Source organism: Medicago truncatula, chromosome 4 (genome assembly GCF_003473485.1).
Source record: "Medicago truncatula cultivar Jemalong A17 chromosome 4, MtrunA17r5.0-ANR, whole genome shotgun sequence".
NCBI lineage: Eukaryota > Viridiplantae > Streptophyta > Magnoliopsida > Fabales > Fabaceae > Medicago > Medicago truncatula.
In genome coordinates, this window is record NC_053045.1 from 41,007,234 (window position 1) to 41,079,322 (window position 72,089).

Sequence of the window (72,089 nt, forward strand, 5' to 3'; positions counted from 1 at the left end):
TAGAGTAAATTATCCTCCTCTCCCCTCAAAGATGATTGAATTACACTTCTCTCCCCTCTTATGTTAAAATCTACACTTTACTCCCTTGAAAAGTAAAATTAATACTCCCCTCCCTTATAAGATGTTTGAATTACAACCCCCTCCCTTACTAATTAAATATGCATTAGATTTTAATCTATTTTAACATAAATAAATATTTTTATGATATATATTAATTTTGAACCACCATTTAAGAAAAATAAATTCATTTCTTTATAATTTAAATGCAAATGATAATGAAATTTAAATATTTTGCTATTGATTTTATAATTTAGAGTATAAAATTAACTTTTAAATAACCATGTTTTATTATCTTTAGTAATTTTTCACATATTTTAATTTTATTTTGGGTTGTTTCATATTTTATAATTGGGTTTAAAACTACATGTCAATGAAATTGTGAATAAAAAATAGCAAAAAAATATGTATTCAAATTTTGATTATATTTAAATAGACCCGCAATACTAGTTTTTTTCGAATTGTGTTAGATTGTTATTTTCTACTAGATTATTAGAAAAAAAAAATATATTGAGGGAGTAAAGTGTAGATTTTAACATGAGAGGGGAGGGGAATATAATTCAAGCATCTCTTAGGGGAGGGGAGTGAAATTTTTTCTAATATGTTTTGAATAAGAGGGGAAGGGAGTGTATATTTTAACATAAGAGGGGAGGGGAGTGTAATTCAAACAACTTTAAGGGGAGGGGAATGTAATTTACTCTTAATTAAATGTACTCCATTTATTATTATTATTATTATTATTATTATTATTTGTTATATTATTTATTATTATTAGAGAGATACTCTTTCCGTCCCATAATAATTGAGCCATTTGCAAAAAAAAAGTGTCCCAAAATAACTGAGTCATTTCACTTTTCAATACAATATTAATTACATTTTTTTTATAACTCTAATCAATACTATCATCACTTCCAATTCAATATATTCCACTTTGTATTTATGATAGTGGAGAATCTACCAATACTTAACAAAAGCACTTAAAACCATTTTTCTCTCTTCTTTGTTTATACATTTTTCTTAATAGGTGTGAAATGAGCTAATGGCTCAGTTAATTCGGGACGGAGGAGGGAGTAACACTTTTCCTTTTTAACCAAAAAAATTAGAGACATAACACATGGATTACAAGATATGTAGTAAAAATAGAGATAATAAAGTTTCTTTATTTAAAATAACATTGATCGGTGAAAACAAAATATTTAAGCCAAAATTTACAAAACAGTAAAAACAAAGAGGCAAAAAAGAGGCAATTTTTTTTCTTCAAAAAGTCTGAATCCAACATAAAAAAGGCAAGCCTAAATGAGTGGCTAATATATTTAATTAATTTTTTATTTTTATAAAATAAAAAAATCTAGAAAAGAAAGAAAAAAGATGAAGTTCTTCAATCTCATCTCAAACCCAGAAAAAACATTTTTTTCATCACCCTCCTCTTTATCATCTTCATTCACAAAATTAAACCAAAAGTTAAATGTATCCATCTATACTAACCTAAAAGGCTAAAGTCCAAAACGATGAAGAAAACTTTGAATCAAGAACAAAAATAGTGAAGAAGGGGATGGAGAGAGTTTGGTGTAGAAGAGTAAGAAGTTGATTTCTATCCAAAAACTTAACCCCAATTGTCCAGATGAGGCGGCATTCACAATTGTCCTGACAGCTTGTAGTCATTCAGGGCTCATTGATAAGGGTTGGAAATACTTCAACTCCATGGAGGAAAATTATGGCATTAGTCCTACACCTGATCACTTTGCATGTATGGTTGATCTTCTAGGCCGGTCTGGGCAATTAAGGGATGCTTATGAACTTATAAAATCAATGCATATAGAGCCTAATGCTGGTGCATGGGGTGCACTTATTGGAGCATGTAAACTACAGGGTGATACAGAGTTAGGAGAGATTGTTGCTAATCGACTTTTTGAACTCGAGCCTCAAAATGCTGCTAATTACGTGCTGCTGTCTAACATCTATGCTGCAGCTGGGCGATGGAAAGATGTTTCCCTTGTGAGAAGTAAGATGAAGGAAAGAGGAGTGTGCAAGATACCTGGTTGCAGTAAACTTTAGTACCATGCTGAGTTATTTGTGGTTCCATGTATGAAGTTCAGAATGTACAGAACATGGAGATCGGTATGAGTTCTTGTCCAGTTGATCTTGAAGCTCAGCAGTTATTCCATGGTAGGTAAATTGCAAATTAGTTGATGCTATACAAGTTTATTGCCGTTTTTCACTAACTGTCGCATATAATTTTAACATGAGAGGATCCATTCTCATTGAAGTTAAGTTATGCTTTCTTCTATGTTACTTAGGATTGAGGTTTTAATTTCATTTATGTCGTTTTTAGGGGTTGAACCTATCCTGCCTTCATAAGATGCCCTGTCATGAATACGTGCTTATGTGGCTAATGTGTATTGGTTGGGGTAAATTACCCACCATTCTTCCATGGGTACCCTAGTTGTCACTTAAAAATAATATTTCTTAAGTGAAGTTCAAAATAAGTAACTGAAGACCAGTTTTTTACATGTAACTCTTGCATATCCTAAGCACTCCATACCTTGAACCACACACTGTTTCAAATGTCTTTGCTGATTCTCTACGTTTTTGTGTTTCCTTTTAAGGTTTTCTTCCACCTCAGTTGGTGGTGTTTTACTGTTGCTTTTATTGCCTTGAGAGAGTCACCGCTATTGCTACAGTTGTTTATGAAGCTTCACTTGTAGCTAATTAAGACAGTGAAGCTAATGCCTTGTTTGGGCAGAAAGCGAGCCTTGACAATCAAATCACAAATTCATTGTCTTCTTGGATTACTGGTACCAATCCTTGTACATGGAAAGGATTCAATGTGATTAATCCCCGTCTATCATCACAATAAAGATCTCAAGTAGCATTGAAGCAGGTTGGCAGGTATTATTTAAATTTCTATTGTCACCATCTGTTTGAATAATATTTTTCTATGCTTCTTTCTATCATCATCTCCTTCTGATTACCTGTTTGTCTTTTCTGTTTTGGCAGCCCAGATTTATATGGTGGCGATAACATCAAACTATTCACTTATTAGACAATGGATTCTCAATTCGATTGCCCCGTTTTGTTCTTTCTTTTAATTCATTATAATAACTTGTTTAATTACTTTGATAGATTGATGCATATCAAGCAATGGGATGGTATAACCTCCCTTGCTCTGGCTTTATTCAAATTATCGATATAGGTCTGGGAGCAAGCATCTTCCCACTTTCTAACCATGCTTCTTCCCAATAGGGAGTATAACTTTAAGCATCCTGGTATGCGAGGTACACATTTTTTATCCTTTTATAATATTGTCTTTTGTTGTAAGACATCATGGAAAGAAATTTTGCCCCACACGTAATAAACACTAAAATTGTATCAATGAAATTGTTATGTACAAGCACACACACCATTTTTAATTGTAATATTTTGATATTGATTTTATTATTCTGTCTTTTTTATTTTTGCTTCCTTGTTTTTTTTCCTGATTATGATTGAATCATGTTTGCATCTTTTGATGACTTTTCTATTGTCTCTGTCTGTTGGCAATTCAGTATTTTTGTTCCTTCTATTGTCATGTACTCAAGCACACACACCATTTTTAATTGTTATATTTTTGATTTGAACATATTAATCAGTTCACCTTTATTTGATTTGCAACTGTAGCACCAAGAACATTTTGAGACCCACTCCCTGTAGATGGTTGAAGACTATGGAACCCACTTGAAGCCATGACACCACACAGTTAAGCTTGTCAAAGAGAAAAGAAGAAACAGAGTTGCAAGGAAGAGGAGTCAAGGGGAAGCCGTCACAGGGAGGCTACCACGCACGTAAGGAGGAAAACACCCCTCATGCAATTCATAACATTTTTCCAAAACACGTTATCCTTAACCGCCTTTTCCACAATGATCCCATCTTTACTCTTTGCAAGTTTACCGGACTTCCACTCTTTCAATGTGAACATAATAATAAGTGCTCTATAATTGTGATGCAAACACTCTAATATCAAGTAAGATGCTGCAAAACGAGTCATTGCAGGTTAAATCAAATAGTGTCTACAGTAAATTTGTGCAATAAAAGAATATGATCTTCTGTAAATGAATATTGTGATATTTTTTATCGCTAGCAATCATATCTTGTGGAAAGAAATCTTCTCAAAATTTTCCAACATTAGGTCGATTCAATGAGCTGCACATGGTGTCCAATACAACTTCTCCCACTTTTGCATCAACAATTACCCATCAACTTTGTAATTTGCTGCATTGTCCATAAAAATTGGGACAAGTTCTTCAACAACCTTAACAACAATATCATCTTAAAAACATTGTCGGCAGTTTTTGCTTATGATAGACGCATCAATAGATTTCTTAAAAATGGCTCGCTTGAGAGTATTCACCAAAAAGTTCAGTATAGTTCTTTAAGTATTGGTCCAACCGTCGGTCATTATGGTGTATTCTAATTTCTTCTTAACAACCCTATGATCTTACCGATCCTCATTGATTTTACCAACATAATAATTCAAATATTTCACTCTAATATCATGATTTGGTGGTGGCTTAAATCCTTGACCATGTTTAGCAACATATTTTACAGTATAACATTGTTGCAAGGCAGACTTGTTTTTTTTTTTAATCTCTTCTGATTCTTAAAGAACTCACATTTCAGCAGAGTTACACAACAGTTTTTTCCCACTGCAAACTTGCGATTTCAACCACACCGCGCACCTCTAGTAATCCTATCTGTATTGCAGTACAGAACCATGGCTGTTGTTTATAGGTTTTTATGATACAATGAGGCGAACGCCACGCGATCTTGACTACTTTGAAAGTACCCAGACCCTAGTTTTTCTAAAAATATTAATATCTTAACACAGAGATAGTAACCGTGCCAAAAAAATTGGAAATAATCATTGCACATTAATGCATTTTCAACGTGAATTATATCCATTTAATAGAAAATTAATGTGAGGGTCACAAGTTTTATTGCTGCAAACTAGAAAAAAGAAGTAAAAATTGAAATATTAGTGGTTTAAGGTTTCCTCGGCAGTTAATTGCCGAAGTTTTTCTTCGGCAGTTAACTGCAGCCGGTTTTCTATTTCCTCGACACTTAATTACCGAGTGGTATTTGAATAATTTACTTGTGTTTCTCAGCCAAACAACATGTATATACAACAATTTTCTAGATCTTTTAGTATCCTATTATAAATTTGTTAACCTCTACAAATTTGTTAACCTTTACAGTAATTTAAGCTTACTAGTCTCGTTAATTTTTTGCATGTTTAAATGTATTATTATAAACTAGATTGAAATATGATATAATATATAACGAAATTCTTTAAAAATTCATGTTAAATATCAAGAGAGAGAGATTAATCCCATTGATATAATAATTCGCCAGTCAATTTAACCTTAGATCACTTTACTTTTTAAAAATATTCATATGCAATAAACTTTTAAACAGACTAACAAATCATATCAAACTTTTAGAAGACGATATTCAAATCTAAAAAGTAAGCTTTTGACAAATTACAAACTAGATTAAACCTTACATTTTTTGACAAGTGAGGATTAGGCTTTTGTAAAGCCTAACTTAGCCTAAGTGCCTAACCTCACCCCTAGTTCATAAGATTCCAACTTAATTATTCTTGATCCATAATTGGAGCTAACTTCGGCGTATTACATTGAGTTGCCGGCTACAACGTGGATCAAGACACACACCCAAACAAATACTGTTGGAGTTTGTGATTTGATTATTAGTATTTTTTACATAAAATATTAGTACTACCTTTGTATTGGTACGTCTTTATTTTTTTTATTAAACTGGACTTCTTTGTTAATATATTGCATCATATGGATGAAACAAGAGATATGAAAAAGAGTGAATAATTTCTTAATATACGGACGGTTGTTTCCATACAAAGCAAGTGACTTTTGCCTCCCTATTGGTTGCTATTAGTTAAGCTCATTTTCACGTTCTAACATACTGTTCCTTTTGTGTCAAAAAAAAACATACTGTTCCTTTCCTCTCTCATTTTCTCAGATTTCTCTCTCTTTTTTATAGATATCATGGCAAGTTCGAGCCCTGCCGAAGTCAACAGAAGGTATGCTTTTTGTGTAAGATTCTAAGTGTCACATTTGAAATATTTGTTTGTTTCATATTATTTGCTATTTTAGAATACCAATAAAATGTTAGTTACTTTTTTCTTATATATTGTATTTCAACTCAAATAACTACTCCACTAAATATCAATAAGGATGATACTTTAGCTAATGAAGTTCATTTATTTTTTTGTCAAGTAATTCGGTTATTATAAATGTATCATTTAAGGTGAATAGGTGGATATTTGGAAGTTTGAACTCCGAGCGTTACATATCACAATGTTTTTAGTTTTCACCGGTCGATCGATATTCATGGGGACACTAATGAAAATCATTTTATCATAGAAATTAATGCCCTTAATCATTTTATCAATAAATAAGCATAACTTTAATGACACTTAATATGAGACAGAGAGGGAGGAATAACCATTTGGTATATATTGTTGTCTAGAGTCATAGGAATGAAATTGTGTTTAGAAGTATGGATTTTGACATTATTCATTCGTTGGATATATTGAAAATTTGATACTGGAAATGGTTATACTTATTGCTAAATCAGATGCCATGATTTTTAAAAAATTTATACCATATGTACAATAGGTTTTTCTTCACTCTAAAAATAGGATAACGAAAATCATTAAAATTCAAAAGTTGAATTACGGACTAAAATTTGATACAAAAGTAAAATTAGTCTGAGTTTGACGTCTAACAGATTTAATATTTTTCCGCCACTAGTTCAATTTTTTCTAGTAATATTTGTTTTATTGTTTAGTGTTTCCTGATTCTTTTTTTCTTTTTGAAGGGTTCCAATGTTTATTGATTCTTGTATTGTTATAAAAAATCAAATAATAATAATAAGATTTTGCATTTAGATTAATCTAAAATAGACATCAACACTCAATAACATGAATTGTGTATGAATCTAGGTCTAACAACTCTTTTCTTCTATGCAGACTAGAAGGAAAAGTGGCGTTGATAACCGGTGGAGCTAGTGGAATTGGCAAACGCACTGCAGAAATTTTTGTCCAACAAGGAGCCAAAGTAGTGATCGCCGACATCCAAGATGAACTTGGACATTCGGTTGCTCAAACCATAGGATCATCAACATGTACATATGTACATTGTGATGTCACTGATGAGAGCCAAATAAAAAATGCCGTGGACACAACCGTACAAACATATGGAAAACTCAACATTATGTTCAACAATGCTGGCATTGGTGGACCTAACAACTCTCGGATCATTGACAACGATAAAGCAGATTTTGAACGTGTATTAAGCGTCAACGTGACAGGTGTTTTCCTCGGCATCAAGCACGCAGCACAAGCCATGATCCCAGCTCGCACCGGTAGCATTATAAGTACTTCTAGCATAAGCTCTTATGTTGGTGGTGCTGCCTCACATGCTTATTGTAGTGCAAAGCATGCTGTGGTTGGTTTAACTAAAAATGCAGCAGTTGAACTTGGACAATTTGGGATTAGAGTTAATTGTGTGTCTCCTTATGCTCTTGCAACTCCTTTGGCAACACAATTTGTTGGATGTAATGATGGTGAGCTTGAAACTACCATGAACATGTTGGCTAACCTTAAGGGTGTAACTTTGAAAACTGAAGATGTGGCAAATGCAGTACTTTATTTTGCTAGTGACGATTCGAGGTATGTGAGTGGCCATAATTTGCTCATAGATGGAGGATTCAGCATTGTTAATCCATCCTTTCACATGTTTCAGTATTCAGATTCTTGATCTTGTTTACTACCATGAAACAATAATAATTATGAAGTTAGAATAAGGGATCATCTTGGCTTTGGTTGTAATATTGTACTGTTTCTACAAATGTATGTTTAGGATTCTTCTGTAACTTATGCTTGGGCTTGTACTTATGAGTCTTTGAGACCATCGAATTACTTTTCTATTCAAGGTGTTGGAACTTGTGTTGGGGTCTGCTGCAATAACTTGATCATTAAGAAGATGCTGAAGATGAATATGATGAAGTGTGCACATAAATTAGAGTAAATTACACTCTCCTCCCCTCAAAGATGCTTGAATTACACTTCCCTCTCCTCTTATGTTAAAATATACACTCTCCTTCCTTGAAAAGTTAAATTTATACTCCCCTCCCCTATAAGAAGCTTGAATTACAACCCCCTCACTGAATAATTATATTTTGATTACACTTTAATCTATTTTAACATAGATAATATTTTTATAATATATATTAATATTGAATCACCATTTAAAAAATATAAATTTGTTTCTTTATAATCTAAATGTCAATGACATTAAATTTAAATATTTTGTTATTAATTTTATAATTTAGAGTATAAAATTCACTTTTAAATAACCATATTTAATCGACTTTAGTAATTTTTCCCATATTTTAATTTTATTTTGGGTTGTTTCATATTTTATAATAGGGAAGGAGAAGGAGAAGGAGTGGAGGGAGAATGAGTGGAGACGAAGATTTTATGGATGCCGAGGTCGTGAAGGGAGATGTGAACGTTGGAGATGGCGGGGAGGAGGTTGTTGATGGATTCAGGGTAAACGTCGACACAGATGGTGGTGATTTTGGCGCGTGGAAGAGAAGGAAAGAGAGGAAAGAAGAACGGGTGAGAAGAAGAGAGGGAAGAAACAAGTCAAGGGCACTAAGGGCATTTTTGTCCATTCAAGTAAAAAATATAAGTCAGCAACCACTTACCCCAATTAACATCGGACACGTCAGCTAATCACTGCCACCTCAGTAAGATTATTATCTGATGGACTAAATTTTAAAGTGACAAAATATCAGCATTAACCAATTCAGGGATCATTTTTTAAATGATTCCTATTTGCAAGGACTAAACACTACAAGTAAATAATGGTTAAAATAGTAGTTATGAGCTGATGGACTTTCTATATTGGGTTATTATTTACTGCTTTAAAAGAACTTCTTTCTACTAGTTACTTTTACAATTACATTATATAAATTTGAGTTCACATGATATAGGAACCCATTGGTGGATGCGTGTTCTATCCATTTTTAACCATATCAATTTGTTTCTTTTTTATAAAGGAATGTGGATTGATCTCACTATTCTACATATCAGAAATGATTGTTTGGTTAAGCTTGCTATTAATTTGTTTCTTTTTTATAAATGAATGTGAATTGATTTAACTCTTCTGCATATCAGAAATGATTGTTATATTAAGCCTTGCTATGTTTTGTTGTAAACAGTTAAATGTTTTTTTCTTTCTCCAAATTAGAAGAATGGATGAAACTCATCTCTTGTTTGATAATTTTTTTTTTAGATCTGAAAAAGAAAAAAATCAGACGCACTACTCGAGACATTTGCAATATGATAGGTTTTCTTGGTTTTGATTTCGATTTCATGTATGTTATGTTTACATTCTTTTTAAAAATAATAATTAATAACCTATGTATTTTTTCCTTCATTTCAGCTATCTGATGAGTTATTCGTGCAACATGCTGATTACCAGGAGAGATATCAACATTGGCGCGGAGCATAGTATTGCCTGACCCAACCCAGCCATGGAAGTTGGTGTATCTTTGTTGGTGTGATTGTGTGTTGAATTACATGCTTAGACTGAATTTCGTTTATATTGCTTTGCTTATGTTGAAATATTAGATTGGTTGATATATATTGCTTGTGTTGGTGTAGCTTTGCTGTTGTGTTGAATTTCATGCTTATACAGAATTTCGCTCATATTACTTTGCTTATGTTGCAATATTAGACTGATTTGCTTATATTGGTCGATAGATATTGATGTTTATATTGAAAATATTTCAAAAGTTAGGACAGGTCCAATCAAATTTTACATTTTAGACAAAAAAAAAATGAATGTTTTGTTCCTTAGAATATGATCGAGGAGATACACATACTGTGGTTTTTTTTTTTTTTAAATGTTAAATAAAGTTTGCATTGAATAAACATCAAATACAAGTTTTCATAAAAAATATCATTGCTTGATCAAAATAACATCTTAAAATTTTAAGTAAATTACTCTCCCATCTCCTCAAAGATGCTTGAATTACACTTTCCTTCCCTCTTATGTTAAAATATACACACTCCTCCGTTGAAAAGTAAAATTTATACTCCCCTCCCCTATAAGATGCTTGAATTACAACCCCCTCCCTAAATAATTAAATATTGATTACACTTTAATCTATTTTAACATAGATAAATATTTTTATAATATATATTAATATTGACTCACCATTTAAAAAATAAAAATTTGTTTCTTTATTAATTTGGGTTGTTTCATATTTTATAATAGGGTTTAAAACTATATGTTAATGAGATTGTGAATAAAAAAAAAAAAGAGAAAGATATGTATTTAAAATTTGATTATATTAAAATAAAATGAACCCGCACTACTATTTTTCTTTGAGGTGCGTTAGATTATTTTTTTGCTAGATTATTAGAAATTTTAAAAAAAAAATTATTGAGGGACTAAAGAGTGGATTTTAACTTAAGAGGGGAGGGGAATGTAATTCAAGCTTCTCTCAAGGGAGGGGAGGGAAATGTTTTCTAATATGTTTTGAATAAGAGGGGAGGAAAGTGTATATTTTAACATAAGAGAGGAGGGGAGTGTAATTCAAGCATCTTTGAGGGAATGAGAGTGTAATTTACTCTAAAAATTATTATATACGTGACATATAAATTTAATATAATATTTTTATAAAGCTAATATAATATTGTAAATAGGTTAATAATGTAAAATATGACTTAATTATAAAGATAAAGTATACTCAATAACCAAAATAAAATGTTTTGCTCAACTTAACATCAAAATACAAAATAAACTTGTCAAATTATAAGTTTCATAAGTTTCTAAACAATCCCTTAATGTTGTTGATGTTCTACGTCGAATTTTAACATCATAACTGATGTAATTTACTAATAAAATAATATAGCATTTCAAAATTTTGCACGCGGTTAATTTAAATAGTTATTTGATAGATAATAGATACATAATAGATAAATATAATGGAGGTTAAAATTTACAATCAATTTGTATTTCTAACATATATAATATTCATTCACTCTCATATGAGATGCTTTCATTCACTCTCACATGAGATGCTTGACTCAAAGAGTCATATTTAATTGATGAAAAATGAAAGGATATCCATGCAAGATGCATTAGTTCATGGAAGTAGTTGATTGTGTTGTTTGTGATTGAAATACATGACTTCAATTAAAAGTCATGCTTACTTAATGATAATGATAGAAAATTAATTGCGTATGATATATCTAATACATTCAAGATTAATTTTTTTAATTAAAATATATGATAGATTATTATATTTTTTATAGTTTTTAATTAATAAATCATGCTTTCAACGAAGTCTGATATGTTGCTAAATTTCTCGTCATTGTTATTTGATTCAAACAAGTTGAGAATCATTTTACAATACTAACTTTTGTAATTGCTATATTTCTTAACGTGATTTAAGTTACTTACTTTTTAGATCATTCAATAAAAAAAAAAGGTTGTTTATTAGGATTGATGTTTGGTCAATTTAGAGAAAAATAATTTGTATTAATCATCCGTTTAAAAAAATTGTATTAATCATAGTTTTAAAAATTGGACCATTGTCGATTCGGTAAGGTGACTGAGTCACTGGTTCACCGAGCCATTGGTTGAATCGCTTGACTGAACCAGATTAAACTGAATAACTCGTATATAAAACTCGGTCTCTATAAAAATGCGTGCGTGTATTAAACTGAGTTGGATCATATTGAACTAAATCGCTCATCTCAAAAAATAAAAATAAAAAACTCATAAAACCTTGTCAAAACTCATCAAAATTAACAATAATATGTGCATTGTATACCAATTTGGAGTTGGCTTAGTGGTTGACTTGGGATCTTGGAGTTTGCTCCTCTTGAAGTCTCAGGTTCGATTCCCTCTGGTGTCAATTTCGGTGGGCTAAGTCCATACAAAGCTTGCTCTGACTTTAAATGGATACCGAGTTTTCAAAAAAAAAAAATATGAGCATCGTATACCTACACAAAATCATACCATATTTAATTAAATATTAATATTTATTTCAATTTTGATGCATTTATTTAGAAAGATACAATTATATTTAAAGAATGTATTTTAACTATATATATATATATAATAATAATAATAATAAATTAGAAACATTAAAATTATAGTATAATTTATAATAAGAGTTAAGTCAACAAATTGACTCATGTGAGCAATGACCTAGTGGTTGTGTTGTCATGGTGGAATTTTTTTTTATCAAAAAATAAAGTAAAGTAAATGACAACTTTTTTTTCCTAAAAAAAACCTTTTTTTATAAAAAAAAATTGAACAAGCATATACATTTACATATAGTCAAAAAAGAATTGAAGCATGCTTAAAAATAAAAAGCGTTAGTGTACCAAAAAAAAATGGCATACGTGAATAATGGAATACACCGTGATAGATTATTATATTTTTATAGTTTTTTATAGATTATATTTTTATACGTGAATTGAAGCATGCTCTCAAATTGTATGTTTTATGTATAATTGATGAAAAGTAAAATTGTTCACGAAACAACTTGTGGGGTATTGGTTAAAGGTGATGCCTATGCCTTGGTGTTGGTTGCATGTTCAAGTTCCTCTCAAATTTTTAGATTTTTTTGAAAAATAGTTAGAAGCACGGTGAAAGGGTGGCATTGACTCTCGGTCGGTTAGCACAAACCGTCGGGTCACTGATTTTTATTGGGTTCGGTCGGTTTTCACCGATTTAACTACATAACCGATCCATTAAGCAGTTTGAACCGGTTACTCCATCAGTTTTTATTTGGATTGGTTTGACCGACCGAGTTCGGTTTTTAAAACTATATTGATTTAGTCGCAGAGTATTACAAGAAATTTCAAGACCATATTGCTCTAGTGCATAGTTTGTGGACTATCTCTTCCTACTCTTAATAGTACTGCATGAATAATAAGTGAAATGTATTTTTTTGCATAATGTGTACATGCTTATGGTACATGGTGTGTAGAATAACTATATTATTGTTAATGTTTGGGGCATGGTTTCTGGACTAACTCTTCTTGCTCTTAATTGTAGTGCATAAACACTATCACAAACATATCATTACAGCACAAACATGTGGAATATTAATGGACAAAAATAAAGAGCATGAAGGTAAGTAAGAAATTTGAAAATAAAATGATATGTGTTTGCATACATTCATGTAGAAGTGAGTTGAATTATAAACTTATGTGTGAAAATCAATTCTAGAATCAAAAGTTACAAATCTTAGAGTGTGTTTAGATGGAGGAATGTTTTGAGGGAATGTATTGTTTTAAGGAAATTCAAATACTTTGGGGTGAATTCCATTGTTTGGATAATAATTTAAAGCATTTTCAAAATGATGGAAATTTATGAAGTATTTTGTTCAAGTTAAATTTCGAGAATTTCAAATGACACCTAAAAGCTAAGAATTTCAAATTTCTTCATTGTTGTTATTTTTCATATTTTGCATTTTGGTCCTTAAATTTTCCAAAAATTTCAAATTGACCCCAAAAAATTTCCAAATAATTGCAAATTGGTCCCTCATTTTTTCGAAAATTATAATTTGACCCCTAATTTCAATTTTAAGGGTACTTTAGCTAATGAAGTTTTTTTTTTTGCCAAGTAATATGTTGATTAGAAATTTATTCCATAAGTGATAAATAAGGGAAGATTTTAAGATTCGAACTTCGATCCTTGCATATCACAATGTTAATCCGAACCATTATGTTCATCATAGGGATGCCAATGAAGTTCATTTTATCATAGACATTAATGCACTCAATCATTTTATCAAGAGATATGCATAACTTTAACAACACTTGATATGAGACAGAGGAAATAGAAAACACCGTGGTTTAGTTTCAACCGAATAAAACTTCAAACTTAGTATAATTTGGTATATTTGTATTTAGAAATATGGATTTTGATATTATTCATTCGTTGGATATATTGGAAATTTGATACAGGAAATGGTTATGCTTATTGCAAAATCAGATGTAATGTCGTCGTGAGTTTAGCTCAGTTGGTAAGGACAATGCATAAATATGCAAGGTCTAGGGTTCAAACCCCGGCCACCAAAAAAAAAAAAAAAAAAAACAGATGCAATAATTTTATTTTTTAAAATTTTGATACCATATGCTCTAAAAATAGCATAACTAAAATCATTAAAATTTTAAAGTTGAATTACACGCTAAAATTTGATAAAAAAAAAAAAAAAAAGATAAAAAAAGTGAAATTAGTCTGAGTTTGACGTCTCTAACCAATTTTATATTTTTCCGACTAATTCAATTATTTCTCGTAATATTTGTTTAGTTATTCATGATTTTTTTTAAGGGTTTCATGATTCTTGTATCGTTATAAAAAAAATTAAATAATAATAAGATTCTTCATTTAGATTAATCTAAAATAGACATCAACACTCAATAACATGAATTGTGTAGGAATTTAGGCCTTACGACTCTTTTCTTCTATGCAGACTTGAAGGAAAAGTGGTGTTGATAACCGGTGGAGCTAGTTGAATTGGCAAGCGTACTGCATAAATTTTTGCCCAACAACAAGCCAAAGTAGTGATCACCGACATCTAAGATGAACTTGGACATTCGGTTGCTCAAACCATCGGATCATCAACATGTACATATGTACATTGTGATGTCACTGATGAGAGCCAAATAAAAAATGTCGTGGACCCAACCGTACAAACATATGGAAAACTCGACATTATGTTCAACAATGCTGGCATTGGTGGACCTAACAACTCTCGAATCATTGACAACGATAAAGCAGATTTTGAACGTGTATTAAGCGTCAACGTGACAAGTGTTTTTCTCGGCATCAAGCACGCAGCACAAGCCATGATCCCAGCTCGCACCGGTAGCATTATAAGTACTTCTAGCATAAGCTCTTATGTTGGTGGTGCTGCCTCACATGCTTATTATAGTGCAAAGCATGCTGTGGTTGGTTTAACTAAAAATGCAGTAGTTGAACTTGGACAATTTGGGATTAGAGTTAATTGTGTGTCTCCTTATGCTCTTGCAACTCCTTTAGCAACACAATTTGTTGGATGTAATGATGGTGAGCTTGAAACTACCATGAACATGTTGGCTAACCTTAAGGGTGTGACTTTGAAAACTGATGATGTGGCAAATGCCGCACTTTATTTTGCTAGTGACGATTCGAGGTATGTGAGTGGCCATAATTTGCTCATAGATGGAGGATTCAGCATTGTTAATCCATCCTTTCACATGTTTCAGTATTCAGATTCTTGATCTTGTTTACTACCACGAAGCAATAATAGTTATGAAGAAGTTAGAATAAGGGATCATCTTGGCTTTGATTGCAATATTGTACTGTTGCTACAAATGTTTAGGATTCTTGTGTAACTTATGTCTGGGCTTGTACCTACAAGTCTTTGAGACTATCGAATTACTTTTCTATTTAGGGTCAATCCCAGCTGCAAGTGACTTCTTTTATATAAATCATTTAGACCTCTATTTAGGTATGGCAAATGTGCGGGCTAGGGGCAGATTTTGCCTCCCTCACTCCCACCCCCGATTTCTCAAAAAAAAGTAAAAGAAGCGAAATTAAGCTGAGAACAACAAGCAAACGAATTCCCCTGATCTAAATGTAGGTCCGTCGAAAACAGTTGAATAACAAGCAGACGAATTCCCCTAATCTAAATGTAGGTCCGTCGAGTAGACAATAATTGAATGCGAGACAACCGAGTCTTTCTCAAATCAACAGAGGTAAGTAAAAGGAAGATCACCTTCAGAACCCCAAGAATGGCAGTGAGATATTGAGCTTCCTTCGGGAAGTCATAAACCAAAGATGAATTTCCATTTGTGAGGACTAATGTGCTTGACCAGAGGTATCTTCATAAAGATTGAGCAAAGACATAATAGCTTCCAAATTTCTTATACTTCCTTGACAGAAAATCATAACAAAGGGTCATCCTGCCTAACACCTCTCTAACAATTTAAAACACCAACATTTTTACCATTCATTACGAAAGAAAGTTTACCAGAATGAATAATAGTGAAAATCCAAGAACAAAAATGACTAAATCAAAGCTCAATAAGAAAACTCCAATCTAGGGTGTAAAAATATTTGGATATATCAATCTCGATAGCAACATACCCTCCAAAGTTCTTTTGATCCAACATGTTTATAACCTCAGAAAGCAAGTATGTGATAAATAGTGGTGTTGAATGATTCGGGTTCTCTCCGATTATTTAAATAAAGGTAAGCTCAATTTGAAAAGAGAAAGACAAAAATAATTTAGTGTATTAAATATTTTTTAATTTTTAATGTCTTCAAAATTTGCTTAAATATATTTGTATTTTATCTTTTCAAATAAACCATCTAATCATTTTGAGAAATTAACAGGATACAGACATGTTAGCTGAATTTGGGAACACTTGAAATTAGAAGACGATGAAGAATGACGGTTTGCCTAAGTTTCTCCTGAAAATAATTTCGGTTAGTAGCACTAATTCTGTTGTACAGTTGACTAATTGGTATCTGTCATTTATCAGTTGTTAATTGTTATAATGAATATCAACCACTTAAAATTTTGTCAGTTTGGGGATATTTGCTCATTAAATTATCTACTTATAAATTGAAGTTCCTCTGTAGTATATTATAGAGTAGTAAATTGAATTCTCTATAGTTGAGAGCAAATCCTCTTCCATGGCTTCAATTGCCAAAAGGTATATTATAGAGTAGTTCTTTAAACTTTATATTTGTATGAATCAAATCTGAAATAATTAATAGTATTAGTAAATTGAATATTTGCGCAGGCTTGAAGGTAAAGTAGCAATAATCACTGGAGGTGCTAGTGGCATTGGTGCAGCTACTGCTAAACTATTTGTTCAACATGGTGCTAAAGTTATCATTGCAGATATTCAAGACGAATTAGGCCAATCTCTTTGCAAAAATCTTGGCACAAAGAACATTCTTTGTGTTCACTGCGATGTAACTATTGAATCAGACATCAAAACCGTGGTTGATATCGCAGTTTCAAATTATGGTAAGCTTGACATCATGTTTAACAATGCTGGTATCTCCGATGACAAAAATAGAGAAATATTGAATTATGATAGTGAAGCTTTCAAAAGGGTATTTGATGTTAATGTTTATGGAGCTTTCTTGGGTGCTAAGCATGCTGCTAGGGTAATGATCCCACAAAAGAAAGGGGTTATTCTTTTTACTGCAAGTGTTGCTACAAAAATTGCTGGTGAAACAACACATGCTTATACTTGTTCAAAGCATGCATTGGTAGGGCTTACAAAGAATTTGTGTGTAGAATTAGGAAAATATGGGATTAGAGTTAATTGTATCTCACCTCCGGCTCTTCCTACTCCAATTCTAATGAACTCATTGAAGTTGAACAAGAATGAAGTGGAGCAAGTTTTGTCCTCAGCTGGTGTGTTAAAAGAGGTTGTTCCTAAAGTTGAGGATATAGCTGAGGCAGCACTTTATTTGAGTAGTGATGAGTCCAAGCTTGTTAATGGAGTCAACTTTGTTTTGGATGGAGGTTATAGCACCACCAATATGTCATGCTTTTTAGCATTCAAAAGTTTGATGAAAATGGATAAATAAATTATTAATATGAAAATTTTCAATTCATTTACAAAAGAAAAAGAATATGTAATCATATATGAATATCTATATATCTTGTGTTTCTATATCATGAAATAAATATCTCCGGTAGAATCACCACCATCCAAAAATTATATATAGCAAGCCAACCAAGTATTGAACAAGAGTTGTTTTGGAAGAAGAAGAATTGAACAAGATAACAAGCACATCAAATTATCAACAAAACGGGCTAATTTTTCTCATCAACGATTATGATTCTTCATATATAAAAAATTAAACATGAATAAAAGTAACCAGACAACAAATTATGTTGCTAATTGATAAACCACTTCACCAATAAGACTAATCGAGTGCAATAGCCCCATTTATTTACTTCTCGGTGATTACTAAGACATCTTTATTATGATAATTAGATGGTTAAGACAGAAAAGACCAATAGTTGATGGATGTTAAGACATAGCCCCATTTATTTACTTCTCGGTGATTACTAAGGCATCTTTATTATGATAATTAGATGGTGTTATCATGGTTTTTGGGTGCCAAGCCATTAATTGGACTTGAACCTTTTGACCGTTGATATCTCTCTTTTTTCTTGGGAAGGGTAAAATTGAGAAAAACCCTTAGATTCTAAGTTCGGGGGTCGTTTTCGCTACGGGAAGGTGTTAGGCACCCGGAGCGATTATGGTACTCCATAAGAGCCGCTCTCCTAAGTTTATTTCTACGCTTTAGTTTTATTGCTTATTTGTAAAAAGAAGGTATGATTAGTGAAGAATGGGGGTGAGAAGAAGTAGAATTTGATTTTTATTTCGGCTTGGAGGGGTTAAAGTCCCTTGCCTACGTACCGTTTTACGGGATCAAAACCGGCGTAGTTCTTGCTCAAAAAATAGTTTTTGTTTTTGTTGGTTGATTTTAAGTTTGAAAAGAGATTTTGAAGAATAGAGATGAGAGGCCTCAAGGGCATGAGATTTGGAAAAAAGTGAGGTGGAGTTAGCTTTTTCAAAATGAAGTCCAAGTATAGTTAAAATTTATTAGAAATTTTACTTAAGAAAATAAAAGAGAAATAAGGAGTTTTGACTCCTATCTTATTTTCAAAAAGGTTTTCAAGTGAGGTTATTTGCATGTTTTGGAAAAAGTTGGATTTTCTCTAAGTGTTTAAACCTAAGCGTTTATCTAACCATGCAATCCTAGCCATAAATCTACACATACAATCCTAGGCATACATCTAGGGTGAGTGTGTGCGTGCCGGTGCGTCATAGTGTCCATAGTCCATATTACAAAAATTGCCTAAATACATTCTATGGCCCCTTTGCCAAGCTACAAACCAATGATAACAAATTACACCACCAAATGAATTAAAACTTGCAAAAGTAAATGCTAAGCTAAAGAAGGTGGAGGAGATAGTGAAATGCTATGAGTGAAGTCACATAAGGAACAAAATGTTAGTGAAACAAGGAAAAATATAATGGGAATGATAAAAAATGCACCAAATGAATATGCAATAAAAAGGGGTAAAAATATGGGAATTTATCAATCACAATATGTAAAAATGCATCAAGAACATATATGGAATTTTAATGAGCAAAAATTAAAGAACAAAGTAAAGGAAATAAATGCAAAAATAAGCAAATAAATTCTAATACTTAGAGGAAAAATTAAAATGATGGGGAAACATTTTTAGAAAATTTTTTAGAAGCATAAAACACCAAGAAAGTGTAAAAAAGGTATTTAAAACACAATTAAAAAAAACTCAGCAGGATTTAATCTGGACCGTTGGATGAATCCAGAGGTCCAGATCAAGCTCTCAAAATCACATCACAGCCATTTGATCAAAGATCAAAGGGTCCAGAAAAAAGCATAAAAGATAGTGTAAAATGCAGGAAGCACAGTGACCGTTAGATCAAAGATCTAACGGTTCAAACAGAAGATATACCAAATTCCACACAAAAAGTCATGCACAGGATTCAAAATCAAACACACAGCAGCCATCAGATCTTGGAACAATCCAGATCTGATGGTTCACAGAGCGAGGGAACACAACAAGAGCACGCACGCGCGCGCGTGGGATCGGAGGGAGTATAAAAAGGATTTTCTTCACAAAAAAATCACAAAACCTTTTCTTCTTCTCTCTCTAAGTTAAACTTAGAGAGAGAAGCTCTCCCTTCTCTCTAAAACACGGCGGCCGGAGCTGATGGTGGTGGTGATTCCGGCGCGGCGGCCGGCCGGTTTCCGGTGGCGGCGCCACCGCGCCGGAAAATTCAAACTACTTTTTTTTTCAAAATTTTTACATCAAAAGTTCCGTCACCACCTCCTCTACACAAATCCGGTGCTAGTTTTAAAAAGGGGTGAGAGATTCGTCGTAGATCTACACTTGAACTTTCGGAATTTTTTCACTCTTTTTGTAAAAAAGCTTACGGATCTAGATATCCTTTTCGCTCTAGAGTCCGAATCCGGCCTCAAAATTTCAAAAATCCGAACGTACAAGCTTAGATCTACAAATCTTGATTCGTAACAAACTTTTCACATGTGTATATGCGCGAAAACGAGGGAAAAAAGTGTTACCGTCGTCGTGAAACGGAGGAAAAATCCGAGCCTCCTCTTCTCTCCGCCGCGCGCGCGCGTTATGCTCCGGTGGTGCCGCTTTTGCTCGAAAATCCGGTACGGATTTGGTGTTGGTGTGATGATTCGCGGTGGTTTTGAATGATTCCGGTTCGGATTTGTTGATTTTGTGATGATTTGAGTTGGTTTTGAGTGAATCCGGTTCGGATTTGTTGATTTTGTGAAGATTTGTTCTTGGTGTTCTTGGAGAATTTTTGGTGATTTTCTGTTTTGGATCTAACTGATTTTGGAGAGAGAAAGAAATTTCTGTTTTTGTGATGTGACTGATTCTTTTTTTTTTTATTTGGATCTGACACATCTATTTATAGCCTGCCATGTGTATTTGTGGGCCAATGAGAAAATGCCATCTGGACTGGGACTGAAGTGTGCGAAAATTCTGGACAAAAATGCCCCTGGGACCTTTTCTGCAAAAAAAATAATAAAAAAGGACTGGACAGCAATTAAAAATGGACAAAAAATAAAAATTAAAAAGTTTTGGACTAAATTGTGATTTAAAAATAAAATTGAACTAAAAAAAGTAATTTTGACAAACGTAAAGTGAAACTAAAATTAAAATCAACAAAAGGACTAAAACGAACCAATTACAAAAATGAGGTATTTTAAAATACCTCTCTGCCGAAATTTTGACAGGAAAAGACCAAAATGCCCCTAGGGACTAAACTGACTCAGACTGACTCAGATGCAATTTTTTTGAAATGATTTTTAAACAAAGACTCAACAATAATTCGTACAGACAAGTTGAAAAGACTCAGAGGCAAACACAGGGACTAAAATGGGTTCCACTGCAGGAAATGATCAAAATACCCTTCTGTATGACTTTTTGCAAATTTTGAAATAAACTGTAGAAAAAGCAATGTAACGATCCAGAGACACTTTTGAATGACTTACAAGACAAGTAAAGACATTTTGAAAAGTTTTATGCAAGGAAAACATAAGTAAAATTGTGATTGAAAATACAGCGAGGCAGAGACAATTTGAACTGTGCAGTTGAAATTTGATAATTGACAAAGTTTGAAATGAAATTGGGCCCAGTATTTTTAGGTCCAAAAACAGGGTATAACAGATGGTTAAGACAGAAAAGACCAATTGTGTCGCTAATGGTTAAGACAGAAAAGACTAAGTATAAACTAAAGTGAGTAGACAGTAAATTATAAAAGAACAAAAAAACATAATTTAACATTGGAATCACTCGTGATTTATTATACGTGACATATAATATCAATCATTGATATTCAAATTTTTTCTTCCACTATTATCTGGTTGTACCTTTTCCGAGTACTTCTTATACTCTTTTTTTGTTGTTGAAGAAAATAAGTTTATAGCATTTCATCACTTAAAATATACTCAATGCAATCTCCACTCAAACTTGGAAATTAGCTAAAAATGTGCATACCTTAACTAAAAGTATGCTCTGATACATATGCAAACACCTACTTTGTTAATGAATAAAAGGAAGCGTTAATATTGCTTTTCACACGACCCACCGCCGGTTTTTTTAAAAGCCAATCCAAAAGAGTTGAAATGGACTATTTTCTTTATATACAACAATATAGATAAGAGTCCGTTGTAACAAAATAAAATAAAATAAGAGTCCGTTAAAATAATAATGAATAATTTTTTTTCAGTTTATATTTCAGATGATCTTGATATTTATTTTTAAAGGAAGACAGATTTAACATAACACAGATTTAACATAACTCTCATTTTAGTGGGAAAAAAAAACATAACTCTCATATTACAAGAGGGTACATCCGCACATTTTAGTGGAACACTATATTTTATTTTGAAGAATGAAGGAGGAAGGAATGTTGGGGAGAAAAAGTGGATTGAAGATCCAGTTTTCATCATTTGGAACAAATATAAATGGTGAAAGAAATTCTTTGTGCGCACAAATGAACTGAAAAAAGCGAGATAATGACACAAATTTTGGTCAAAAAGAAGAAAGTTCCCCTAACATTGGCAACGTCTCCCGTACGCAAGGTGAATGGGTCTCGCACGGTACTTGATCTTTGGAGAATCAATGGCAGCCATAGGATTTATTATAAACTAATGAGTGGTTCTGATTGAAAGCCAAAGTTACCTGTTAAGTTTTATATTGTGGGCCCTAATTATTATATACAATTGGTTACTAATAAAAACTAGAATTTTCAATAACAAATACAATGAAGGGTGTTTTGGGAAATGTTGCAAAAACATTTGCAATCCTTCTCAACGTGAACCATGGTGAGTTGACTCAAATTAGCAACCAAAATCATCTCTTTCCTTTCTCAGAGATATTGAATCTCTACCCCTTCATGTTACTTTGTCCAAACTTTCAAAATTAACAACCAAACTTAACCTCACCATCACCCTCTAAATCCAAATTATTCTCCTTCAATCTCGTTCTTCTTCACCCATGTTCCATTTGAGATTGTTTCAAATCTTAGTTTTTTCATTTCTGCGTTTCTTTAGATCAGTGTTTTTTTATTTGTTCTTTCCTTCCTTAGTCGACTACAGCTAGATGCTGGATCGAAAAAATAAAGATGTAAATTTGTTTTTATTTTAAAGAACCCTAAAAAATAAAATATGTGATTGGACTGTGGATTTGTAAAATAAGCTTGTGCTTGCTTCATGCCTTTCAATTCCGATCAAAACTATGAAAAAAATCGTTGAATTTCATTGAGTAACAAGTGAGATCCGATCGGGTCGGAACGTGGGGCAAAAAACCCGTTTTACAGTATACGGGCGAAGAAGATGAGATTAGAAAAAAAATGACCACAGCATGGATTGAACAGGGGGCCAAATGCTCAACAAACCATAACATAACGAACTGCACTACACATTCAATTGTTTAAATTTAGGATTTTCATTCTATATAATGAATATTAACTATTTTGAATTGTGAGGAAATAATAAATGATTTAATTCATTTAATTTTGGGTTTCTAAGTAAAGCAAGTCTTACCTAGACACAAAGCTAAATACAATTTATATGAGCACACATACATCAAGGATAAAATTAAAAAAAATGATGTTAAATAATCCGACAAACTATCCCTACGTAAACCTAGTCAACTAGGAACTTCATTTGTACGACGACTGAAACGAGGCTAGGTCACAAACGACAAAAAAAAATATTCTATCAAACCGTTGAATATGCCCATAATAGATTAAGAAGGATATAGGCACTGAAATTTCTCTAATCGGAAACTCAAAAATAAGTTGATTTGACGAACTATCCCCTCATAAACCTAGTCAACTTATGAACTACACTTATCCGGCGACTGAAACGTGATTAGAATTTGAACGACAACAAATACAATCTATCAGACCGTTGAATATGACCTTAATAGACTAAGAAGGAGATAAGAACTGGAATTTTTAATATCGAATTCCCGGAGATAAGTCGATGTGACAAACTATCCCCTTAAAAACCTAGTCGATGTGACACTTGCACCGCTGATTCTCTGTTGTGTCACTCATCAATATCCTATGTCTCTCTTCATCTTCATTTAAATTATCACGGCTTGACTATACAAAACCTGCCAAACTTGCCATGATTTGACTTTTTCTTCACTCATCAATAGTATTTTTTTTAGTCTATATAAAATTTGATATTGTTTTTACTTTTTTAAAATTGGCACATTAAATAGCATTAATTAGATTAAATTTAAAACATTTCACCAATATGATTTTAACAAGAGTCAAAAACTATTTAATAAATCTTTATCACTGCACTTGAGAAGCACATGTAATATACCAACATATTATTTATTTTATGTTTTTTATTACTTTTCATAACGATCGTGACTCACCGTGTTTTGTGTGTTTGAATTTCATATGATAAAGGTAAAATATTATTTGATGAGTGTTCTTGTTGTTTAAGTTTTTTTCTGGGTTTGTATGAAGGTTTTATGAAGATTTGATGAAGAAGATGAATATATATTCAAGTCAATGCGAAGATGACACATGTACAACAGTTAACGTTTTTTTATTAAACCTAACGATTTTTTATTAAACCTAACGGAAGAGACTAAAACGTGTAACGAAAATATATGTAAAGTACTCAAACGGACTTTTTATTACTTATGGGACCAAAGCGACACTTAAAAAAATTAAGGGACGAAAATAGAAATTGAGCCTAAATTTTATTAGTAATATTTTTCAATTTTTAATGTGATATTTAGACAATTTCTTTTTTGCAGTTACAAAGTCAAACTCTTACCACTGAAATAAATACGATTTATTTTATTCTATTCGTGTGTAGTCATTAAAATATTCGATTGTTTAAAATGACCTTCTCAGTCCTAAAAGGATATTGAAACCGGAATTTATCAGATCGGGTTCCCGGAGGTAAGTCGATCGGACGAACTATCCCCTTAAAAACTAGTTAACTTAGGAACTAATTTACTCTGAGGACCGAAACGTGTCTAGAATTTGAACGGAAATAAATACAATCTAAAAAAAAAAAAAATGATGTTTGTTGTTAGGAAATATATAAAAACAAATAGTGTGCAATTAAAATTTGCAAAAGTAAAAGTAATTGTCACTATTGTCATAATTCAATATTATTTTTCTATTTTAAGGTTTAACAATTGGTAAAAAGAATTATATTAAATTTTATTTTCAACATATATTAGTAAGTTAAGTAATTTATGCATGATGTTGAGATGGCCGAGTTGGTCTAAGGCGCCAGATTAAGGTTCTGGTCCGAAAGGGCGTGGGTTCAAATCCCACTCTCAACAAAAAAAGTGATATATATATTTGTTTTTTTATCATTTTATTAAAAAAATCTTAATTTTTATTTCACTATCTCTCACAAATTTAAAAGCCTCAATATAAGATTGGGGACTTCTATGGTACACCCGTAAATTACGGTGTACCGGTACTCTCGCTTACAATTTTTATAAATTAACTATCATTTTTTTATGAAGAAAATAGGTGTTTGTTGACATATATATTTTAGAAAATATTATTTTATACGAAAAAAAAACATCATTTCATTTTTTATAAAAATCATACTAATTTTTTACATTTTATTGTAAAAAATACACAAAATTCTCTATTATGAGTAATAAGAATTCAGAAAAATCAAATTTTATTGCGTTGACATTTTTGGTAAATAAGATTTAGTTATTATAATTATAGGTGATAGAAAATAATTTTTTCCTACAAAAAATAACTCATTTAAGTATTTGGTGTACCATAGAACTTGCCTATAAGATTCGTTTTAGGCTTATATAAACATCGGACAGGGCATGTAGGTAAGCGCAACGTGTTCTCTAAGGATTTCTAAGTTATGTACGGTTTGTCCCTCTCAAACAAAAAAGCATTTCTTTTTACCAAAAAAATTGTTATATATTTTTTATTATTTTATTAAATAACCTCTTAATGTTCCCGTGAGCATAGCTCAGTTGGGGGACATGCATTATTATATGCAGGGGTCGGGGTTCGAACCCCGGACACCCTACTTATTCACCTTAAAAAGATGAATTATAGCCACTATGCTACCTGACAAAAAAAAATGATAACTTCTTAATTTTTATTTTATTATCTCTCACAAGTTTAAAAGCCTAAGTTTAAGATTCGTTTTAGGCTTATATAAACTTCGGACGGGGCATGTAGGTAAGTATAATGTGTCTCCTCTAAGAATTTCTAAGTTATGTACCGTTTGTCCTCTCTAATACATCATATTCTCTTTGTGGATGTCATTGGAATTACTCACTTAAGATTGTACTCTTTCTTGTTTTTGTTTTTTTATTTCCATTTCTCCATGATCCAAAAAGCATTCATGGGTACGTTAAAAAAAAGTGCATTGTCATTAAAAATATTATTTTTATAAGCAAAATAATTTATTATTATGCGTACAAAGGGTATTTAAATCCGATAGTCAAATCAAATACAATGAAAACAAGATAGTCCACCAATTAGCAAATACAAGGTTCTTATTTCTTCATTGTCAATATACAAGGTTCTTAATTACCAATTAACAAGATGTCAGAGAGTTTTGTTGCATGATAGTGGAAATATTTGCTCTAACCAAGTGCAATGACATGTTGAATTTGCCATTCAACATGTTGAATCATTGTAGGGGGTGTTGAAATAGGAAAAAACTGAGTTGGAGGAGAGATGTGTTGAACAAGTTTAACATGTTTAATGCCTGGTCCATAGAGACGCGTGGCGTGCTCGTATTGCTCAAAACAGGCGCGTGGGTGAGTTGGGACGCGGAGAGAGAAGAGAGAAGAGAGAAATGGATAATGTTGTGACACTTGGCATGTTTTGATTGGCTGCTTGGATTTTTATCTTCTTAATAATTTGGACTCAATTATTTCATTGCAAATAATTTTTTTTTACCAAAATTCGTAATTTCTTTTTCTCTATAAATAAAGACTTGGATCATTTGATTTGGACACAGAAAAAAAATCAAATTTTTCACTCTCTTAATCTTATTATTAGCTTTGTATTAGTTTTTTTTTTTTGAAGTTTTGGTCTTTATTTAGTGAAATGGATCACACTAACAATCAATTCAACACCAAAATTTTTTCTGATTACACTTTTAGCTACCAAAATCCCAACAATTATCAACACCCAAATCAATTTCCCAACCAACATCCTCAAAACATTTTAATTTAATTATAATCGATAATTGTAATTTTATGTAATTCAAAAATATAAAATTAAATAAGAATAAGAAATAAAAGGTGGTGGGGTAGGGTGTTGAATGAAAAAACCATTGGAGAGGTAAAAATTGAATGGGTGTTAAATTAAAGAGAGAAAATGATGTGGAGTGTTGGAAATTGAAAAAGTGGATATTGAGGGTTGTTGAATTTGTTTTACCATTGTAAATGGTCCTAGACTGGATATTCAGGTACCATACATCATTTATTTATTGACCTGGATCTTGTTTCTTTATATTAAGTATTCGTGTGATGCAATAGTGTTGCTAGGCTTTTGGCTTGTTATCTAGTAGACTGTGCAGGCTGATCATATTCTAATTATTTATTTAATGGATGCAGGAATAAAATTCGGGGGAACTTTACTCAAAGTGAGCTCAATCGAACTGAAAAGAAGTCCAGGAAAAAAGTGAAAAAAACGGGAAAAACTTTTGTTTTGACTGTTATACCAATTATACCAAAGAGAAATGATAAATGTGTAGAAGAGATGGAGCAAACGGTAAACTTGATTTTGGCTGTAAATAGATGGGTTTTTCTTATTTTGTTAACTACTTGATAGAAACTGTCTGTGGCTGCAGCAAAATGATGAATCGATTGCAGCAGATTTGGAAGAGGATTTGTCTGTTCTGGATATACAGTGAGAGCTAAGCTTAATGACTTGGTTATAAATGCTGGAATTGAAGATCACCATGGGCTGTGACTGCGATGCTTCAATGATGATGATGAAGATCGCGGTTTACTTCTTTCTCTGAAATTTGTAGTTAATAAGTTTACACTGTTGTTCATGTACAAAAGTGAAACTCTGAATTTGTAGTTAACTCGCATTGTTGTTTAGTTTGTGGCTTTGTGCTCACTTCTTTATCTGTTGAAGTTAATTCACGTTGTTATCCTATGTTGCTTTATTAGTTCTTTAATAAACCGTTTGTTGATTTAGTCTTTACAGTTTTCTTGAGATTATCTTGGTTAGAGCACATTGTCATTCTTGTTGGCATCCAACTTGCTAGCAATTAGCACCTTGCTAGGGTGATGTTGAAATTAGTAACTGGTCCAATTGAACAATTCATTTGAAATTTATTTACAACTGTGTGCAGGTGGATATTGTGATTTTGAAAGGTTTCTCGTGTAACTGGAATATAATAATTATCAAAGAAAGTCATGGTTGTTGGATCAAAGATACCTAATAAACATCTTAAAGCACTTATAGAAATAGAGAGTATAGAGAAAGTGAGAGGGAAACAGATGGCTTGGTTGATATAAGCATTTCAATCATATGGCAAGTCAGTGCAATAATCTTTCTCTTTGGTTAAAACTTAAAACCTGTATTGTTTAATATTTATTGTATGACTAAAGTACTTCTATACAAGATATTTTTTTTCTTTTCTTTCCTTTTTATGCATATAGGAACATGCATAGAATCCTCCTTTTCAAGAGGATTTATATTATTCCTTCAAAAAAAGAGGATTTATATTATTATTTCCATTTTGCACCAAGAGGATATATATGGTTTCTCAATTATTATACTTTCCGTGTTTGTTGAGTCAGGTAAAAACAATTTGTGGACATTGTAATGTAGTTGCATTTGGCTGACAAAATTCAGAAATTAGGCAACATTTGTGAGAATGATTGAGTTCGGGCAACATTTGACAATTTTCATGTCTCTTTCAGTATGAGATCCACATGCTGGAATTGACATGTTGACCATGACCACTACACGTCTACAGTCTACACCATGATTCTGATGAAGCAAGAGACATTCCTTGCATGAGTTATGGCTTGAACATCACTGGTTGGGCAATTAGAATGTTCTAGAGACATGAAAATTGAAGGGGTTAGAAGGTTTAAATTGTGGCAATAATATTTTAACTATGCATATTTTTTCAGTGAATGGAGTTTAGATGAGTTAGGTTCCGAGATTCATCAAGGCTTCAAGAACACTTGAAGAAATACTTATAGATCACGGACAAAAGATATCCTCACATCGACAACAAAAGTGAAACCAACAATCTTGTGGATGATTCGACATCTTATCACCTTCATTGAATCCTTACTCGCAAGTTGATTCCATTTCAAGGAAATAGAATCAGAGATAATCCTATCCCAAGTCTCTCACTAGTCACTAAGCCTAAGACACAAGAAACAAGAACTAACATTCCCTTAGAAGCAGTAGTAATTGAGATTATCGACGATCATCAATCAATTTAATGCCCACTTTGTTTACTTATTTATATTTGCTGGAGTTGATAGAAACAAACAAAAAGGTTTGATTTATCAAATCTTTAGAGAGCATCAAGCTCTTCCATACATGAAAGTAAACAATTCTGCGGTTACAAAACTTCCAACTGATATTAACAGGTACAGATGGTGAAGGGTATATCAACACCAAGGAGATTCAATGAGCAGACAACACTTATATTGGTCAACTTTGGTAGCATTTACATTTAACAATATCTTGCTTTGATGAGAATGATTCCAAAATTAGAGTCACTGACTCATTGGTGGTACCTGTGATGCCAAAAACTAAGTTATTACCAACTCGTACATACTTGATTGTTTTCTTCAATTTGAGGTGTAAAATATTATTGAAGTCTTGTTCCATTGTATGGCCATTTTTTCTTTCCAATTGACCTCAAATATCTTAAGTTCATATCCATAAATATGCAGTACAACTATCCATGATTTCCAGAATTGAACATCACTTGTGATAAAAATGTCTTATGATGAAAAGGATTCTGCACCGCAGAATAAGACTTGATATGCACATGCATATGGATGATTTATGGAGTGAAACATTAACACTAAATCCGCAATAAAAAATATTACCAAAGGATAACTCACATCTTCAAGTGTGTTGTAACAAGTCATAACATTGCATAAGTTAACAACTTAGAGTCACAAAAATACTTACAATCACCTACATATAGAAATTGTAGCTGAACAAATCACCAATCCAAGTAGTATAAATAGCTTTCTATTGCTTAATCATTGTATTGTATTATGAATAACTTGGACAGTGAAAAAATCAGTGAGCAGTTAATTGTATAATCATGCAGACACAGTCCAGATGCCCGGCACAGCATCACCTACAATGTAGTAAGCTGCTGCACCAAGAGAATCCACACTAGATGTGTCAAACCATATATCAGAAGTACCTGCTTTAATCATCACATTCTTAACTACCCCAAGTATAATAAATAAACTCACAATGCACTATTAGACTTTGCTGCAGACATGGCCAGATTAATTAACTACATATATAAACTACAACACCGACAAGTAAAACATCATTCCCACCATCACACACAAACACAACAGCATTTCTAAAGCCAAACCACAGCTGCATACATTTAAAGAAGGTTAGGATACAGGTTATGGTCGTGATTTAACCATATTTTGACCGCAACAACGCATTGGTGGTCCGGTTCCTCCTGTCCTCATCTAACTCATCTATAACACAAGATGATGCACTCAGACGAGAACAAAAGAAAACCGGAATATCCAATGCCTTACACGGAACGCTGGATAGTTTATTCCGAATTTCCACATGTCAAGTAAAAGCCAGATCTCATTATTCAAAATCTCAATACTCATTAGTATGAAATTTATACAGATCTCACCATTTTAAGCTATAGGTTCAAGAATCTAAGGTTTAGGTTATTAAAGAAACACCAAATCAAATGAAAACAAGTTAAATAAATAGAGAGAAGAGAGTAATGAAGTGTATGGTTGTGATGTAATGGCGTTTGGAGGCGGATTTGTGTAGAAAGCACAAAATCCGTACTATGATACCATTTTAATTTTGATGTTTAGGGCTTGAAAAGCAGGGCACCCCATAGAAAACCTATGGGTATTTCAGAGCCACAGTTTAATACTGCTCTCCCCTATATTGCTTCAGCCCTTGACTTCATCACTTACAAATTAAAATTAAATTAAATTAAATCAAATGTTTCTTGTAAACTAAAAATGAAAACATTTCTATCACAAAAATAAAAGAATGAATAATAAGGCAAACTTGCAGGACATGGGAGGATGAAACCCTAAACACTTGTTGCCGCTGTGCATCTGCGTACTTATAAAACGTTGCAATGACGGAGGAGATGTGTTTTAGTCTCTCTTGTTGGGCTTGGATCAAAATAAAATGGGCCTAGGAATAAGCTTCGTATTTCATCAAGATTGCATTCCGTAAGCGAATTGCTTTTCCCACTCCCACAATTCATATGGGTCCGGCCGAATTTTAAAATTCAGACGTGTAAAAAATTGGGGAGTTTAATACTTTTTTACACGTTTGAATTTTAAAATTTGAATAAACCTAAAGATTTTGAGAAATGTGGGGTGGGAAAAAACAGTCAATGTCTAAACATTATAGAAATGGATTCTCTCATTTTTTTTTTCATCTCTTCATTTTTGTTTAGTTTTTCGATAAATTAAAGTTTGAGTTCGGTCATTCTCGTTTCAATATTAGAAAAGTTGAATTTAAGTTTGTCCATGAATATTTTTTTTGAAAAACGTTACTTACATTTCAACTAAATTTTTTTTGCGCGTATTTAAAATTACTTGTTTTACTTAGAAAAAAATGTGTTTTTAAAATTCACCGAGAGAAGGTAGAAAATTGTACCAAAAAAGAAAAGGTTTGGTAGCACTTTTTAAAAATGATTTTAATTATTTTCTTGTGTACTGACAAATTCAAATTTCACTTTATCGATCTGTTTTCAATAAACTCAAACTTTGATTTTAACAATGCATAACTTTTTATTTACTTATTTATTAAGATGAAGGTTAATTTAGGTATTTAAGATATTTTGTTAGATTAGAAGTATAATTTGAGGGTTATGAGGTTCCAAAAGATGCACTATAAGTTTAATTTAGGTTCAAGAGAATGATAATGAATCAAAATTACTCGAAAATAATTATAGGTTTTGGTGGTGTCCGGGTTCGAATCTCAGACCTTGTATATTTGATGCACTGTATTTACCAACTGAGTTAAGCTCACGAGACGAAAATAATTATAGGTTTCGTATAATAATTAACATGTTGAACTTAATTTATAAAAGATGATACTTATTTAAATAAATTGTATGCATAAACAGACTTCACATTATATTGAACACTGCTCAAAATTCCAAAACAAAAAAACAATGTCATATCTTAAGCCATGCTTGTCCAAACAAGATGTTCTTTGTGCAATTTAAAAGCTAACCAAAATGTATACAACACTATTGTCTATGAAAATCAAATTCGATTTATAGCATAGTAAAAAAATCTGCTACAAGTTTAACATGTGATATTGCATTTGTTGCCCATATTAATTACATTGTGAGACAATATCTTGAGTTATAAACATTGAGATAAAACAAGTGTAATTTGAAAGCTAGAAAGAATGTCTACCATTTTCATGAATATACGATGAAGGTAAATAAATTTGTTTTAAATGTCATATTAATGTTCATATTAACTATTTAGTTACATTTAACACTCAAATCTCACACTTAGAAAATTCTTCCCAACCACATTAAAAAATATACTCCAATACACTCTCATCTTCTCAAGAATATAAATAGTCTTTTGGTTCATGTGATTTATTGAGTAACACAAAGTTATTTTTGAGTTTGAATTGAGTTGAGTTTAAACTGGGAAAAAAAATTCATGACGAACTCAATTCGAACTGAACCAATTTATATTGAATTTAGCCGAATTAACTCCGATACAGTTCGACTCATTTCAACTCTAAATGTTGCAAAGATTTGCCGCAAATGTGGTTTTGGTGATTGGTTCTGGATAGATTAGCTTTTCATTGGTTGTTTTAATATTTCAATTCATCTTCAATGGATCAACTGACTTGTAAATGTTCGACTTTATATTCAAAGGACAAGGTTCAAATTCCAGATAAGACAATTGTAAAATGGTCATTAGTGTCACCATTATTAATAATAATTTTTCCTTTCTCAATTTTTTTAAATATATTTCAATTCAGTTTTGTTTTACTTTGATTTTTCGAGGTTAAGATTTGTTTTTTAAGAAATTTTGTATGAAGCCAACTAAACTGATGTTAATTAAAAGATTTTTAACACAAGTATGATAAATCTGAAAAATGGTGATTAGACCAAAGTTAGACCACCCTAGCTAGACTATAAGCAATGTTCATTTGTCGGCTAATAAACTTCATCTCAAAACTAAAAGAAATAATAGCACAAAACTCCGAAGTACCACAACGATGGGACCTAATAGTCTCTACCAAAAGTATGGGAATCTTGTTCAAAGATCACATTTTCCCAACCTTTGCTACCGGCTAAACGAATAGCATCCAACCGTGCCAATGCTTCACCTTCTAAGGATAATTTCCATTGAAATGTGTGTCTAATTATAATTTCTCTCAAACTATGGTTTATCTTTGTTCTGATGTTAAATTTCAATGTTTGTAATGATCGGTGCGTAACTCCCGAACCATAGCAATCGAAGTCATAACCTCCTCATGCTGTAATACGTGGGAATTTTAGGCAATTTAAAGAACATGCGAGTAATTAGAGGGCTTATAGTGCAATCTTCAAAAAAAAGATCATACTACACAACAAACACGTCAAAAGTCAATTGGGTCATTTATTTTGATTTGTGTCTTTCTATGTTACGGACCAAAAATAGAGTACTCCATCGGTTTCTAAATACTCCCTCCGTTTCTTTTTAAGTGTCTCTTTTGAAGAAACTTTTTGTTCTTATTTAACTGTTACTTTCAAAGTTCAATACAACATTAAATGTTGTTTTACCAATATTATCTTTAGTTATTTGTTGCGGAGAGAGAAATATATGAAATGAGATGTTAAATAAATAAGGTCATTATAGTAAAAGTATAACTTATTGCATCAAAAGTAGTAACAATTATTGATTGGTTTCTGTAAAATGTCAAAAAGTGACAATTAAAAAGGAACGGAAATAGTATAAGTAAAATTGACTTGTTAGGTTCATTCAATTAATGATGTATGTGGTCCATAATATGAACCAGATATATCATTAATTGAATGAATTTAAAAATCAATTTTACTTATATTTAGAAACGGATGGAGTACCTAGTAGATTGGTCAGGAAATTTACAATATAACTACTCATCGTTTATTTGCAATGGAAAGCTTCTACCAAATTACAAATTACTACCATTTGCAGCATGTTTCGTCCACACAATTACAATTCTAGTGTTTATAGTTTATACGAAATCCCGAGTATTGTACATGACAATTCCTAAACTGTTATACCTTTTTAAAAGGTTTTTTTTATTATTTCATACTAATAAATTCAGATCTAACTAATCATTTATGAAAAAGCTACTAGTATGTTGAAAGTATAATAAACCCCAAAGTGACAATTAAGTTAGAGGAATGATATTTTAACATCTAATTTTCAATAACTTTTGTGACAGCTCTCTTTTATACTCTTATTATACTTTTATTCTCTTTTCCTTTTTCTCTCTCTATTGTTATCATCCAATAAAAATAAAGGAAAAAGATTGTCCATAAAAGTTATTGAAAATTGAATATCAAAATATCATTCTTCATTAAGTTATGCTGCAATTTGGTATAGCCAACACTACCCAAACTTTTTGCCCATGTGGATGACGGTGTAGCCTCACGTATTTGTATCCTATGTTTTTTAGTAACTACAATGCATATACAATATATGACGATAATGATTACTTAATTTTGTCCACAACTTAAGCTTTGGATCACAATATGATAGATTTTTGTTCAAATCTAATGATAAGAAATATATTATTTGTTCAAAAAACATATTAAATTCAGAAAGGTATTTATTCCGGACCGGTCAGAAGGTCAATCCTATGACGATACATGTACCACACGTACATCCACCGAATTAAGGTGCATCACCTGAAAAGAACGCTAGCAACAATGTGTCATGCCTCACTGGAGCACGCCCCCGTGCATCTCATGCCGTACACGTGGCATCTAACAGATTTCTGATGAGACAACGTAATTTCCGGAAACAATTAGCACCTCCGTCCTCTATGTAAGGGTGACTTCGCGTCACCCTCAAGTACCATTCATTTTCCCACATTTTTTACGTGTTCAACCTCATTTCCTACACCGATCGTTCCATCGTGAAGACTTCATCGCCGCCGCACCGGAACACCGTGCCGTTACCGTTGCAACCATCCGTCTTCACCGTACTGAACAGTATTCGTGTTAGATCACTAAGAAGAAAAGCAAACAAGAAACAAAAACTGGCAAGAAATTCTAAATCAAATTCAGCAAGTAAATATATACACCTCCTTAATTACCGAACAAATAGAATAAATTCACTTAAAAGTCACTCGAGCAATGTCACATGGTATCATTTCCTGTGCTTTATTCCGAATGAATGGCTACAAACAAATGTACGTAATGATGCACTCTATCAGAAATTTTTGCCACAAGTTTTATTTCCAACCAAAATTCGTGTCCAAAACAAAACATACACCCAACATGTCTAGGAGACCAATTGAATATGTCCCTAATTTTGATCCCAAACAAAGTTACAAGACAAAAAATTAGCTAGCTAGCAAATCCAAGATATTGGAACAATAATGTCTTAGTTGTATTTTGAAAGTTGCAACATATTTTAGAGGAATTTTTTTTTGTAAAGCTAAAAAAGATTGAAATGACCAACTTTGAGTACGGAATTGATGAGGAATGCAGTACCCTCTACGATATTCGAAGAACATTCCTTCATTGGTTGGCCTTTGATATATCTAAACTAGATTTTAAAATAAGAAAAGTAATTTGAACAAGCCCTAAAAAACCAAAGTCAAAAACACCGGGAAAATCCATGGGAAAAATAAGGCAAAGTTTCTATTCAACTTTCGTTCTTCTTTTGTTTATATTGTTCTCTCTGATTTTGATTGTCATTTGCCAGCTTGATAAGAAAACTCAATAAAACTGGACCAATCAAAATCAATGTTGACATTGATGCAGTAATATTCCATAGGTCCAATAAATGGAAATGGAAAGGCATCACTTGATTGGCATCTGTTTATTTGTCAATCCTTGATGTGCATGTTTCTCAACAAGCTTATTACTTTTCTCCTCCTATGAGTTTCTCGCGCATATTCGGATTTTAAAATTCGAAATGTTTTAACGTGTTTTAGAGCCTTTTATGGGGTGTTTTTGTCATTCGAATTATATAATCCGAACAAAATAGAGAATGCGAGAAATAAATAAGGTGGAAAAAGAAGAAGTCTCTCAACAATACACACAACATAAGATAAGTTGGATTTTTACCACACATAAGACTCATGAAGTGTGTATGAATTGGGATATAGTGACAAATGATATGGAGAAAAACTTCGAGTCTCACATTTATTAATTGATAAGGCTTGAAAGAGTTTATATGGAGTGACACTCATCATATTATAAATCAATTTTTTATGGATGAGTTAAACTCACTATAAAAACTTTGAGAGATCTACCATTTAAAAGTTTGATCATCTCTTGATGCTTTTATCCAACCTCTTCTTTAAGAGGTCATTTCTCTTCTCCACCACTTTGGTTGGAGAACCTCATTCTACAAGGCTAATCGATGTCCTGACTTGCTATGCTAGCTAATTTTTTAGTTGTATAATTCAAACTATAAGCAATTAGTTTGTTCGTTGCTTAAGCTACAAGTTAGCGAAATAAGACTGAGTTAGTTAGCTAGTTAGAGATTAACTTGATTATATGGTTTACTTGTTAATCAAGTAACCGTGGTTTTTAACATAATCATCACTATATATAGGGTTAATGCACGTTGTATTTTGTATCTTCTCGATTGAATAAGACTAACATAGTTTTACTTCATACTCTCTTATTCCTCTTCTAAATATTTCATCTCACACAAAAGTGTTTTAACTTTTAAATCCAACAAATTTTGGGCACTTGTCATTAATTTTTATTTACATTTACATTGGTTATGTATCGGACACTCTTCAATCTTTTTCCATTCACAGTTCTGTTGTGACTTCCATTTTTGTTACACAGAATTGTAAAGTTTCCATAGACGCAAGATGATCAAAACTGATCAATAAGACCGACTACCCAACATTATTGTCCCACCTTCACACACCACTATCAATTTCCATGCTTTATTGTCCTAGATTCTTAAATAATTAAATTTTGCAAGCCCTTTTACGACTAAATCATGAAGTGGGTCTCTGAAATTATGCACCTTATCTTTCTCAAAAAGAGGAACCCAAAAAAGAAAAGGAAGAAAAAAGGTCTTGGAATCTAGTATTGGGAAAGGAGTGAGTGGGGCTCCTTATACCTACTCAATAGTAATAATATATCACTATGCCATTGGAATACTATGGTTGGCAACTTGTACAAGAAATACTAGCTGTTACAAATTTCTATTTCAAGAACAAATAGAGTTATGGACAATTGCCAAAAAAGTAGACTAAATTGTCATTTTGCAAATGAAGGAAGGAGAGACATTTTAATTGAGGGGACAAATTTTAATGGAGAAGAGGGGAAGGGAGGGAAGATGTTTTAAAATGATCACTTGTGTTTGTCAAGATTTGAACTCTGGACCTTTAACTCCTGAACTCTTTTAATCCCTTAACTCAAATGAGTTGAACTATTATAGTATTTGAATGTATTGAAATTGCAAATACATATCTATGTTAGTTATTTTGTGGACTAAATTGCCTACCAAAGATATATTTGATGACCAAACTAACTAATAAAAGACACATTCGAAACATCAAGACTATTTCTGTAATTTTAAAACATTCAATCACTATATTAAGACTGGTTGACACATTCAAGGACAAACTACACAAAAAAGTAACAAGACTTATGGGCTACATCATACACCCAAAGCCAGCTAATTAGATGCATAAGTGACAAGGGAAGGCACTGTTAAGAGAGAAAGATGGCAGCAATGGATGGAACCAGCTTCGTGGTGAGTATGTGGGTGTTGTGGTGGGGGTAATTGGGGAGGGTCCATTGGCCCTAGGGCCACAAGCTCTCATTTTGGGTTGTGCACAGCTCCAACTTGATTACTATGCAGAACTTGCTTAGTTCAAAAAAGGAGTGCAACTTTGAACCACTTGAACCTAGAAGGGTAAAAGGACCATATATTTGAAGCCATTTAGCCCTTTTCTTTATACCTTCACATGTGTTTCAACACTTTCTTTGACTCCCTTATTTGCCTAATCATTTGGGTGACTCATTCGGTGGTACTGATAGTTACTCTTCATCAATGGCTTGCTTGATTGATGTGGTTCCTCCAACTCCAAACTAAAACTGGACTCATCCTTTTGTATTTTTCCTTGGTTACTTGTTTTGTTCAAAGCATATTTCGTTAATTTCCAATATACATTGCCGTTTCTTTAATTGGATTTATTTAGATGTAAAATTTCACACATTTTTTATGGAAGTAAAACTCAATCAATCTAATAATTGAATCGTATGTGATAATAAATATATTGACGTTATGTATACAAAACTCTAAAGAATTTAGACAATTGCAGGTATATTATGTAATTATAAATGTTTTAAATATTAAGGAGTGTTGACATCCAAATCAAATTGTTGAGGAATGACTCAAATTTTGTGTCTATGGTGTTATTGAAATCGTGACACGATTTTTAGGTAGAACGTGGAGGAAGCTGGGAAGCTAAATTGTGACACGATTTGGGAAATCGTGACACAGTTTTGGGATAAGGGTGCATTACAGTATTGTGTACGAGCTTTATCATGACACGATTTAGTTTGGATGATCTGAACAATATGTAAACACTTTTTGACCCATTTGTTGGGTAACTTTTAGGTATTTAGATACTAAAGATTGAGGGTCTTTGGGTGAGGTTCAAAGTTTGAAGATGTGAATCTTGGAGAATCAAAAGAGGGGGCTCTTGGGAGAGGGTTGGTGTCTTTTGGAGAGAGATTCATGGGGTCGAAAAACACATGAGTGGAGAGTCATTTGTGAGCAACTTGGGAGACCAAAAGAGAAGATCCTTAGAAAATCAAAGGCTAAAGGTTGGTTCTCTTTTGGAGGTTAGATTATAGAGTTGGGAAACACCTTGGAAGAGTGAAAATCATTGAGTGTCTTGTTCATGGGAAGAGATTGAGAGATGAATAGAAATTATGTTTGTTCTTGGAGAGCTTGTTGAAGCTAATTTATTATAACCATTTTGTATCTCTCTGTAAAGAACTCATTGATAGTGGATTAGAGAGATCAATCTCTCCTCTAGAGTAGGTTATTGTTGGACCGGACTAGATAAACAATTCTTTGAAGTTGTTCTCTTTTCTCTGCTCTCTTTATCTTGTTTATTTTTTGGTTCGATTGTGGTTTTGCTTTACACTTGGATCTAGATATGTTGTTGTTGCTCTTGGTTATTTCGGTTATTGATTGTCATTGATACTTCCCCCACAAATCAAAATTTCATTGATGTGAGATTTGGAGTTACCGAATTCACAACACAAATTTATACAATTGAAGGAATATTTATGTAAATTTAAAATCACACTAAACTGATTTTTTTTTTTTTGGCTTAATAGCAGTTTTGACCCCAATGCCAATTTTGACCAAGTCAATGTTGACGTGGCAGCCACGTGTGTAATTTATTATTTATTTATTTATTTTAATATTTTTTATTATTATTTTAATTTAAAAAATATTTTATTTTTTTAATAATTAAAAAATAAATAATTATACACGTGGCGGCCACGTCAACATTGACTTGGTTAAAATTGGTCTGGGGGAGCTGAATTGTATTTTGTTTTGTTATAGGGCCAAATCGCAACTTTCTAATACTTAGGGGGTCAAAACTACTATTAAGTCTTTTTTTTTAATGTATTTGGATATCATTTTATGAAAGTTGCTCAAATCGAATTAAAATTTTAGTTAAATATGTTTTTCATTCCTTAAAAAATACCATTTTTTGCTTTGTCCCCATAAAAGGGCTACATTTTCGTATCTACAAAACTTTGATAAGGGAAATATTAGGTTTATGACTTCGATAGGGGAATTAGGGTTTAATTTTAGTTTAGTTTGAGAAGAAGGCGAATGAAGGAACATATGTTGTTTAATGGGTTTGGTGGCAAAATGGGGTGAGGGATATGATGAAGAACAAGAAGATTTTTTTTTTTTTTTTTTGAGTGAATGAAGAACAAGAAGATGAAGATTTAGATTTTTCACCACAACACGGTTTGTTTACACACACATATTAACAATTTAATAATCACATGTTTTTTTGTGTGTGTGTAATTGAACACCTTCAAAAGGATAACAATGCAAGTGGATCATAATTTAAAGGCTAACGTTACAAATAGAATGTAACAAAAAAGATCGGTAAAAAAACCACTTAAAGAACCAAACGAAATTTAAAAGCTAACAGATAGGATTATGGGTGTAATTTTGCCAATATTTAAATGAGACACTTTTAAATATCAAATTAAGAGTTATTGGATTGAGATAGGGTTAACCATATAGTTTTCGATAGTTCTCAAATCTCTTGAGCCTTCAAACTATGTGAAAAATAATATAAGACAAAGCAAAGGGAAAAAGAAACGATTTAGAGTATCAACATTGGTGAATTTCTCTTAAAACAAGTTATTAAATGGATCACATGGGTGTTTTTGAATATCAATTATCAAAATGCTGGTGTTTATGTGATGCAATGTTTGTTTGGCTTAATTACCTTTTTGGTCCTCTAACTATTTAATCAGTATTAGATTGGTCCTCTAACTAAAAATTGATTTATTTTGATCCTCTAAGTTTCTCACCATTACTGCATTTAGTCTTTTCTGTTAGTTTTATTCAAATAAACATTAGGGTTTGTGTTATGTGGGTACATGACCTCCTGTTTCACACATACATATGAACCATAACAGTTACCAATAATATCAGTCACTATTTAATCATAATACCTTAACAAAGCATAGGACCAAAATGATACTAATAAATAAAGTTAGAGGACCCACATAACACAAACCCTAACGTTTATTTGAATAAAACTAACAGAAATGACTAAATGTAGTAACGGTGAGAAACTTAGATGACTGAAATAAATCAATTTTTAGTTAGAGGACCAATCTAATACTAATTAAATAGTTAGAGGACTAAAAATGTAATTTAACCTTATATTTATTATCTTCATACTTTTCATTTCCTACTCACACAGTTTAAAATTCTACAATAAACATTACATCAATTTCTTTTTTTGAGCAAGAGCACTACAGAAGTTTTTTTTTTTTTTAAGGGAAGAGCACTACAGAAGTTGACATCAATCTTTCACCGTCCAAACATCATTTCTTGTCAAATTAATATCCATTCTTTGCCACCGGCCAGCACAAAGTCCACTAAAACTTTTTTTTAGAGCCCAATTCATCTATAAAAAAAAATTCTACCATAACCAGGGTTTAAACTTTGGAATGTTGGTATTTTTTAAATATTCTATTGTTAATATTTTCATATTTCTTTTTTTAAAAAGCAAATTGTATTGGAAGGATCTATTCTAAGCACAAGATGTATAAAGAATAGATAATAAAAAATAAAAAAATGCAACAATATTTGATACAGTGTTATGTGTTAAGCATGTAGCACAGTAGCAGTGGCAACATTTTACATTTCTTATTTTTATCAAATCATCCATTCTATCTCTTTTTTCTATCTTTCATGAAAATGTACATACTTCAAAAGATTGTTAAATAATGGTATGTTTGGATCAACGGCTGCAGCAAAATTCTCGTGTCTTAAAACTATTTAAACGTAAAAATATAAAAGTTAAAAATTAAAGCTTCATTTGAAACGAGCATTTGTCCACGTCTCAAAATATAGAAACAAACACTCACTAAATATGTTTATCTTTAAGCATCACAATTGCAATTGGTAAACTCGTGCGTCCACATTTCATAGGAGTGTCAAACCTTTTATTATAAAAAAACAAGAGTGTCAATTGTCAAACTATTTCTTTTAGCTTTGTGCAATTGCATTTTGCAAACATGTTAAAGTGTGTTGGGTTAACCATAGTAGAGATCACTTCCAAATTTAACGTGGTACCCCCACCGGGTCCCACATTCCGTGAAGCACCTCACTCCCGTCCCTTCCCATATTCAACAACACTCAAAGTAAAAGCATTTAAGATTGTACCAAAAAGTCAAAAACCTCTATAAAAATAAAATTGTACCAAAAAAACATTTAAGAAAGAAAAAAAAAACCATCTAGTTCACATTAAAATAGAGGTGTGTTATTTGAACAACCATTTATACGATAACTTATGAGACAATAGTTAATTTACAAAGAAAAGTAGGTATTGACACGAAAACCAAAACAATAAAGAGAGGCGGGAAAATATAATGTGAGTGTGAAAAAGAAAGTTGTCACAAAATAGTTGTACAAATATCATTTCTCTTAAAATAACATGACTTCATAAATTTTTTGACGTGAACATGACATTATAATCATAGTTTTATTTTTGAAATGTAGAGAAGTGGTGTGTACAGGGTTCAAACCTCGACCATTCTATATATTATGTATTGTTCTTATCACATAATTTTATTTTGAGAGAAAAAAAAAATGGCTACAATTATGAAAGGAAATATTGTATATAAATATACTCCCTCTATTTCATTATAAAAGTTCATTTCGCACATATTAAGAAAAACTGTATCAACGAGAGAGAGGGAGGGAGAGAGATGGTTTTGAGTGTTTTGTCAAGAATTAGTGAAATCTTCTTTATCATAAATGTAAAGTAGGATATATTGAATTGAGAGTGGTGAAATTAGAGTTATAATTGAAAAAAAAAATTAATTAATATTGTACCGAAAGTGAAATGGGTCAATTTTTTAGGACAATATTTTTTTGCAAATGACTTACTTATTATGGAATTGAGGGAGTATTTACTATCAACATTCAACCACCACAATTAAGGGGGACATAATATCCAATAAGTCCACCAAAATATTTTATCTGTGAACATAACTTAGTCAGAGACAATGCATTGATATATGCAAAAACTGATATTTGAATCTCGGACATCTTACTTATCTATCAATTAACATAATTAATTGACGAATAAATCGACAAAAGTATTCCCCCAACTTTGAATCTTTAGATCGACTAGTAATTGACATTTTGTTTTTTTGCTTAAATGTTTTCCTATCCATCAATTTTCAATTTTATGATGTTTTGAAACTTCTATTTTAAAATTCAGATTTTTGTCTCCTTGATTTATTTTATTTTACTTCTGACCTTTCTCACCCTATTTTGATGTCAATGTTGATGAAGCATTCAAGTCACTTATGACGTAGTAAATCACATGTGAACATTTTGACGTGCCAAAGTCCATAGAGTTATAATTTAAATAAAGTTCCCTCAAAAAAAAAAAAAAAAAAAAGTGGATAATCAATTAGTCCAAATGTCATATGTTATGTCATAAACGACTAGAACACGTCATCAATGTTGACCCTAAAGGTTTGTTTGGTTGAGAGAAGAAAGTGAGAAGAGAGAAATAGGTGAAAGAGAGTATGAAAAGAGAGAAATAGATGAGAAAATATATTTGTTGTATTGTTTGTTACAAGAGAAAGAAGAGAGAAAGAAGTGTGTTTGATTTTTGAACAGACAAAAATATCCTCATACTATGTGTGTGATTTCTTTTTTTAATTAAATTACTTATCAGGTAAAAAAAAGTTCAATGTTCATATTTTTATGATATAAAATAAATTACATTCCTTGATAAAAAAAACATAACGTTGATTAACAATTGCAATATATATATATTTTTTTTTATCAAAACAATTGCAATAATAGTATAAGGATCAAAATTCAGTCTCTTCTAACTCTCTCTTCTCAATCTCTCTCCAACCAAACACAGTGTAAAGTAATACGAGGATCAAAATTCAGAAAAAATTGAATTAAGTGGACCAAAGAACTGAATTTTAAAATAGAGTACCAAAATATTAGAATGTTTGACATAAGAGGATCAAAAGTGCATTTAAGTCAATTTTCTTTAACACTAATCTTTTCAATCAGAAGATGAGAACCAACAAAATTACGCTCAATTAACCAAAATATCAATATTAGTCTTATATTGGATCAAAATCAACATGGTAGTAGGGACATTGTATATAAATATACAATGACGATACATCCACATCTTTAATTTATACATTCATTCAACCTTATTTTCTCTCTATCTATGTCCTTATATCACATCACCAATATATCACACCATCTATTCCATTTATTACTATCTCATAGTATAAGTTTGGTTTATTGTGTGTCTATAAATTATTTTACTCCATCTGTCTCTTTTTATAAGATCTTTTGACGAAAATCGCTTTATAAATATAGGACTATTTTGAGAAAATAAAAAAATTAAGAAAGTTAATTGTTGTATTAATTTTGTTGAGAATTATTAGTAGGGTCTAGCTAACAAGTGTCATTAGGGCGCTTATTAAGGATTTAAAAATAATTTATAAGTTTTATATAAATAAAGTTATTATTTTTAAACATTCAATATGTTAAATGCATCATTTCTATGACAAAATTTCTTCCTTAAACTTTTTACAAGTTCCCTTTGTTAGCATTTCCCTTACCAGTATTATTGTTTTATAAGGTTATCCTTTTGGATATAAAATTAGTTAATGTTTTTATGATACAATCTGGAAAAATATGTAACATAAATAATAATAATAACAACAACAATAATAATATATTAATGAAGGAAATTTTAAAATTTGAAGGAGAACTTGTAAAAAGAGATAAAGAAAAAATTCAAAATAATCTTATATTTAAGAATCTACTTAGTAGTTCTTTTACGTGTCTTTTTGAAGCATTTGTTAACATTTTACTCTAATATATTCACATTTTCTACTCGTATATTTTTTTTTGAAAGAGTTCTCATATACTACTATATATAAAAATGAGATTAGTGCCAACACAATCTCTTTAGCACTTACTATTTTTTTTTAGATGAGATCAATGTATGTGTCACCAATTTGTCAGGTTCTATTTTTAAATTGTTGACTCACAATGATTTAAACAAATAAAAATATAAGTGTTAAAGAAATTGTTCAAAAGTACGTGCATAAGGATGTTGTTTCTAATAAGGTTTATGGTAATAAAAAATCAGGTACAAGTGTTCATGGCGGTAAAAGAAAAAAGGAAAGTGGTAAACTCCGTCATTGTGCAAAAAATTTGAAGCGTATAGCAAGGTTATCAGAAGAAGATCGAAAGCAAGTTTTACGTGCTTTGCGTAAAACTCATAGGCGACGTAAGGTGGTTCCGGGTACATCCAATGATAAGGTAAATTCCAATGATAACTTTTCTGTTAATGGTTCACATGCGTCTGTTAATAATGACTGGATGAATTGGTTGGCTCTTCATGGAAGTGGTGAGGTTATGTCAGCTGACGTTAGGGATTTGGGAAAGGTGGTGGGGTTGAATTTTCAAGGGGATAAGAATAATCAGTTCGATGTGTTGTCAGGTGCGGGAAGAAAAAATAAAGAGGGTGATGGGAATGGGTAGTAAGGTCGAGGACTGGAGTGTGTGTGTGTGTGTGTGTGTGTGTGTGTGTGTGGGGGGGGGGGGGGGGGGTTGTAACACCCCGTTACCTAAAAGTAATTAAATAATAATTAATTCCACAACATCAGAGTAAAACACAACGGGCATGTCACACTACATTTTCAGATTTCTAAAATAGAATATAAAAATCTATTTATTAAACATCCAATGAAACTATCATTTAATAAGCAGCGGAATATTATCATCAAAACATCAACAACTGTTTAAACCTCCAAAATAATATCTTGGCATAAAGCCTTAACAACATAATTCAACCAACATAGGGCCACAACATCAAGTTCCAAAATAAGATACATAAGGAATGAAATGCAAATAAAGTAAACCCATCCCGAATGTATCAGAGCCCTAGACACGACACTTGAGCCACTACCAACTACTCAGGATCACCTGCAAGTTACCCATAGGAAGGGCAACATTTTCAAGCAGAAGGGGTGAGATTCACAACAATAAAATATAGATATTAACATCATCAAATGAATCTAACACCCTATTAAACATCAATACATCATCTTGTAAATATAAATATATATTTCACAAAGCAGCAACTTCATCATCAAATCAATCCATTATAGTTCATGTGTAAAAATATACTCAAAAATCAACATCATCAACATCAATCAATACGGCACTACAACCAACGACAGAGACTCATGCATGACATGACGACACCACTAAGACTCCTCAATAAATGCATTATGCATGTGGTACCAAACAGAACCGAAGCCCTCACCGCTTTTGAATGGTTAAAGCATACTTCAGGACCGAAGCCCTCACCGCTGTGAACAACTAGTGCTCCAGGACATGAGTCCTCCCGCTGTTTATGCATATGCTATGGACCTACTTGTGTATATCTACATACAACTTGACCATGCATACATTCTCATATGACTCCAATTTACACAACATGTATGATTCAATAAATATAGCATACATGACAACCATCAGCAACATCATCAAACAATGACCCAACAATCCAGAACAATGCACAATTAAACATAACTATGCTCAAAACATCAACATCAATCACTACCATTCATATAAATAAAATCAGCACACAAAACTGGGTAGCTTCGCCTCGCGAGCACATCAGCTCGCTATGGCGAGCTCGCAAAACAGGTTACTCGCCATGGCGAGTTCAAGGCGAACTCGAGGCGAGTGAAAATATGGGGCTCTCGGGAGTTTTGACATTTTTCTCACTCAACTTCAATTCTAAGCTCCCTATTCATCTTTTTAACCTAAAACTTGCTCCAGTCCTCTTTATAATCATTAAGGCACATTAAACTATCCCAAAAACATCTTATAACAACAATTTGAAAATCAAGTTTTCAACTGGGTTACTCGCCATGGCGAGTTGGTCTGCTCGCGAGGCGAGCTATGAAGTTGCTCACTCGCGTGGCGAGCACAAGCTACTCGCGAGGCGAGCGATGAACTTCTGTACGGGCAGAAAACAGGTTTTTCCCCAAAATTCCATTTTTCTCCAATTCACTCCCCAAATCAGTTTACAAATATGAATTAACTTACTGCATACACTCAGAACCTATTTCTAACATCAGAACCACAATCTCTACCCCAAAAATCATCATTTCATCACAAAACCCATAATCCCCAATTCTCACCAAAACTCTGTTAAACTCAAAATCAGAAATTAACATCTATACTACTGAAGCAAACCTCACCCTTACCTTAGAATTGCAGAAGAAATGCACAACAAATTCAACTCTTGGCTCTACTTGCTCTTATCTCCCTTTTCTCCCAACTTCACTATTTTCACGTAAACTGCTTTCTAACTTCTCTTTTCTTAACTCCCCTTTACTTAACTCCCTATATTTCACTTAACTCCCCATAAATTCTAATAAATTCTAATTAACTCCCAAAACACCAAAATAATTATTATTTCTCACCTAATCAAATTAATATTAAAACTAATCATATAATAAAATATACCACACCACATAAATCACCAATATTAATTAAAATCGCATATAAGACTCTAATTAATTAAAATAAATAAATATATCGACTAGGAGTTACAGGGGTGGGTGGGGGTGGGTGAGTGTGTTTGATGCATATAATATCATGGAATGTTCGGGATTTAGGTGGTGGTGAAAAAAGAAGGGAAGTGAGGCATATGGTGAGGGAGAAAAATCCGTCAATTTTGTGTTTACAAGAGTCTAAGTTGTCTGTGGTTAATGATATGGTGTGTAAAGCTATTTGGAATGATAATAATGTAGATTTTTCATATCAACCTTCGATTGGTGCGTCGGGAGGTTTGATAACGCTTTGGAATTGTAATGAGGTTGAGGTTTGGTTCTCTTTTAATATGGATCATTTGTTAGGAATTCAAGGACAATTTGTGAAGACGGGTGAGAAGTTTACTCTTTTAAATGTTTATGCTCTGTGTGATCCTTATCGTCAACAAATGCTTTGGCAAAACATTTCAGTTAGGTTGGCGACTTTGCTGGATGAAAATATTTGTATCTGTGGTGATTTTAATGTGATTCGGTGTTCGGAGGAAAGAAGAAGTGTGGGGAGCGCGGTCAATCTTGTAGGTAGCGCAGGTTTCAATGACATGATTGAAGGTAATTGTTTGGTTGACTTATCCCTCCGGGGGCGCAGGTATACTTGGTATCGAGGGGATGGTAGATCGATGAGTCGGATTGATCGGTTTTTGTTGTCGAAAAATTAGTGTTTGATCTGGCCTAATTGCTTTCAGATGGCTTCGTCCTAGGGTTTGTCAGATCATTGTCCTATTCAATTGTGTGTTGATTCAGCAAACTGGGGACCTAAACCGTTGCAGATGTCAAAATGTTGGGAGTCGTTTACGGGTTATAATTCCTTTGTTCGTGAAAAATGGAGTTCTTTTTATCTGGAAAGTTGGGGTGGTTATGTTTTGAAAGAAAAATTAAAGTTAATTAAATTGGCTTTAAAGGAATGGCATGTGAACCACTCAAAAAATTTACCTGCAAGAATTAATTTCCTTAAGGATCGGATTGCGACTTTTAATATCTAGGGTGAGACTACTGCTTTGTCGGTTGAGGAAATTGAAAAGATGCATTGGTTTTCAGAAGAGATGTTTTTGTTAACTCGTGTCAATGACAGTGTCTGTTGGCAACAATCCTATCAGCAATGGTTACGTGAAAGGGATGCGAATTCCAAGTTTTTTCATAACATTATGTCTAGTAGGAGTCGTCGGAATGCTATTCCCTTCTTTCTTGTGGATGGTGTGTTGGTTGAAGGGGTAGATAATGTTCGGGCAGCAGTATTTCATCATTTTTCTTCTCATTATAAAGCACACAGAGTTAGTCGCCCTAGTATGGAGGGGTTACAATTCCGCTCCTTATCTGTTCGTGAAGGGCTTGATTTAACAAAACCTTTCTCTTTGGAAAAGGTGAAGGCAGCTGTTTGGAACTGTGATGACTATAAAAGTCCTGGACCTGATGGGATTTCTTTTGGGTTTGTTAAATATTTTTGGGATATGCTGAAGAATGATGTGATGCGTTTTCTGGTGGAATTTCATAGGAATGGAAAGTTAGCCAAAGGAATAAACAGTACTTTCATCGCTCTCATTCCGAAGATTGATAGTCCTCAAAGATTGAATGATTTTCGGCCAATATCTTTGGTTGGGTGTCTGTATAAAATTTTGGCTAAGGTTCTTGCAAATAGGCTTCGATCTGTAATTGGCTCTGTTATTTCTGATGCTCAGTCGGCCTTTATTAAAGGTCGTCAGATTCTCGATGGCATTTTGGTGGCAAATGAGGTTGTTGATGATGCAAGGTTGACTTTGAGAAAGCTTATGATTCCATTGATTGGAGTTACTTGGAGAAAGTGATGGTGAAAATGAGTTTTCCGACTCTTTGGCGAAAGTGGATTAAGGAGTGTGTGGGGACGGCCACAACTTCAGTGTTGGTTAATGGGTCTCCTGTAGACGAATTCTCTTTGGGCAGGGGTTTAAGGCAAGGAGACCCTCTCTCACCCTTTTTGTTTCTATTGGCGGCGGAGGGGTTTCACGTGATGATGGAACCTTTTGCTGCTAATAATCTTTTTACTAGTTATAAGGTGGGCAACCATGATCCGGTGGTGGTGTCTCATCTTCAATTTGCGGATGATACAATTATTTTATGCGAAAAATCATGGGCTAACATCAGAGCTTTGTGTGCCATTTTATTGCTCTTTGAAGATCTATCTGGTCTCAAGGTGAATTTCTCTAAGAGTCTTTTGGTCGGGGTTAATGTTGATGGGTCGTGGTTGTCAGAGGCATCTATGGTGATGAATTGTAAGATTGGTACCATTCTATTTATGTATCTTGGTTTGTCTATTGGTGGGATTGCTAGCCGATTGGCTTTTTGGGAGCCTCTTATTAATCGAATAAATTCTAGACTGTCGGGTTGGAAGTCGGGACACTTGTCCTTGGGTGGCCGTTTGGTTTTAGTGAAGTTTGTCCTGTCATCACTGCCTGTTTATGCTCTTTCTTTTTTCAAGGCTCCGTCAGGTATTGTTTCCTCTATCGAATCTATTTTAATTTTTTTTTTTGGGTTGACTGGAATTCTATTTGTTAGAGTCAGGAGGTTGGAGGTTTGAGGGTAAGGAGAATAAAAGAATTTAATTTAGAATTGTTAGGGAAGTGGTGTTGGCGGGTGTTGGTGGAGAAGGAGAGTTTGTGGTTTAGGGTGTTGGCAGCTAGGAATGGTTTAGAGGACGGTCGGTTGTGTGTTGGAGGTCGAGATAGTTCTACGTGGTGGCGAAATATTTCGAGTTTGAGATCGGAGGGGTGGTTTCATAGCAATGTCAATCGTTCCTTGGGTGATGGCAGAAAAACGAGGTTTTGGACTGATGTTTCGGTGGGTGAGGTGTCGTTAAGGGTTAGATTTAATAGGTTGTATTAGTTGTCGTTACTAAAAGAAGAGTCTGTGGCGGTGATGAAGGACTTAGGGTAGGGGGTGGATGGTGAGGCGTATGTTGTTTAAATATTATTTTTTAAAATGATGCTAGTAGCATTTTTTTCTCTTCAAAAAAAAAAAAGTGTTACTAGCATCACTTTAAAAAAATAATATTTTCTTTTTTAGGGAAAAAATATATTTAAAAATATATATTTAAACACCCTGAATTTTTAATACATATTGAGTACTTCATTTTCTCTTTAACTATTTTATAAGTGTATAATCAATGTATATGTGTCCAAATAATATTTTTCAATTTTGTTAAGAAAAAAGCATTTTTCAACTATATATAACCAACCATCTTTTCATTTTCCCTAGACCTAGGCTATAGCCTATATGTATTCTCAAGAAGTTACTACAATTTTCCTTTGTAAATTCTCTCCCTCTCTCTCTCTCAGCTCATGCTTCATCAGCAAACTCTGAAACACATCAGAACTAGTGCAAGCTATAAAACCTTAACAGAAACGAAAGTACACCCTCTCCTAGTCCAGTCACCACTTAACTAGTTCAGTTAATTAACGGTTTTTATCTTCTTCTTCCTTTTTCTTCCATATTTACCCTCATATCTCAACAACTCCACCGCCATTTCCAAAAAAGCCTTCATCAAAATGATAACCTGGCACGATCTATACACAGTTTTAACCGCAGTAGTTCCACTTTACGTAGCCATGATCTTAGCCTATGGCTCCGTACGGTGGTGGAAAATATTCTCACCGGACCAATGTTCCGGCATAAACCGTTTCGTCGCGATTTTCGCAGTTCCTCTTCTATCCTTTCATTTCATCTCCACAAATAACCCTTATGCCATGAACTATAGGTTCATCGCAGCTGATACACTTCAAAAAATCATCATGCTCCTTGCACTTACAATTTGGACTAATTTCACAGCTAATGGTAGCTTAGAGTGGATGATCACAATCTTCTCTCTTTCAACATTACCCAACACTTTGGTTATGGGAATTCCACTTCTCATAGCTATGTATGGTGAATATTCCGGTACCCTTATGGTTCAAGTTGTGGTTCTTCAGTGTATCATTTGGTACACTTTGTTATTGTTTCTTTTTGAGTATCGTGGTGCTAAGCTTCTAATTATGGAACAGTTTCCTGAAACTGCTGCTTCTATTATTTCCTTTAAGGTTGATTCTGATGTTGTTTCTCTTGATGGGAGAGATTTTCTTGAGACAGATGCTGAGGTTGGTGATGATGGTAAGCTTCATGTTCATGTCAGAAAATCAAACGCTTCCCGGAGATCTTTTATGATGACTCCACGGCCGTCGAATCTCACCGGAGCAGAGATTTATAGTTTGAGTTCTTCCCGGAATCCGACGCCGCGAGGGTCTAATTTTAATCATACGGATTTCTACTCTATGATGGGCTATGCTCCGAGACATTCTAATTTTGGTGCTAATGATGTGTATTCCGTTCAGTCCAATTCCCGTGGGCCGACTCCAAGACCGTCAAACTTCGAAGAGAACCCTGTGCCAACTGCAACATCGGCACAGACTGTTAACTCTCCGAAATTTGGATTTTATCCGGCACAAAATGTGCCGGCAGCTTACCCTGCTCCAAACCCGGAATTCTCTTCCGGGTTGAGCAAGAGTGTTAGTAAAAACTCTCAGCAACATTTATCACAGCAACAGACTCAGCAAACAGTTCAAGTACAACCACAAACAGTTACTAGCAATGGCTCTGCTGCTGCTGCTAAAACTAGCCATGATGCTAAAGAGCTTCACATGTTTGTGTGGAGCTCTAGTGCCTCACCGGTTTCCGAAGCCAGCGGGCTTCAAGTTTTTGGTAGTGGTGCTGCTGATTACGGAGCGTCTGATCAATCTGGACGCTCCGAACAAGGTGCTAAAGAGATTAGAATGTTGGTTTCTGATGACCATCCACCAAATGGTGTTAATATTACCAACAAAGGTATGCAAATTTTTTATATTGTTGAAGAATTTAACAATATTGTGAAATGTGAAATTGATTTTGATTTGTTGATTATATGTTAAAAATGAAGGTATGCAAGAAACAGAGCTTGGTGGGGAAGAGTTGAAGTTTCCAGTAAAAGAAGAAGAATTGCTGGTAGAAGAAGAGGTAGGGAAAGTGGAACCAGCTGCCCTGAACAAGCTAGGAGGATCCAGCTCAACGGCGGAGCTACACCCAACAGCCACCGTGAAACACATGCCTCCGGCAAGTGTTATGACCCGTCTCATTCTGATCATGGTTTGGCGGAAGCTTATCCGTAACCCAAACACGTACTCCAGCCTCATTGGTCTAATTTGGTCTCTTGTGGCATTTAGGTAAATTAAAGTCAAAATCATAATTAATTGACCGCAAAATCGATTACTTTAAGTTGCTTTTTTGACTTTTTGACTTCTAGCAGTAACTGTTTACTACTACTACTAGTGATTCCTGTAGAGTTTTTATATAAGTTTGGTTTTATGATTATTAATTTTGATTGTAGGTGGCATGTGCATATGCCTAAAATAATAGAGAAATCAATCTCCATACTGTCTGATGCTGGTCTTGGAATGGCTATGTTCAGTTTAGGTGAGTAGTCACATTTTTCTCCAAATTCCTCCTTATACAATAATTTCATTCTTTCCTTTCTTTGCAATTACTTTCCTCTTTTACATTAAACACCATTATTGCTTCCAATCCCATTTCCATTATATTTTCAACAGTAAATTAATTTAATTATTGTACATATACTACTAATCATCTCAATTATATCATGTTAGTAATTTTCTTTTGTACCATGAAAAATTTAATAATTTATTGAAAAAAGAACAATCATAAAACAATGAAGAGGGTACAATGGCAGTGAAATGAAAGTGATGGTAACATGGTATGATGAGTCTATCTATGGCAATGGGAATTATAGATTTGAGGAAAAGAAAGGAAGTAACTAAAGACCGTCCATTATTTTGGAGTTTGTTACTACAATGTAACATAACCAAGTGACCATGTTTGCTGAACAATAACGTGGGGATTGCATAGTGATAGTGCAATGTCCCCGACATGTGGGGTCTGATATTTTAGCGGTCCACGACTATGGTAGGGACATGTACTATTTTGCAACCAAAATTTGGCAAATGTCTAATTTCACTAATCAGGAAAAACTTCAAAACGGAAAAGCATTTTCACATGATGATAACGTGAATGTAAATTGTGGGTGATTTTTTTTTTTTTTTTTTTAAATTCTTGTACCCTTTTGGATTTACATGTTTTGTTTGCATATGCACAGGTTTGTTTATGGCTCTACAACCCAAGATGATTGCATGTGGAAACTCAGTTGCTTCATTTGCAATGGCTGTTCGATTTCTTACAGGTCCTGCAGTCATGGCTGCAGCTTCCATTGCTGTTGGACTGCGTGGTAACCTTTTACGTGTAGCTATTGTTCAGGTATATAATTAACCTTGATTTCCACTCTAGCATGCTTGTTTTAACAAAGGCAAACAAGTCTATGAAGTGTACAATATGAGTGTACAAGACATGAATCCACATTCTCAAAAGCCACTTAATGCACGTATTTACATAGTCAGTAGATCCACGACGGTTCAAAAAATAAGCAGAATTTTGAGATATCAGACCGTCGCGGATCCACTGACCGCATGAATACGCGCAGTTAGTGACTACAGCAAATCTAAGTTCAATAAACATGAATTGTAAAAGTTTTAGATTGTTAGCTTATGAAAATGTAATTTGCTGAAAATAGGCTGCACTTCCTCAAGGGATTGTTCCATTTGTGTTTGCCAAGGAGTACAATGTTCATCCAGCCATTCTTAGTACAGGGTAATTGCAATTAATTAAACTTCACACTTTATTGTTTGTTTCTAACTACTCTTTCTATTAAGAAACAAATTGACCCTTTTTTCTAAAATTGAAAAATTTCCTTGCAGGGTTATTTTTGGAATGTTGATAGCTCTACCAATTACTCTAGTCTACTACATATTACTTGGTTTGTAAGATGTCTAAACAGTTGTAACCAACTTACAAAGACATAATCAATGGCTATCTCTTTTGAATCTTTTCTACTTTGGGAGTATGCAAGCATTCTTGGTGACCACAGTGTCGTCACATTGTGGATTGTGCTATTAGCAAGGATGATGATTTTTCTGGATAGAGAGAACAAAAATCACCAGCTAGAATTCTTAAAAAAACAGTGAAGATCCTTCCAAGTTTCCCAAAATATGGGAACTTCATTAAATTTGACCTATTGATTTGGCTCAAATTCTTGCCATGCACACTGACACAATTTTCAAGAGCTGAGAAAAAGGAACTACTAGTTGAGCATATGAGAGACACAACAGAGGAAAACAGGGGAAAGCAAACGTGAGCAGAGTCAATGAAATCTAGAAAATCAATCTCTTCTTTATGACCATTGTTTATTGTTTATCTTTTCTATTTAGTATTATTAGCTAGCACTAGTATATAGTATTAGTATTTTTGTATTTAGTGAGAAAACAAAGGACTTGTATATTTTATCATTTTAATCTTGTGAGCAACGTGTCAATCTTAGAGAGAATTTTTTAATGCTCCTTTTAATGCAACCCGTGGTGAATACGGATTTTATGTGCTATATATATATATATATGGATTTGCTATAACACATCCCACTAGTTTTTATGTGGGAGTATTTTAGCAAGCTACACCTTAAGGTGTATTTAACTATTTTTTGATTATAACTTGCTAAAACACACCTTTTAAAAAATAAGTGGGCGTATCCTAGCAAATGTCTATAGGAGTTGCTAACATACACCCACTTATTTTTTAGAATGTGTGTTTTAGCAACATTCACCTTAAAGTGTATTTAACAACTTTTTAGTTATATAATAAAAACTAGTGGGTGTGTCATAGCAAACCCCATATATATATATATATATATATATATATATATATATATATTACTTTTTTCGGACCCATAGTCCAGTTGATAAAGATATCGCATATCATATATAAAGGTGGGTTTCAAACTCAGACATACTATTCGTTCACTTTAGAAGATTTTTTAGCCACTAAACTACTTGAGAAGAAGTGAAATTAGAAAAATCTTGTTTGCCTACATTTTACCAAATGTGTAATAGGGAAATGAAATTGGAATATTTAAAGCAAGACTCTTTTCTCAAAATTATTTTAACTTTTTTGTTACTTTATTCTTTAGTTTCATTATTATACCACTATTGCTTCTTTTGTCTTTGATCATCCGCGGATCCCGCAATTATTTACGTTTGTCGTCTTTCTTTAGTTATAGTTACGTGACTGAATTAATATTTTACAATTTTTCATTTGATCAAGTAAAAAAAAGCAACCAAAAAAAGTCATAAATATTACTTTTCCGGCATTAGGATAAATAGATTCTTGGATAAAGTTGAATTGGGACCACACGAGAGTATGAGACTAAGTTTTATAGTCTTTCTGTTGAGTAAGAAATTATGTACTATTCCTTTGAAATTTAGTGGTTGATTGAATGCAAAAAACTTGCTTGCTTTTCGGCTATTGATGTGTCCACAACACTAACTAAGCTAGTAGCTAGCAAGCAAGTATAATTCATAGTCAAAAGCACTTTTGTGAAGAGTTAACCTAGGGTGGTAGTTGAGTTGGGTCAGTCAGCACTTCACTTTTTTACCAGGAAAACAATGGGACTTCAATCTCACATTTCCCATTCAATCATCTCAAAAGGGGTATTCAATTATGCTCATTTGGAAACTGTTATGAAAGGAAAACAACAAAAAAGAGAAACAAATCATTATCTCCAACGTTGGATTGAAATGGTACATAAAAAAGAGAGTAGGCATCCACTATGTTTAAAGAGGAAAACTTTGAGCCTTACATTGCTTGCTTGCGATGAATAGATCAAGTAAATGACAATCGGTACTATCAATACTTTCTTTATTACTAGGCATTCAATAGGGTATCAATCCACTTATCTCATATGTTATCAATCTCACCATTCATTAGAAAAATGTTTAAAGATTTTAATATGAAAACAAAAGTAAAAAAAGCATTGTGAGGTTGATAACACAGAAGAGACGTTAGAGATTTTATTATGAGGTTTAAAGAAGTTGTCTCATCATCCCATAAGCTTAGCTCAGTTGGTAAGGATATTGTATATTATATGTGGGGGCCGGAGTTCGAATCCCGAACACTCCACTTCTCCACAATTTAATTGTGCGAGCTCTAACCACTAGAATACTTCACAAAAAAAGATTGTCTCATCTTGATCCAAACCGTACTTCATACAAATGAGAAATATATCAACCTAAGAATTAATTATTTACATTGGCCTTTCAAAAAAAGTTAATTGATTATTTTTTTTGAAAAATTCGTGCAACATAAAAATTATATTGTTTATTTAATATTCTATGTTAAAGAGTCGCATATCGATATGAGATGACCTGACAATGAGTTTATAAAATAGGACAATCCTCACTTCATAAGTCTCTTTCATAGGGATGGGTTGAACCCAATTTAAGATGATATCAGGTTTCCGCTATCGTTTCACCCACTAATTATGTCCACGAACCAAGTCCAATGGTCTTGGTCGTGAGGAGGTGTGTTAAAGAGTTCTGCATCGGACAAATGATGGTCTTAACATGTGTTTATAAGTGGAGACAATCTTCACCTCACAAGCAAGTTTTGTAGGATTATGTTAAACCCAACCACGATTTTTAATATGGTATCAAAGCTTCCTTCAAAATTCATTGGGCCACCTGCTATAAGGTTTCCGTTATCGGACCACCCACCATTTATGTCCACTAACCAAATACAATAATGTTGGTCGTGAGATGGTGTATTAAAGAGTCTTACATCGAACAAAATATGACATAAACATGTGTTTATAAGTGAGGCAACTATAACGATTGAAGCTAATTTTCGTGCAATGAATATTATAAATAATCAAATGACAAATGTATGGTAAAAAGATGAATGATTCTTTGACTACATATGCAGAGATAAGTATCTGTAATAGTTTGAAAAAATATTAATCACACACAAATTTTAAAATATAAAAACACATGAAATAATTATAAGAAAGAAAAAATATTCATTCAAAGCAATAAAACGAAAAATTTAAATGGAAACACATCTTAACATCATGGACACCACTTCACATGCATATTTTTTATCTTTGATGTTTAGACATTTCTATGTGGCACATCTTCATTGATGAATGTTATATAACATTGATATCTCAATATATTTATTCTGTGTTATTTTAATATTTACCAATGAATTTTGAATCGGCAATTTTGATATCACAATTTTGAATCGATGTTACTAATATGCAATTTATAGGTGTTACGTTGCTTTTGAGTATCATTTTATGTCTTGATTTACACAGTTTAATATGGTTAATGCAAAACCTTGACGTTTATATATGATTATTGTTAGGGTCCTGCTAACCGGTGCCTCCGGGGCACGGGTTAAGCATACCATAAAAAGGAATTATTACCATAAAAGGAAACTGTTTTTGACTTTATTATCAATTAATTATACTATTTCAATGCATTAACTATTATATAATTTCCTTTTTCATATCTTAACCAGTGCCCCGGAGGCACCGGTTAACATTTCCCTTATTGTTAATACACAACTGACCTTGGTAAAACACACATCAATAAATGATATTATATACTTCATCTGTTTTAACTCTTGACACAAGTCTTAAGAAATAATTAAATTATATAAATATTTCTATGTTTTGAGCTAAAAAATTCTTATTTATAATTAAATTTACATGTAATAAGACAAAGGTCACAACTCATTTAATAGTTTTATGGTGTGTTTTTTAACAAGGATAAACTTAAGAAAAAAATATTAAATATACTAAAACATCAATTATTTTAAAATATAGTTGAAGTCCTAAAACATTAAAAGAAAAAAAAAACGGAGGGAGTAATGCACATCAAAACTTGGTAATACATGCAACAATAAATGCTACTATGGAATTCACATAAAAACTTGGTAATAAAACTACAATAAATGTAAATCAAATTGTTTGGGCTCTAGTGGCGAGAAGCTCCTTCCAAGGAGGTATCCGGGGGATATCGGGTTCAATTCCCATGAAGAACAACGCTCTTGGCCAGTACGCATGTCTCTACGCACGAGCCGGATTAGTTGCCCATCAATGATGGATCAGAAACCGGCGCGAAAGAAGAAAAAAAACTACAATAAATGTATTGACCTTGGCAGTAACTTGTAATAAAAACATCAATAAATGTATTGACCTTGGTAATACAGACATCATTTATCAATGCATTGTTATCCAGTTTTGGTTCATGCATATTTTTAAGGAGGACAATAAATTTAGGCGAATGACTTGAAAAATATATACATTTGTTTTCAAGTGCAATGAATGCTTTGAATGGATTGACGTATATGAGGTTTTACAGTATTCTTAAGACTTAATTACATTTTTGGTCCTCGTGTTTTGGCATACTCACGAAACTGGTCCTGCTCTTTTAAAACAGAACAAAACGGTCCTTCAATTATCATTTTTGTTGCATTTTTCGTCCTACCCCCCATTTTATTCTCCAAAAACGCAGAGAAATGACAGTTTTAGACCTACCCTCTATGCTCAAGGTCCGTTTTGAAGGACGAAAAATAGGAGGTAGGACGAAAAATGCAACAAAAATGATAATTGAAGGACCGTTTTGTTATGTTTTAAAAGGGCAGGACCAATTTCGTGAGCAGGCCAAAACATGAGGACCAAAAGTGTAATTAAGCCTATTCTCAATGCATGTATGATTATAATAAGGGAAATGTTAATTTGTGCCTTAAGGGCATGATGTAGTATTTTTCTATCAATCAAAAGTAAGTATTGTATATCGTCTCCACATGGACTAGCGCGATATTCAAACCATTCAACAATCAATATTGTTCTAAGTGTATGTATTTAAAATATTTGTTTGTGTAAACCTATAAACTATTTGATATAAAATAAAATAAAATAGAGAAGAGATATGACTATTTCGCTTGGGGTCAGAGACACTCAACCAAGCGTAACAACTGCAAAATCTCACGATCAAATATTGGATTCTAGCTTTTTAAACAATATTATCACAATCACTCAACAACATCATTCGTGTCCAAATGTTGTCGTGATTTCTAAGGGATTGTTCAAATGTCGATCTCCCAAACATTTAAACAATCACAAAGTCGATTGGATAGTTTAATCGACGATTTCCCAACCGATTAAATTACCCCTGAACATTAAGTTATAGATTAAAAGTGATTATCAAATATTAACATCTATGTCTAGAATGATAACTTAAGATAGACTCTTATGTTTTTCCTAGATTCAAAAGTATTTGTCAATATCATTTCAAATCTCAATAAAGCTTTAAATACAAGAATAACAACAATATTGAATAAATAAGCTAGAACCATATATTAAAAGATCAAAAGTTTACATAATGGCTTGTGTGAATACCTCAAAACCCACAAGGGTATATATAACTACATATGTCTACGATAGCTTTGCAAAGGATGAAAAAAAGATGAAGATGTCATGCCTAAATTCATGATGTCTCAACAAATCTTGGGTTGAATCTACTCTTAACTACCTTGCCTTGTGTTTCTCTCTAGAAATGTCATCTCTCTCCAAGACTTGAACCTATGTGCTGCTTCCTCCTTCTTGTCTTCAAAACGTGAAGAAGAAAAACTTGGTTACTGTGCGGCTCCCTTCATAGTGGCGTGATGCCTCTCTTTTGTCTTCAGCCCTTTCCTTTTCTTTTTCTTCACTCGGGTCAACAATAAAACATGGGTCAAAGGCCCAATTGTAAATTTCTAAATCCCTTAGCACATGATACACGTGTGAACATGTTATAATTAAGGCATGATATTGCCATTTTATCTTCACTGTTCATGACTTTAAACTATGTCACACCTATGTTATCTCATGTAGTCATTGATCCGTAGTAATAATAGGCACTAATATGACTAAATAAATAAGGACATGACATTTTATTTAAAAGGACTCTAAATTAAGTACTAAATTAATAAAAATATGATTAAAACTTAATTAAAAAGACTCAAAAAATGTGATATATCGGACTGTCATCAGGACATAAATTTAAAAGTTAAATATAAAAATAATGTATTAGAATGCTGCATTAAATTTAGTCTTTAATCTTTTAACAACTGAATACATAAAGTTTAAGAGAAAATTTCTCTTTTTGAATTTCTATTTTTTAATAATGTTAAATGCATGATACAAGACACTTTCTCTTAGAAGATGATTTGTGCAGGTGAAATGAGCCATGAATTGTATATTCTTACCATACCCTTAGTTAGTTTCATACAGACACATATTCCACATGGAATATCATTCATAGCTTAGAAAAGAATTAGGATTGTGGCCATTGACATATGAGATTTGGACATTCATCATTTGATAAATCAGTTGAAATCAATAAGCTTTTTACTTCTGTTAAAATTGTCAAATTTGATTTGCCTTGTCATACTTGTTTGTATGCAAAACATAAAAGCTTTCCTTGTGATATTTGTTAATAATTTTGATGGCGCATATGGATATATGGGGCCCTTTATGAGTTTATCCATGTTTGGTCATAAATATTTCTTAGAGTGATGCTAACTTCTGCCCTAAAAGCATATCTTAAGCAATTCAAAAGTTTAAAAAATCTCTTAAATTTTGTGCATTTAATTAATGAAAAGTGAAAAAATTAAATTCAAATAGATTAATTACAATAAATTATTTTCACTTTTGATTCGTTAACTTGTGCGTTAAGGGCACAAAATAACATTTCCGTATTTCTTAAGTGCGGTTGATGACAAAAGCATATTCACATGGCTATATCTTATGACACTTAAGTCAGAAGCGTAAGATTTAATCAAATATTTCGTTGCTATGGTCCAAAACCAATTCAACACATTAGATCAGAAAACCATATCTTATACGACACCTTTCCAAATTTTAGTCAAAACTTACATGATATTTCAACTCTTAGAGTTCTTGGCTCATTATGTTTTGCCTCCTCGCTTTAGGCACACAGATAGAAATTGGGTTCTAGATCCCAAAAATGCATTTACTTAGGTTTCAAAGATGGTGTCAAAAGGTCACATTTCATTCGATTTACATTTCAACGAAATTTTCCTATCTAGATATGTTGTACTTTTTAGCATATATTTCTGTATCAATCCTGATTATTTGACGATGATATTGTTCTTTTGACGAGTGGGCTTTAGCGGCATAAAAAATAAGTATTCAAAAGTCATCGTATCTACAAGTACTCGTGCAATATTGTTGCCTGCTTTCAACAACTAAAATTATTTTAAGTAGGAAAATAGGGTGTTTTTACATGAGTGGGATTTACTATTAAAATTGAAAACAATAGGAGAGAGAGATAATATAGCTTGGATTTGAATTTAGTAACTAATCATCTAGTGTTCTTCCTTAGTTGATTGTATACTTTATAAATTCCAATGATGCTTCTACATATCTATCGTTGTACGTTTCCATGTTTGGAAAACGATGCGAGATCTATTGTACCTATAAACTTCCAATGTTTTGAACCCACTTAAGTTGGTTCAGTGGTATTGACTATGAATCTGAGAGTATACTCCTCGTGAAGGTTTTATGTTCGATTCTTTCCGATGTCAATTTAGATGAACTAATTTACCTTATTAAAAAAAAAACTTCCAATGTCTTGCTCATTTAATCGGTTTAATGACATTGTGACCAAATAATTTATGTGATTGTAAACCTAGACCTATTTCTAACAACTAACATCCACTAGTGAATTTATTTCAGATCCTTTAGATTAAAATTTGATGTGTCACACTTTCTAAATCAAAATATCATTTTTGGATCACACGTTGAAAAAAATATTAAGAACATATCTAGAAAAACGAATCCCCCACTTGGGAATCCAGCATGTGAAACCACCACCCTCTGGCTGGCAGCAACAACATATCACACAACTAACCGAGAAAACGCTATATAAGAAAAAACACATTTTAGATTCATTGAATATTTGATATATAACATAGACCAAATACATTAGTTATTTAATGAATTTAAAAATTGATTTTTGTTTATACTCAAAAGTGAACAAGGGAGTACCACCCCTCTTTAATACTTTCATTTTTTTCTAAAAAAAAAAAATACTTTCAATTTGTCTTAAAATATGAAAAATAATATTAAATACATTTATACACAAAATAATAATTTAATAATAATTACACATATTTTAGACAAATTTATTAATTAACAACTTTTATTAATACACGGTTTTTTGGTTAGATGTTTCTGGATTAAGGAACGGACAGAGTATCAATTATGTCTATTATTGGCTGGTGGTTTTATTTTATGTGTTCTTTAGTGGTGGCTTGACTCCATATTGTTTGGGACTATTTTTGGGGTTTGATTCTCTTAAGTCTTATCTGTTACTTCAATGAGTAGAGTTATATTTAACAATATATTTTCCTTTTTTAAAAAATATCGAACTCCATCGAAATTAGAACAGAACTACCTAAGCCCCTGGTTTAATTTAATTTTAACTAGGTCGTTTGATTATGAATAAATGTATTTTTTTACTTAATAATGGTATTTGTATAACTATTTTGTAATAGTTTTTGAGACAATCTTCTTTTTACATCTTCTTATTGATAAAAAAAATAAAATAAAATAGAGAAAGAAAGTAAGAATGTATCTTCTAAAAAGAAGTTGTTCATAAATTATTTTAAAATAGTCGTTTAAATATCATTTCTCTTTCCATAATATAAATGAGATTAATAATAAAACAATGATGTTAATCAATTTATCACAATATATATAGAGGACATATCAAGTGAGAGGAGTAACTATAATGAGAGGATGAAAAGAATTAATAATATAGACCATTGGATCAAAATCAACGCTTCAGATTTAATTACTCTTTAAAAAGAATCATGCACTACAACCTCTACCTTTCATCTTCTCAGTTTCGTGTTTCTCTCTCTTGAAACGTTTCTCTCTTCCATCTTGCTCCCTGCATCTTTTTTCCATGAAAAACAAGCATTGATTCAACCACGAAATTTAAGAAATTACATGTGATGAATCTCTTGCATCTTAAAGAGAATCAAAGTGGTGTTATTTGATTTCAATTTAAGAAATTACATGTGATAAATTTCTTGCATCTTAAAATAAACACTCAAGCATCTCTACAGTCCGACAATGGCGGAGATTTTTTATTTATTCTTACCAACATAAAATTGAACCAAGTATTGAGATAAATTTCAAACAAATTAACAAACTTTGAGAAATTGAATAAACGATGGGTGTCTCTGCCAAATTGGGTGCCTCTATGGGTATCTCAATCTATTGTGTTTTAATTCCATGCGGTGCTTGATTTTAAAGAACTCTTTTTATGAATCAACATGTGGTTCTTCAAATTAAAGGAAGACCTTTGTAAAAAATTCCACAAAGCTTATCAATATCATGAACCAGAACAGGGATAGAATGAATTGAATGTCACAGGGAATGAGAAAAGTTTCAACGCAAAAGAGAGAGAAAGGCGCTAGTGCCAAGGAAGGGAAAAGAAAGAGAACAAATGACCCACTAAAAGGAAATTTAATCTCAGCCATTTAATTTAATTCAAAGGCCATTATTTCATCCTCTCATCTCTCATTATAAATAGTGCTCTCATTTGATACACCCTCTATATATAGAGTCTGTTTGGGAAACCCCAAAAAAGAGCTTTTAGCTTATAAGCTCGTTTGACAAAAAAAGCTCTGTTTGGTAACACTTTTTTACCGTGAGCTTATAGCTTATTTCACGAGCTTATAAGCTATTTTTCAGAAGCTATTTCAAGTATCGTTTGAGCTTATAGCTTATAGCTTCTCACCTTTTCTTCCAATTTTACCCTTATTATTTCATTTAAATTGTATTTTTATCCATTATAATTTTTATAATAAGCAACGTAATAAAGACTACTATCCCTTTATTCCAATTTTTATATATATATCAGCTGGTTTTTTTTTTTTTTTTTGAAAAAATATATACCTTCGTTTCTTTTTTTACGAAACAAAATACTATTATTCTATTAGTGTTACCTTTTTTTTTTTTGAGGTAAGTGTTATTTTCTTTATTTTCTGTTATTAGTATTACTCTATTAGTGCTACCTTTTTTTGACTGGTGCTAGTCACACCCCAAAAAAAACAAGTTACACCCCAGAATGACTAATATACACTTTAACTAAAATAAGAATTTCAAATTAACTAAATTTACATTAACGTAAATTGAACATAAGTAAACTTAATTTACATTAACCTAAATTGAACATAAGTAAACTGAATTTACATTAACCTAGATTGAACGTAAGTAAACTGAATTTACATTAACCTAAATTGAACGTAAGTAAACTTAATTTACATTAACCTAGATTGAACGTAAGTAAACTGAATTTGCAGTAACCTAGATTGAACGTTAAACTGAATTTACACTAACCTCTTATATACATACGTAAACTAAATTTACATTAACCTAAATTGAACATAAGTAAACTTAATTTACATTAACCTAGAATGAACATAAGTAAACTTAATTTACATTAACCTAGATTGAACGTAAGTAAACTGAATTTACAAACTTAATTTACATTAACCTAGATTGAACGTAAGTAAACTGAATTTACATTAACCTAAATTAAACGTAAGTAAACTTAATTTACATTAACCTAGATTGAACGTAAGTAAACTTAATTTACATTAACCTAGATTGAACGTAAGTAAACTGAATTTACACTAACCTCTTATATACATACGTAAACTAAATTTACATTAACCTAAATTGAACATAAGTAAACTTAATTTACACTAACCTAGATTGAACGTAAGTAAACTGAATTTACACTAACCTAAATTGAACATACGTAAACTTGAATTTACATTAACCTACGTATGTAAACTACACTAACCCCTTTTATATACATACACATAAACTTAATTTACACTAACCTCTCACTTAAAATCAAATTGACAGACATATCTCATACCAAAACAAACAATAAACAAATAGAAACTCATCGAAAATGAAATTCATGAAATTCACTAACCTTTATGAATATAGTACAGATCAATAACAAAGATGTTGATTCAGATATTGGTTGCACATCTATGGTGATTTGTGGATGAAAGGGGGTAAGGGTTCAAAATGATCATAAAAGATGGGTTTTTAAAAATTTACATGAAGAGGGAAATTTTGGTATTATTGTAAAATTTTAAATAAATTTGGGTGTAACTTTTTTTTTTTTGGGTGTGACTAGCACCAGTCCCATTTTTTTTTTGTTTTTGAGGTAAATGTCATTTTCTTTATAAAGTGGAAACACTTAAATGATAATAAATATAAGATAAAATTTTAGTGAATAAAATTTAATTTAATTTATAATACATAGGATATATTAAATTAATAAATTTAAAGTATTTTTTTAAAGAAAAATTAGTTTACAAAATTACAAATACTTAAATTAATGATATAATTTTTATTATGAATTAAGAATACCCTTTATGTCATTTTACATTTATCAGCTAGTTGAACCGCTATTTTTACCAAACACTTCAGTTAGCTTATCAGTTAAAAACTATCAGCTAGCTTATCAGCTATCCGCTATTTTTACCAAACAGAGTCATATATATATATACTAGTCTTAATACCCGACGTTGCCCGGGTTAATCTTAATACCCGGCGTTGTCCGAATTAATTATTTATAAACAAAGTTTTGTGTTCGGGCAAACATAAATATATCAGATTAAAATAATTTAAATTCATAAATAAAATCTATTAATCAACATAACATATTAATGGTTAAAACTTAAAATCCTTTAACCAACAAAAATTAACATTAGTTTCGCACCTAATTAACCTATCAATACTTGGCTTATAATGGTAGAAGATAATATTCATAGTCTGCATCATAAATAAAATAAAATAATATGTTAAAAGGTATAATACTTTGCCATAAAATAAAATTTTAAAGACGTGTGAAAATAAAGAAGTATGAGAATATTTTGGTTTAAATTTATTGGACTTCAAGAATATTAACATTATTCTACAGAAACAATAAATATATACAAACGATAACGCAATATGATAGGAATGAAAAGCTTATTAGTGAGAATAAATATTAGAGATTGCTGCATTTTAGAGAGCATTTGTTAGGTTAATTGCTGCTAACGTAATGCATCATTTTAGAGGAAAAATATTAAGTTAAGTTGTTGCAGACCTAATAAAATTAATAAATATATATATATATATATATATGTGAGTTTTGCTAGAAGATACCTTTTATGAAGGTGTATTTTAGCAAGATATTCTATGATCATTTGCTAAAAGTCACCAACTAATTTTTATAAAGGTGTCTTTTAACAAAGTTATAACTAAAAAGTGAAATGCACACTTTAAGGTGTGGGTTTCTAAAAGACACCTTCATGAGTGGCTTCTAGCAAAACCATATATATATATATATATATAACTACCTCTATGCTCACTTGTCTAATCTCAAAACAATGACACATTTGATTTGTGCCTACACGTACAAGATAAGTCATTATCCCTTCTTCAAGGACAATTTATCCTTAACCATTTCCATGATGACAAAAGCATAAAAACATACACATTAGGTACAACTCATTGGACATTTCAATTCTTCTATAGGAATGTACAGTGTGACGTGTGTCATTTTTTGGTTTTCATTTTTCTTTCGGGTTAAAACAGATAACAAAGGAGAAATATCCATTTTAGTATGCATGTCTCTATCTTGTTGTCTATTTCATTTTCTAACAATAATAAAGGTAACCAACTTATTGCTATAGCATATATTCTCTCTACATTGGCATTTTCATGATTCTTCGCAAAAGACAATGAGGTCCATCTCACTCTCTGACTTTTCTTATTTCTACTCAACTTTCATTTATGCCTACGGTGGGTAAGAAAATTTTACTGATACATTCTTCCGATCTCAAATGTAAACAACTTTTCATTTTTTAAATTCATTTAACAAATGATGTATGTGATCTATATTATAGACCACATACATCATTAATTGATTGAACCTAAAAAGTAAAAAGTTGCTTACATTTGAGACTGGAGGGGAGTATAATCAATGAATTGGACGTTGCTCCATTCAACAGTGTAGAGGATCTAGATTTCAATCGTATCTTGTATCAATATTCAAAGGTTCAGAAGCCGTTGGGGAAGAATTGGTTTTGAACCTAAAGAATTCTTTTGTAACAGCCTACCAATGAGTTGGCGAGATTGGCAGCTTCATAGATATTGATATGTAGGTGTGAGAATTCGAACACACGATTTTCCATACGTATAGCGGGTGAGACCAGCCGCTAGACTAATTGACAAGATAAAAATACCAAGGAGGAACGATGGATACAATAAGTACTATAAATGTAACAGTTACTATGAGAAACAAAATGAATCACATTTGGAGAAACCAAATTTTCTATTGGCATAAACTATATGGTATCATTTGAGTCTTATTATTGAGAGGTTTGAATTTTTCTTTTAGGTATATAAATCAAATGACAAATATTCATTGAAACTCACATATACGTGGAGGATCGGGATTTGATCCTCGGTCACGACGGCTGCCCTTGCAGTTTTGATATTTTTAACAGTTAAGCTGGTACTTATGGACTTGAGAGGTTCTGATTTATTAAAGAGAAAGAGGATTTAGAAAGGGACTCCAAGGATTTACTACATAAATGTGATGGTCCATGCTTATGAAAACTTCCCTAAACTCTCCCTTATCATTATTTTGTTGATAGATAGACAAAATTACAAATAATCATTGAAATTTACACATACAAGTTAATGGACTAAATTTCAAACCCTGATCATAACATTGGATTGTGGACCCTCCCTTGTCATTTCTTTATGGACTCCATATTTATTTTACATATACATCAATTTTTTCTTAAAGAGGAAAAAAACAAATAATGTACACCTCAAAGCACGAGGAATACTTTGAGGGTCAAAAAATATACAACAAGCAAATAGAGACATATACATCAAAATTAAAAACAAATATATATGCATGCACCAAATCTAGCCAGGTTGGCAATGTTTAATTTGACACAATATGTCAAGAGCTAAGTATTAAAGTGTAACAGTCATATTGTAGATAAAAGGGTGTACACGTGGCAAAAGCTATATCCTGTGGTCCATAATCATGTGAATGCATGTCCATACTGAATTCATGTGGATGCCAGGGTTGTGTGTAACAGAGATGTGAGCCAAACACTGAGTAGTGTGTGTTAATTATTGTACTGAAAGAGAAATAAAAGTGAGATTGAAACTTGGAGTTAAGTTTGTGTGGCAATTGTAATAGGACCAGTGAGAATGAAATTGAGAAAATTCACAGGTTGTAGCATTTGAAGGTACTCTTGTAGTGCTTTTCTTTCCTTTTCAAATGGAAAAGGAAGTTAAAAGGACCCCAATTTTATCCCCATGCCGTGTCAGTGACAGTTTGAGTGAGTGGTATGGATAATAATTAATACCGTCACTCTTCTGTATAGTGATCTCCTAACGAACTCGTTTTTTTTCCTTTGATTTTTATTTTTATTTTTATTACAGTTATTAGATATAAAAGTTTGTTATTGATCTCGAGTGATTATTTATCATGGTCTTTATCGAGCGGCAAAGAGTGAGATGTAAAAATTGGATAGATAGTGTGGTGTGAATGAAGGGGACTCATTATAGGATTGGTTTCGATGTCGTTGGTCATTTGAATGAAGGTCATTACAAAGTGCCGTGCCATCAACATCAAGTTCTGTTTGTTATGTGTCGTTGAGACATTACAGAGTGAACGATATTTGGCTAGCCGTTGGAAGCATTTGAGGAGCAGGACAGACCCAAGGTCTATTGACTTGGTCTAGTGACCGTCTTCGGCTCAAGATGTTTGGTGGGCATTGTTAGTGTGAATTCCAGAACAATTTCCCTTCCGGTTGTTCCGTTGTTTAGAGTGATTACTTTGTATGATGTAAGTATGAGGGAAATATGTCGAAATGGAAAAATGTTCGTTGTCGTGAAGTATTCGAAATTCGAAGAGGACATAAAGCGTAAAATTTAGACACTTGAACATTTCTTGTTTGACGTTATCTACAGAGAGAAAATATATATATTTTTTTTTTGCAAAGAATTAAGTTCCACAATACGAGGAAAGCATGTGGATTGCGTCCTTGAGATGAATGTAATTGTCGGTGTTATACATATGGCTCTTGTGGAACTTGTAGCACTTCACTTTTTTTGATTCTGAGCTTCTGTGTGGAAGGTTTTGGGAATTTGATTCCACTTCCTTGAATTCCACGACTCAGAGAGAATATACTCCTTTAATGACTAAAGATGAGTATATTCACGTAATCGACCAACTTGTTATCAACTCTTTTTTTTTATAGGTTTTTCTTCCCCATGTTTCACTTTGTTATTTCTCCTCCATGACTCAACATATGATTCTTCTCCTTATTCAAATTTCTTGACTTCCACAATGTTGAGTTTCTCTTTGTACCTTATGTCGGTTTTAGCTTTGTTTAAGGAGTCGTTGAGATTTCTTGGCTCTTCGACTTTGATGGCCTTATTGACGTTGATTCCTCTTTGGAGACCTCTTTTTATCGGGTACATGTTCATTCTTTCGTTGTTACCTCGAACTTGGATAACTTCCTCGTTAAAGTGTTTGATGTATTTCCTTAGTGATTCATTATTTCCTTGAAAAATAACTTCCAAAGTTGTACTGTTTTCGGTTGGCGTTGGGATGTCGTGAAATGTGCATTAAATTGATGACATAACTCCTCACACGAGTCAATGGACTCTCAACAAAGACTCTTATACCAAGTCATTGCACCTCTCATTAGTGTCATGGTGAAAAGATTGTACTTCACACCCCTCATACCTTATTGTAGTCGTGGATAACTTTGATGTTCATGATGTTCTCCTTCGTGGTTCCGTCATATGAGTCCACTAGTGATGGTTTCTCCTATCTAGTCGGAATGCAGCAATTGCGAATTCTTCAATTGAATGGTCCGCGACGAGCTCTTTCATTGTCGATTGGACTAGATGACCTAAAATGGCAAGGTTGTTTATACGGTTGATGGCTTAGACGCTCAATAGCAGGTAGTAGGTACCTTTAGGGGGGTGATCCACGTGAGTGGTTCGTAGGGACGTTGACCTCTTAGGGGTAATGTCCTGTCTTCTCCGACAAGATTGCGACGAGGGATTATCATTTTGGCCATTTTATCCGACCCAACCCTTACGCTGTGTGGTGACACTTGGGTGTACAAATCACTGTCAATAGCTTTTCACCTGTTGAAAAAGACTATTTTGGTCTTCAATTATGGGGTTTTGGCATTGGAATGCTTGCACAATATTATTCAAAATGTCCTTCATTCTTATCATATGTGTTGTCGGTGTTATAATTAGGAGTGACAATGGTCTTTCTGGTCATTGACTGTTGATCGATGAAGGTGAAAATAGATTTTCTTCGTTTGGATTGATGCGATGATCGCCACTTTTGGGGAGGTTTTGCTCACCTTTCGCCGTTGAAGGTTTTTGGATTTTCTTGGAAAATTTTGATCTTTGGAAAGAAAAGATGAGGAAAACTTAGTTTCGCATAAACAGTGCCACTGATCTGGAGTGATAAAAATGATGGCTTTTGTCGAGCAATAACCATTGAGATGCGAGTCAGGGAGAAAGAGGGGGGGAGGCAAGCACCCTGACACTCAATTCACCATGATAGCAAAGAGTGAGAGGTACAAATTGGGTAGATCTTGTGTAGCTTGCTTTAGTGACGAAGGTGACCTTTTATAGGCTTGGTTTTGGAGTTGTTGGTTGTTTGAATGGGCGTCATTATGGAGAGGCGTACCATCAATGTCGAGCTTCATTAGTTTCATGTCGTTGATGTGTTACATATTCAGTGATCGTGTTTTGCCCAAAGGTATTTGTTGGGCCTTGTAGGTGTGAATTCAAGTCTTTAATTAGTCAACAACAGTTATACTAGTTAGATACATGACTCGTGGAATACAATTTTTTTTTTGTCAAGTAGCTAGTATATTTGTTAAAATTTCACTTCTTAAGGTGAATAAAGAGGGAGTCTGGGGTTCGAACTTCGGTCTCTGCATATATAATGCAATGTCTTTACCAACAAATTGCATCTGGCTTACCAAAAAAGTAGGGTTAATTAAGTTTTTGATCCCTATAAATATTCACAGCTTTGTTTTTAGTCCCTACAAAATAAAATTACACTTTTTAGTCCCTATAAAATTTTCCATCAGCATTTTTAGTCCCTATAAATTTTTCCATCAACACTTTTAGTTCCTGTAAAAAATTTCTATCAACAGTTTTGGTCCCTAAAATGCTTAAGGAAAATGTCACAGGGACTAAAAAGTGTGAATATATTTTGTAGGGACTAAAAAGTGTGAATATATTTTGTAGGGACTAAAAACTTAATTAACCCAAAAAAAATATAACAAATCATTTAAATTATTGGTACCCTAACCGATTTAAATGATGTTAATTTGAAAATATAATAATCTATGTGTCTTTAATTAGTCCACATCAGCATTGATTTGGCCAAAATTGTA

The 72,089-nt window shown here is 32.6% G+C and overlaps 3 protein-coding genes, 2 long non-coding RNA genes, 1 other non-coding gene and 1 pseudogene across 7 annotated transcripts; all 7 read left to right on the plus strand.

The window, feature by feature from the left end:
• Window positions 1-1,464: 1,464 nt before the first annotated feature.
• LOC25493010 (uncharacterized) lies at window positions 1,465-4,132 on the plus strand. Of its 2 annotated transcripts, XR_003011260.2 has the most exons (4): window positions 1,465-2,223; window positions 2,664-2,946; window positions 3,055-3,332; window positions 3,715-4,132. It is a non-coding gene; the product is annotated as an uncharacterized lncRNA (long non-coding RNA). The 2 variants fall into 2 exon arrangements; XR_003011259.2 differs by having other exon boundaries at window positions 1,465-2,946.
• Window positions 4,133-5,925: 1,793 nt separating this feature from the next.
• LOC25493011 (secoisolariciresinol dehydrogenase) lies at window positions 5,926-8,073 on the plus strand. Its single transcript, XM_039833092.1, has 2 exons — window positions 5,926-6,148; window positions 7,100-8,073. Exons 1-2 carry the CDS (start codon window positions 6,114-6,116, stop codon window positions 7,887-7,889), a joined length of 825 nt encoding a protein of 274 aa, XP_039689026.1. The 5' UTR covers window positions 5,926-6,113; the 3' UTR covers window positions 7,890-8,073.
• A 6,623-nt stretch (window positions 8,074-14,696) lies between these two features.
• LOC120580282 (secoisolariciresinol dehydrogenase-like) lies at window positions 14,697-15,750 on the plus strand (annotated as a pseudogene).
• A 1,007-nt stretch (window positions 15,751-16,757) lies between these two features.
• On the plus strand, window positions 16,758-17,765 carry LOC25499437 (secoisolariciresinol dehydrogenase). The gene is made up of 2 exons (XM_039833682.1): window positions 16,758-16,870; window positions 16,961-17,765. The coding sequence occupies exons 1-2, from the start codon at window positions 16,851-16,853 to the stop codon at window positions 17,760-17,762; spliced, it is 822 nt and encodes a 273-aa protein (XP_039689616.1). The 5' UTR covers window positions 16,758-16,850; the 3' UTR covers window positions 17,763-17,765.
• Window positions 17,766-25,020: 7,255 nt separating this feature from the next.
• Window positions 25,021-25,101, plus strand: TRNAL-AAG (transfer RNA leucine (anticodon AAG)). The gene has a single exon. It is a non-coding gene; the product is annotated as a tRNA-Leu (tRNA).
• Window positions 25,102-27,255: 2,154 nt separating this feature from the next.
• On the plus strand, window positions 27,256-27,963 carry LOC112421405 (uncharacterized). Its single transcript, XR_003011729.2, has 2 exons — window positions 27,256-27,529; window positions 27,609-27,963. It is a non-coding gene; the product is annotated as an uncharacterized lncRNA (long non-coding RNA).
• A 22,863-nt stretch (window positions 27,964-50,826) lies between these two features.
• On the plus strand, window positions 50,827-55,049 carry LOC25493014 (auxin efflux carrier component 4). Its single transcript, XM_013601387.3, has 6 exons — window positions 50,827-52,427; window positions 52,519-52,801; window positions 52,966-53,051; window positions 53,749-53,906; window positions 54,220-54,296; window positions 54,404-55,049. Exons 1-6 carry the CDS (start codon window positions 51,119-51,121, stop codon window positions 54,468-54,470), a joined length of 1,980 nt encoding a protein of 659 aa, XP_013456841.1. The 5' UTR covers window positions 50,827-51,118; the 3' UTR covers window positions 54,471-55,049.
• Window positions 55,050-72,089: the final 17,040 nt, after the last annotated feature.

Bases quoted from the DNA above. Each gene is read 5' to 3' on its own strand.
- LOC25493011 (XM_039833092.1), top strand. From the start codon at position 6,114: ATGGCAAGTTCGAGCCCTGCCGAAGTCAACAGAAG. The intron at 6,149-7,099 runs GTATGCTTTTTG...TCTTCTATGCAG, and splicing joins CCTGCCGAAGTCAACAGAAG to ACTAGAAGGAAAAGTGGCGT.
- LOC25499437 (XM_039833682.1), top strand. From the start codon at position 16,851: ATGGCTTCAATTGCCAAAAG. The intron at 16,871-16,960 runs GTATATTATAGA...ATATTTGCGCAG, and splicing joins ATGGCTTCAATTGCCAAAAG to GCTTGAAGGTAAAGTAGCAA.
- LOC25493014 (XM_013601387.3), top strand. From the start codon at position 51,119: ATGATAACCTGGCACGATCTATACACAGTTTTAACCGCAGTAGTTCCA. The intron at 52,428-52,518 runs GTATGCAAATTT...TTAAAAATGAAG, and splicing joins TGTTAATATTACCAACAAAG to GTATGCAAGAAACAGAGCTT. The intron at 54,297-54,403 runs GTAATTGCAATT...ATTTCCTTGCAG, and splicing joins CCAGCCATTCTTAGTACAGG to GGTTATTTTTGGAATGTTGA.